This window comes from Salvia splendens, chromosome 20 (genome assembly GCF_004379255.2).
Source record: "Salvia splendens isolate huo1 chromosome 20, SspV2, whole genome shotgun sequence".
Classification (NCBI taxonomy): Eukaryota; Viridiplantae; Streptophyta; class Magnoliopsida; order Lamiales; family Lamiaceae; genus Salvia; species Salvia splendens.
In genome coordinates, this window is record NC_056051.1 from 538,892 (window position 1) to 609,839 (window position 70,948).

Genomic DNA, 70,948 nt, shown 5'->3' on the forward strand with positions numbered 1-70,948 from the left:
CTCATCTTCTATGTCTCGTCTCTTTTTATCTTCACCCTTCTCCCACGCAATGAACCATCTGCAGCTTGTTTGATAGGGTCGCTCTCTTGATTTTATTTAATTTTGTAGTATCTTTTATTTTAGTTAGTTTATCTTTATTTATTTTTCATATATTTTTATAAGCTTTTTATGTATTTATATTAGCATGATACAGTTTTAGGGTTTAAAATTCTATAAATAATATAATTCTATACTATTTTCATTCATTGACATATAAAGATAAACTTTGTTCTCATTCTTATTGGCATAAAAACACCTCTCACTACCTCAACTAGGGTTTTATCGTTTCCGTTCATCTTCTATCTTTCGAGTGCTCTTTGATTACTGGCGATAGACCATCGAAGGTCTATCAATTGGCGTTTTCATTGATTTGCTCTTCCTCCACCACAATCTCTCTCAATGAAAGCACCAATTGACAGACCTTCGATGGTCTATTACTGGAAATCAAAGAGCACTCGAAAGATAGAAGATGAACGGAAACGATAAAACCCTAGTTGAAGTACTAGGGGGCGTTTTTACGCCAATAAGAATGAGAATGAGAATGAGAATGAGAATCAGGTTTATCTTTATTTCTCAATGAATAAAAGTATTATAGAATTCTAAACCCTAAGATGTACTCCTATTTTGCTAATCAAGCAAAGATAAATACTACATAAAAAGCTTACAAAAAGATATGAAATAAATAAAGATAACTAACTAAAATAAGAGATACTAAATTAAATAAAATCGAGACATGTTATTGGAGATGAGCTTCGGCGAGATTTGCTAGATCAAGGACGTTATAGGTATTATGCGTATACCTTCTACTATAATTCTATTTTATCGTTATTCATAATTAACTCCAGCAACCCCTGCGGATGGACTTGGCCTATAAATAGGCATGCATCCATTGCATTCTACACACACAAACTCAAGCATTCTTGCATACACGCTCTCTCCCTCTCTGCATAATCTTCCCGTCGAAGCTCTGCCCCCGCCTTACTCCCGTTCGCCGGAGCTCTGCTGCTAGCGGTGCAGCTACTTCAGAGACGAAACCGTTTTATCTTTAAGGAAATGAGACTCCTCGACTCGGCTTACCGCTTTCCACATGTTTTTCCGTGTAATTTTTCAGTTATTTCCATGTAATTTTCGCCCGAGAAGTTCTTAACAGTTCAACGAAGACTGCATTTCTTAAGTAAAACTAGTATTCCTTCGTCTCTCTGTTTTTTTAGATGTCCTAATTAAATTATGTCATTTTTTTTAGCAAAAAAAAATTTAAAATATGTAATCAATTTTATTCTATTTTGTTTCTTACTTTACTCTATCTTATCTCACACATTTTATGTTAAAAAATATCTGATCGGAGGGAGTAATTAAAAAAATGAATAAAAATAATGACATTATGAACATCGAAATCATTTTTATGGGTGTAAATATTAGGATTATTAAAGCCGAATATGACATAATTATCAGAAAATTGTTTTTTTTATATAAACATTTAATTTAGTATATAATGTTATCTTGAATTTAGATTTTGGTGTTGATTTCTCACGGATGAAAGATCCAGCTTCAGAAAAATTGTGTGATAAATGAATTGAAAGGTGAGGTATCATTTTAAAATGAACTACATTTCAAATACCGTCTCCAACCCCATTTTCAAAACCACCATCAGTATAAAATCACAAGAAATCATACTACGTAGTTTTCTTAAAATACTAACTGCTATACAAACTTTCGTATAAAATACTCTACTCAATTGCACCATACAACAAAATAGATCACTTGCTGGAAGAAACTATTAGAAATCTAATGTAAATAATGTAAACTTGCAGAAAGAAAAACTATTGACTAAGACAAACAGATTACAAGTTTCACATTCCAACATTTCCATATGCTCAAAATTGCTGCTGGAAATTAAATACAAATAGAACCCAGAAACAAGTAGCAAAAAATGTATGAATTCATTACACTGCTTCGACGTCTAGACCTTTTCGCCACAAAGCAACGGTTTTCTTCTCGGAAAAAACGCCAACCGGCCACAATATAGTAAATTTACAACATTCAAATCTAGACCACAAAAAAGAGAGGAAATTCAAACATTCAGAACAGAATGTCTGGTAATCCTGAACACTTGCTTGTATAAAGTTACACACTATACTCTCAGCTTTGCCTAAAGCTGCAAAAAAATGCCTCAGCTAACAAAGAATATCACAAAGAGATATACATACCCACACACTATCACAGACAAAACAGTAAAAAAATCAAATTAATTTGTTCGACTTAGCCTCAGCTTCGAATCAAATTACTTTTTACCCCTAGGAGTAAACCCTTGGCTTCTGCTGTAATCTGTACCATCAATGTCCAGGGAGAAAAAACACTGATCAAGTGACGCGTTAAGGTATGAAACATCAACGTATCAGTATGACCCCATTTGCGGCATGCCAAATGGGGGCATTGGAGGCATGCCCATACCACCCATGGGTGGGGGAGGGGCAGCAAATCCCCCTCCCATTCCTGGACCTCCAATGCCCGGCATAGGAGGTGCCGGCAAAGCAAGAGGAAGTAGTTGTGCGTACATATTCTGCAGCAATTAGCCAGACAAATCAGTGACAGGGCTAGAACTTAGTAGGTTAACAAAGTAAGACCTTTCTTTTTCTTTTTTTGAAATGCAATTTCTTAACATTCATTAATGAATAATATGTACCTGTTGCAGGACAACATCTTTCTCTTCTTCCTTTTTAGCCTTCTCTACTTCCATAGCCTCAAGCTTGTGCTTAACTAATTCATCAACTTTGCCACTGTATTCCCGGATAAACTGCAGAAGAAGATGAAGAAAGTACATCCTTTAAAATCAAAGACACCACCAGTAAAAATAAACCTTAAGACTTTTATACAGGGGGTACTTCTCAATCAACATTCTATGACTTCCTAGAAAGATCATTGCTATTGTACAGGACAACCATATGGCCACACCTCTACAGGCATGCACAAAAATCAGGAGGATAAGGAGAGAGATTCACCTGTAAAAGATACGGGAATGCAAAATCAATCATGTTATTCTTCCAGGCGAGTTCCAGTGCAACATCTGGGCGGATTAAATCATAGCAAACAAAGAGGCACGATGCAAAGCACTCCTTCTTACCCTACAAAAACAACAACCAACATTAGACATTCAACTTTTGACCAATATACCTCTTGAAGAAAGTACAGAATCTTCTACAAGCAATAGAGCAACATGTCTGCTACAATATAATAGGACATGACATCATTAGAAGCAACGACAGAAGATTGGTAACCATGTGCACAAATGTTTGAGCTTTTATAAGAATACCATGACCACATAATAAACATAAACTGTGAGTTAAAAGGGTAACAGCATAAAAAATATGGATGAGATCCTTGAGACTAGTATTGTCCCTAATCGAAAAAGCCAACAACTACTAACAAATTTAGGCTCACCAATCATGTAAGAGGAGCAAAATCAATAAGAATAGAAGAAAACAAAAGGACATTATTGACACTATTTCTAGTCAAGAACATAAATCATGCAGATAGAATCATCAATTATACCTGTTCAATGAAATAAACAAGCAACTCCTCTGCAAGTTCACAATCGCCAGATTGTGAAGCTGTCTCCATTGCATCTTTGTAAAGGTTATCTTTCTTTGACAAAGCAATCGATTGCTTCCACCTCCCGGCCTTCTTGTAAATGTATGCAGCAACTCGTCTCATTTCAAAAAGCTCGTGTTTCTCGATCTGCTAGGTAAAGAAGAATGCATAAATATAAATATCTAAAGGCAGTCTAAAGGCCACTATGATGCGGAAACACAATCACCTTTTGAGCAAGGCCGATTTGATCAAAGTTATCATGCAAGTCAATCGACTCACGTAGCCTCTCATAATCCTCCTCTTCAACATAGATCCCGTTGAGAGCTTCATTGACCGCAGACACATTATTGCTTTGAACGGCTACCATGTACGGCTTAATAAGACGCAGGTGGCCCGCCTAAAGAAAATCAGAAAATGTAATAAGAAAGAGGTGACAACTTTGACTATGACCACAAAATTGTGTAGTGAGACAGAAGTCAGATAACAAAATTAAGTCTGACCTTTCTCATTATGTCCACAACACGAGTGTGATCGACGCGAAGAGCAAGCACATTGAGAACATCATTGATGAGATCAGGGTGCTCTTGCAAGTAAAAGTTCACAGCTTTGTAGTATAGCTCCACATTGGCAACTTTGACAATGATATCTTTGAATTGCATGTGATCCCAAGCTTCTGGGGAATGATTCATCACAGTGGTTGCAGCATTATCAAACTCATCATACTGAACATATAAGTAAGTTAGCTCTAGCCAGTGCTGCTGTTCATCACATGCTCGAATCAGTTTGGGAATATTGAGACGGGTAGAGAACAACTTGATGTGCTCCATAAGTTTCTCGTGGCGATATCTAGCATAAAGGACACCCAGCTCTGTAAAGATGCCCATATGTGCACGTTCCAATCCTAGACCACTCTCCATAAGTGATATGAGCTCATTAAAGCATCCTCTGTTCTGATAATACTCGCTAACCTCTTCAAGGTCATCAACCTGCAAAAACCAGAAAATGATGGGACTGAAAATGAATACTGTTGATTTATAGCTCACTTATCATGTAACTAGAGGAAGTTGAATATAACATAGTCCACTATATTCAGTTACTTGTACTATGATGTTGAGCCCACATATTTGAGCCAAGCGGAACTCCTCAGCATCAACACAGGAAAAACATATTTCTTTCCATGTCTTTGCACTATTAGCTTTCCGTGCAGCATCAACAGCACCTTGGAATTGCTTCAACTTCACTAAAGTACTTGCCAATTTTCCCCAATTGGAGATGAAAGCAAAAATAATTTTCGCAGCCTCATATAGAGCTTCATCGTACAAGCGATCACCAACATTTGGCAGATTTGCCACGTTAGGCATAAGAATAAATTCTTCAATTTCTCCCAGCCTATCAATTTTGGCGTATGCATAAATAAGCTCACTGTCTACTTTAGGCTCCTTTGATTTCTGCCTAACCATTAGAAGATACTTCACAAGGTCATGATAAACATCTGCATCCTGTGCAGCTCGGATGACTTCCAAAAATTGAGTTGCATCATCAGCACGAATAAATGATTCAATTGCATCGCTCACTAGCCCATCCCTGAGTTGAGCTTTAGCCACTTGACTCCAGACAGCATCTTCTTCAACACGGTAAGCAAATTCAACAGCGCGGTTGATGTCTCGAATATTATCCAACAACACATTAACAGCCTGGACGTTCAAATTAAACTTCTTGAAAATAGCATAAGCTTCTTCATACAATTGAGCATCCACAGCCACCTCTCCAACAGACGGGCCGTCAAAGTTATCGAGTCTATTAACATAGTCCATAACCCTAGATGGATCAGCCTTGATGGCAGTCAAGATAAGTAAGTTTTGCAAGTTGAAGTTCCCACTGAAAGCAGAGTTTTGAAGCACAATCTTTTCAAGCAATTCGATTAGCTCATGAGGAAGATCAGCAGTCATAAACGCTTTAACAGCTGCAGAAACTTGTTCAGGGCTTTTGCTTTCTGGCAAAGCTGTGGATACAACTTGGTCAATGAGAAGCCTTCTGAATTCATTTTCAGGATCAAGAACTTTGGCCCAGAGATCACCATCCATTCTCTCAACCACATACCTGCAATAATAAACTAAAGGATCACATTCTAGAGAATATGTGACCCTAAAAAACATGGCACCAAACCTACAAAAATCACAAACCTGGCCTGCAGCTTGAACAATGAATTCTTATTCGTCACATTAATAAGTTCATCATCACATTGTCCTCTCCGATATGCGACAACAGCAAGGGTAGGATCACGCTTCTCACAGTATTTACCCACAACACGTGAATCGTAGTACGGGTTTGTTGTGAGAAAGTGCTCCGGATTGTTGTTGCTATCAATAATGATTTTACCCAGAGCATTGTGGACATGCACATCTTGGCTTCCTTCACTCACAAGATGCTCCAAAAACTGAGTAAGCAGACGAAGTCGGTTCCTGCACCCCACACATGGCATTCATAACAAAACAAAAAACGCATCCTTTATTCTAACATACGAAAATATGCTAGGTACCTTTTTTCACACTCCTCCACCAGAGGCTCAACTGGGAGCAGCGAACGGACAGACAAAATCAGTCCTTTAATGAAATCTTCAGGGCACTCATCATCGAGGAGCTGCCCAACAACCAATGGAGCATTTCCTGGATTAACCTATCAAAGGAAAGAAATTAGTTCGCGAAAAATGGATTTTTTTTCTTAGCAGTTCAAAACATTGATAAAAAGAATACCTTCTGCACATATCCTTCAATGTAACGAAGCATGTTGTTGGTGTACAAGTAATGTGTGAGGTCAGGAACAAAACCAAAGCGGTCGCACACATTGATCAGTGGCCGAGCATCAGGGAGTTTAGCTTCCATTAAAAAGTTCTTGGTCTTTTCAGGATCATAGAAATTTGATTCTCTTGTAACACGCTCGACCTCTTTAATCTGTCCAGTCTTAGCAGCTGCTTCAATGTACTTGAAATGAATGTCAGGATCCTCACTGCCAGAGATGAATAATTAGCATGCTAACTAGCAATTCAGTACCATTGAAAGAACTTATCCTTTGTAATTTGCAGGAAATGGCTTCCAAAATGGATTACCTGGAGCTCAAGTACGACCCCAAAAAGAAGTATAATCCTTCATAGGACTTGAACTGCTCAAAAAGCCTTATGCATGCTTCAACTCCCAATTGTTCACAGTACTCTTTAGCAGTCTACATAAACAATGAACAATCAGAATCAGTAAAATCCAATAAACAAGGAGAATGTTATTCTTAATTCCACATTTTCCATGAATATGGTGCCCAAAAAGAATATTAAAAGAATACTTGAACGCCATACTCTTAAATTTCATAAATACTTCACTAGCTTACAATCATACCTGGACAATAATCTGAAGGTTGCCTCTCAAATTGACCAGTAGAAGATCTTTCATACACTCTAGTGCCCATTCTTTGGAAAGAGTACCGAAAAATTCCACAAGTGCCTGAAATGCATACATCATGAAGCATTGAATAACCATTTAAAAAAAAGACAGATAATAATATACGACCTCTGTCCTTGAAAAGTATGAACATTTGGTTCGGCACGGGTTATAATGTATAATTGGTAAGTAAGAGATAGAGAGAGAGAGAGAGAGAGAGAGATAAAGGGTAGTGTAAGTAGTGTTAGTGGAGAGTGGGCTCACATCATCAGTAGTATAGTGTAGTGTAATGGTATAAGTTGTAAATAAAATGATGTGTAGGGGTAATGTGTTGTTTACCTAAAAAGGAAATAGTTCATAATTTTCAGGGACGGAGGGAGTAATAGTTTTTTCAGACCTGTGGTTCAATCGCATGAGTATTAACAATGACACGCTTGATATCAGGCAGCTCCGAGTAATGCTGCAGACAGATAATAATGTTTAATTAAAATTTTGGGAACTGAATTTAAAATTATGAATAAGGCTTTTTAAGCAGAAAATGAATGAAGACGTTATACCTGAAGTGCGCGCACATAAAGACCTGCTTTCTCACAAAGTTGTGCAACCCGTGGTCTATCATAATGACTGAACATCCCATTTGCTAAAATAGCATCAGCCACATTGGGAAAAGTCACGAGATTGATTTCCAGGACCTGAAAATGAATAGAATATAGGAAATCATGAGTCCATGCAAAGTCAAGGCAATGATGAATGACAATAATTCAGTAGAGGATTAAGAAGATTAATGATAGACCTTAGTTTGCAGGTGTGCATGCTCTGGTAGATTAGGTTTCAGGACATCCAACAGAAACGCAGTTGCTTCACGGATCATATTCCTCTGGAGAAAAATAGTTTAATGAAGAAAGAAGCTCTAATCAGCTGTCTCAAACTTTGGATGTGTAATAAAGAATTTCAAATGTAAAACACCAAAAACACTAACAGAAGAGTCATGATAGTTGGAATACAAATTTTAAGAGACAGGATGAAGAAAGCACTCAAACCTGAAGAAATAAATCAGTAATGGTATTGTAATCAACAGGGCATCCTCCTTCCATTTGAGACATCATAAGGGCAAAATTAACAGCTCCCTTCACGCAGCAAAAGGAAATTATTACAATTTCACAATTACAAAGTATTGAGTTTGCTTTACAATTACAAAGTCCAAAAGTACCTGCGGATCAGACCGGAGAATTGTTTGCAGAAGGAACAGGTAATCAGGAGTATAGCCAACCTGTTCCATGAAGAATATAATCTCTCATTTAACAAACCCTTTATAAACTAACATCAGAAGGATAATGACATAAAAATAAACAGAAACACCTCAACAAACGTCACAATAATACAGGGTAAGATAAAAGAAAAAGAAAGGGTACGCTATTTCAATTCTGATCATCACTTTACCTGCTTTGAGTATATTAAGATTTTGTCAAACTCCCGACGCTCAGCAAATGCCGCAACAACTTTTGGTGTAACTCTAGCTTTGATAAATATCTTCAGGGCAAGGTCATTGTCAACCGTCTAGAAAACAGACAAGGAAGAAACAAGTTCATGCAACGCAAAAGAATGTGGAATCTCAGACAGAATGCTGTGAATTAATATAAGGAATTAAGGATGCTAACATTTCAAACTTAGGTTATATCTGACCTTTACAAGGTCTCCCAGTTCCTCGCTACACTCCAGTTTATCTTCAGCCAACCAGTTCTCTAACAGATTCTTTTTGTTTTGGTTGACAACAAGACGAGATAACTCGAGAGACTCAAATGCATTAAGCTTTCCTTTAGTCAAAAGAGTTCCAAAGTACTGCAGCAATGGTGGCGTCTGCCCAGCTTGAACGGGAACACTCTGAAAATATGAACAAATATTATGCTGATTAATTATCACCCCAAATTAAAAGCATGCAAGTTTTTAATTCAGAATGTAGATAACATAAATTACATGTGGAATGATGGTATGAGAAATTATACCCTCACTAGCTAGTAGCTACAATATGGCGTTAATAAAGATATCTACCTGAAATTTGGAAACAGTTTCTGGTGTCCGGAGGATGCCTTGGGGAGATTCGGCAGCTAGCTCTGCTGCCTCCTTATACTTGGTCTGAGCAAATAATTCTTGGAAACGCTGGACAACCTAATGTGTTTTTAAGATAAAAAACAGGTACAATATTGTTATCCAGTATCAGGTGTCCTTGAACTAAGACCAGACCATCTTAAGGGACCAAAAACTAAGCACCTTTCAAGTGCTAAGATGATGTAATTCCATATCATCCCCAAAATATTCCAGAAGTGACATGCATTTCATATAGGCAAGTCGAATCATTATGCATGTTTCACATGTGTTCTTTTATTAACAAAATGGGTAAAAGAGTAAGTGATTCACAAGTTTGCTAAAGTTTAATTAAAAATAAAAAGATTAAACTAAACATTTAACAACAAGTTCCTTCTACAATGTGTAAAGGGACAGCTGTAAACCCTCCTTACCATATCATGAAAATGAAGGATAAATTGGTGCATCTAAAGAGCTGATCGACTTACCAAATTCTCAGCACCAGGGAGGTTTCCTCTTTTAGCAAGATTGACAGCAAGCTCCAAATTGTTTAACTGCCACAATTTTGAAGATTAGATGGGTGCAATGAAAACATAAAGACTAAGTCATTGAACACAAAAGTTAATGAACATACTTGGCCACTGACAAAAGGCACAATAGTTGCTTCATTAACTGTAGCAAGTAACACCTGCCCTCTCCTATTAATTGCATAAAAACCTCCGATAGATGAAGCTTCTGATGTCAGAAAAATGGGATCCGGACTAATTCTATTTCTGTATACTGCTGTGGCAGTTTCTAGATCATATACAAAGAGTAACCCAAGCTTCGTAATCACATATATAAGGCCATACTTATGTGATATCTGTTGAAACAAAACAAAATAGGAGCAAGTATGAGATACGAAGAATAGATGCACAAGATAATCGAACAATTCCAAGAAGAGAATACCTGCATGGCAACTGGAAAATCATCAGCAAAGTCTGGAGGGAAGAACAGATCTGCTTGTTTTTTAGTGAAAGATGGTTTTCCTACACATTAACACATGCAAATTTTAATTAAGCAATAAGTGCAAGTAAAACCTGTAAAAGACTGCGAGGCCTATTGTATTCCAAAAAGTTTCAAATAAATATATAAGAAAGTAATTATCAAATATACATCCACCTGGCTGAGCACCAAGCTCAATAACATGCAACTTTGATGTCACCTGCCCCGCATTAGAGCTTTTTGAGGCAAAAGAAATAAGGATAGAGTCCTTATCATTCCCAGCTACCTGCTCAAGAACCAATGTAAGATTTTGACGACAGCAACAGCATAAGAGCATCACACCAAGAAAAAAACATGTACTTTGAAAGAAGCGAATGATGCAGCATGAGCTTCAAGGGCTTGGCTTCTTTGCTGATCTACGGAAAACAACTGCATATTTCCTTTGACCAATTGAGGCCGCTGGAGAAAGTATTTAATCTTAGTAAGATAATAAGATTATGTAAGGTAAACAGAAAGGGCCTGCTTATTTATATAACATTCCCATTTCAAATTCTAAAATTGGAGCATATTCATGGCACAAAATTAGAATGTCAATATAGTAAAATTTTGATTGTAAAGTATATGTAGTAAATGAAAGTGCTTCTGGTGATACAATACAATGTCATTTAATAGATATCTTGCACAAACATGAGATGAAAATATTGTACAAATTCACCGTTAGACTGATTTAAAATAATCAATCCAGCACTATACATCAGCAGACAAAAGTAACTCAAACACATTTGCATATAAGAAGTCATAATACTCATATGTGTGATCATTCACGGAATAATTTAATTGATTTTAAAACTCATTCTACATCAATCGGCAAAAGGTGTGCATATACAATACATTAATCCTTTCCAGATTATTATTCCAAAGACTTGTTGGGACAAGAGACAGAAAATGTAAAAATAAATGATATCAATCTAGATATAGGTATGCAATGAAGCAGTGACCTCACTGCTACTATTCAAAAGTTGTTTCCACAATTATTATCATGGTCACCTAATCCATGCAACCTACTTAATATTAATAACACTCATATAACAGAAGGCACCAGACTAAACTTTATTTTTCTGAATAGGATATATCAACAGAAAATGTGCTAGGTTAGGTACAAACTCTATTATGCTGTATAAATCCATATATATTCAAATATAGCATCAGAAGTGAGTTCATCTTAAAAACTGTAAACTGGCAACCAATTCTGCCGCTCATGAAAAATAGTACTCCCTCTGTCCCAAGATATTAGACTCGTATACCATTTTGGGGTGTCCCAACATACTTGAGCCATTTCTATTTATGGTAAAAATCTACTTCATTACTAACCCCACTTACACCACTAAACAACACCTCCTAAATTCTTGTGCCAAAAGAAATGAGTCTAATATCTTGGGACGGAAGGAGTTCCATGCTCACTTTGAAGAATTATTCATAAAAATAAAACTAGATCTAGAGATATTAAAACAAACAAGTTTTCACTAAACAGTTGAATTTGTTCTTAAGATTATAGCAAAAGGCAACAGAAAAATATACTTTGAGGAAACTATTATAGTACCAGTCAGAGGATAGCTTTTATAAATATAGTATTGTATTATAAATCTAACAATTGCAGTTGAGCCAAATAAACAGTTCATACTTACCTCGGGCGAACCAGGAGCAATACCAATTAAAACCAGCCACTTTTCAGAAGGATCACATTTATAATTGATTATCTGGTTGTTTGCTAAATTTGCAGTTCTGTCAAACATCTTTACAGGTTCTGAGTCACCTACCCATAGCAAGATGAAAGAAGTTGAAGAAGAAAGGTAGTGCCAAAAAAAAAGAAAAAGGGAAAAAAGTGATGGCATATCACCTTCAATTGACCAGTGATAAACTGAGGACTGCGTGACTAAACCCAACATCTTAGGAGTTATCCACTTCCAGAATACAACCTATCACGAAGCTTATTAAAATACTGAAGCATTTTATGAACAGTGCATCATATGCTCATATTTGTTGCATATATGTTTACCTGATCGGGCATCTGATGCGACTTCATCTTTGCTTTTGCCTCAATGTTAAATATTTGTAGGTGGTCTTGAGTGGTTCCGGGAAGTTGAGCTTCATCAAGGAAACTAGTCTTTTCAGTATGATCACAACAAAAGGAAGCAAAATTGATCATTATTTATTCAGTGAATTGTTTATGATTGGCAATAAAGTGTAACAATATATGACATGTGAATCCAGAAATTTCTGAGATGATGAAGTCTTATAGTATTTCTCAGATCAACTTAAATTCTTTGTTCATTAATCAAGCAGCCAAAATTTGTTATAGTTACAGTTAACTTCGCTTATACTGACTACTGAGCTTATACTGACTACTGAGCTCCTTATACATAAAAAGGATAGAGTTGCTGCAACTTAGAAATAACTAGGAAAGAGACATCTTCAAATCACTGCATTGTCACAACTAGGATCTACTTCCTCCATTAAATTCTCCACTTTGTGTCCTCAAGCACATCTACACTGTTTATTAGAGGCTCTAAGTTCGATATACTTCCTAGTTACTCAGTCTTTTTCATCTCACTTTCTAGAATATTCCGGGTCATTTTTCTCATTTGAATACATGTATAGTCAAAATAAGACTTTCTATGGTAGAATACTGTCTTCAAAGCCCAATTCTGGCCAAATATACTATCCAGATGGATTAAACGGCAATGTAACTTTATCTGAGCTTTCACCATAAGAGATTCTTCAAACACACACCAGAAATCAAATGCCAAGATTTAATCAATCAGGAGCGCTCAGTAGCATTTGTTCACCTTTCAATGCCAGAATTCTAGAATTTGGATTCATAAGCGCTGAATCAGCTGTAATGGGGCGCCGAAGCGGTTGTGATGGCATGCTCATATCGATAATCACCACACTGTTTTGTGGAGCAGTCTCACGAACACAGATGTACTTATCCGACTCCATCGTCACATTTGTAAAAGTAATGAACTGAGGATTGATCCCTAAGCTAGTCAACTGTAAACACCAAATAAAACACAGTCAAAGTTCACGCCAGCTAACAACAACACTGAGGCTATATCGTATCAGACATGAAACAAACCCAGCGGATCTGAAACTATAGTAAACAGGAGATAGTGTAACTACGAAACGGATAATCACCAACAGCTTGCAATTGCCAAAGCATCAAATTAAGCAAAATTCATTCATAATATTTCAAATTAACAGTCATAAAGCTAATATAGTCATAATATATCGTACCAACCTTAAAACAAACCCAGCGGATCTGAAACTATAGTAAACAGGAAATAGTCTAACTACGAAACGGATAACCACCAGCAGCTTGCAATTGCCAAAGCATCAAAATAAGCAAAATTCATTTATAATATTTCAAATTAACAGTGATAAAGCTAAAATGAGTATAATTGAGTAAGTGCGGAAATTAGGATTACCGTGAGGGCTTCTTTCATGGTGATCGGAGCATTGGCAGCCGCCATGGCTGGAGACGTGGCAAGGCTCCGAGATCGAAGCTGCGGATCTAAGCCAAGTGCGACGGCGTATCAGCACAAGTCTATGGAGATCTGGAGAGCAGCCGAATAGAAACAGGAGATCTAGAGAGAGAGAGAGAGAGGTGACAGAAACCTGAGTAAAGTAGAGAATGTATATTATACTCGCACACTCAAATGCGACAGCGAAGATGGAATTTTTGCTGAGTCGGAAATAGGAAGAGAGAGGGAGATCTAAATTATGCATTTCATGATTAAAATTAAATGCTGAGGAAGCAAATTTACGCTTGCACATTTTGGCAGAACCACAGTGCTTGTCATTCATTATATATTGCACAGATATATCAATCACAAACTTCATCGTTAAAATTGGGGAGGATGATCAGATGATTACGCCAAAATTTGCCAGCACTTTTGCTGATCTAGTGAACAAAACTAATTTTTGGTATATTTGGCAAGCACGTTAGATACTTTAGTGAGCATGTTTATGCTCGTAGCTGTCCCAACTGCATAAGAGCACTAGCAATGGTGGTCAATTCCCGGGGGCCGATCTTCCCCTATAAATAACAATCTCATTCATTTCACACATCCATCTCCTTCTCTATTCATATTTCTCTCTCATTAGAAATGGCTTTCAATTTCTCTTCGGATTCCGTTTCCGACGCCGGCGAGAACAGCCCAATCATTGACCGGATGTGGGAACGCTTAGCGGAGATTGGAGAACGACACCGGCGGGAACAGGTGACAGTCCCTAGGCCAGTCCGGCATCGTTGAGTGATTCACCATAACCACGCGGCGGCTCACAATCGGTTGTTCGCGGATTACTTTTGACGAGGAGCAATGCTATCCGCCGGCAGTTTTCCGTCGACGTTTCAGAATGCAGCGCCCACTTTTATTGCGCATTGTAAACACGTTGTCGGCGCGTTATGAGTACTTCCAGCTCCGTACTAACGCAGCCGGCAGGATCGGACTGTCGCCGCTATAGAAATGCAGGTTGTTGTGCAACAGTTGGCTTACGGAGGAACTGCCTATATGTTCGATGAATATCTTCACATCGGCGAGACGACTGGACTCGACTATGTGCAGAAGCCGACCGTAGCTAATTGCTTGTTCTTACTGGATTTGCATGGGAGGATGCACGACTTCCAGGGGATGCTAGGCAGCATAGAGCAGTGGAAGAACTGCCCAACAGCGTGGAGAGGCCAGTTTACGACCGGGTTTAAAGGCACGCACCCCACCACCATACTCAAAGCCATTGCCGACCAGCTGTTATGGATTTGACTTGCTTACTTCGGTGTTGTCGGGTCGATCAATGACCTCAACGTCATGTAGTCCTTGCCCCTCTTCAATCAACAATGGGGGTTTAGGCCTAGCCATCGACTTCACTACCAACGATAATCCGTATAAGTTGGGGTACTACTTAGCTGGTGGCATCTACTCGTCATGGCCCTTTTTTGAAGACGATCAAATTATCCACTAAGCCGAAGAAGACTTATTTTGTCCTACGGCAAGAGGCTACACGAAAGGATGTGGAGCGGGCTTTTGGTGTACTCCAAGCGTTGGGCATTGGTTAAAGGCTCCACGTGTTTATTCTACATTGGAGATATTGTTGATACCACATATGCATGCATCATCATGCATACATATGATAGTCGACTATGAAGGTGAAGGAATCACAGACATCGTCAATGAAAACACTGCTGGACCAAGCCACGGTGTTGCAAGTTAGTCCCATCGTTAGAGTCTACCGTACATCGATGATGAGCGTCTTCAGGCATTTGTTGACATGCGCCTGGCCAAAGCCCATCGTGTACTCCAACGTGATATGACTAAAGAAGTGTGGTCACGCAGGCACTGATGTTTTATTGTAAATTTATTGAAATTTGCTTCTCGTTGTATTCTTTTTTCCAATATTGTAATACAACGAAAAATTAATTTATTATGTATTTTAATTTAAATTATTTAGAGTTTGACATTAAAAATAAAAGAACGTAGTGTTGATGCAGAAATGAGATATTGAAGTGAGATGGGCTCCTATTGCAGGGAGATGGGCTGCTGACGTGGTAAAAGGAAATGAAAATAGGCTTTGAGATAGGCTCCGGATTTAAGGCCAAGTATAAATATGGGGAAAAAATTATTAATTACACCATGATAATGTGGACCTTACAATTGACTAACACTATCTGAGATCCCAACCACAACAGAGGTGCACAACAACAGAGGATGTTGTGCACCAATACGGCACCGTTTCACACCTCTTTTTTTCGTTAATTTCATTCTTTCTCCCTTAGCACTCGGTCATATATTTAACATCTGGTTCTCAAATATTCTTCTAAGTAAATTAATAAGGCTCTTACTAAAATTTCCTTGCAACTTCTATTATTTCTTTTTTTTTGTCACCCTTTCCCATTAGTTTCATTTTATTGCACAGGCATCAATAAGCTACTATTATAAATCAGTGCAAGTATTCTTCTAATAATTAAATTAATTGGTATCATATTTGTACAAGTAATTAACAATTAACAACAAATTGAAGAGTAGAATCTAGACACAGAAAATATTACAATCATCGTAATGTGTAAAATGCTTTAATGAATTTTATTGTGCTTTTAAATGAAATATTTTCTATTACAAAGATCAGTTTAAATGTTTAAGAACGAAAAATGAAATCTATCAACATTTTTAATAAAGAATTAAAGTGAATATAGGCAATTCTTAGTGTGGGAAATATTTTTTTAAAGTTATACCACTTGTTTTTTTTTGCTTTCTAATTTTGCAGCATAAAACATTCTTTTGAGTTATAATTTACTTAAAATAAGTAATTATTTAGAGTGATTATTTAGGATTACATATTTTATTCTGAATTATATTTTCCATAACTGATAGACGTCTAAAGGTGATTGTTTTAAAAGTTTGATTTTCGGTTTTCCCACATAATAATGCCCTGTGATATTTTATTTTGGAAGTAAATAAAGGTATAATAAAAGTTTTAATTTTAATTAATCTTTCTAAACATAGAATTTTTAAAAATTTATAGTAGTTGTAATTTTTGGGCGTGACAACTGATTTTATTCATAAATTACCATGACATAATAACTTTGTAGGAGGGAAAAAATATCAGTAAAGAAAACAAAATAAGAAAGCGCATATTGTTACTTACCTGAGGACTGAGCTTTATTAATTTATTCTAAGAACACTTGATCTAATTGTTAAATTTGTATATTTGGTTTAATTAAATGAAAATTAATATTTTCATTGAAGATATAATTGAGATGAATTGGGTAACTAATTTTTTGTATTTCTTATTTTTTCCGTAATTGCTCAGTGCTTAATTTCATTTTTAATTGTATTCACGGTTTGGACCACAAATGTGAAAAAACTACTGCATTTACAATGAAACATGAAAAAGAATGCATCTTGTTAAGTGTGTATTCACAAAAAAATACAAGAGATTAAATTAAATTTAATTAAAAAAATGGGAGAGTGACAAAGTAAGTATGCCATTGCTGCAATATATGGCTTGTAACGTAAATAATAATTTATGTTAGTTGTTGCTTATGTATTAAATTTTTATTTGGTCGCATATTAGAATGTAAAGTCCAAATTAAAGAAAAATGAAATATTGAAATGAACGGAACAGAGTATAAGATAGAATATAAATAGTTATAAATTAAATTCGAAGACAGGAATCTTAAAAAAAATTACTACCTCCGTCCCACATTAAGTGTCATATTTAGTGTGGGCATGGATTTTAAGAATTGTAAAGAAAAGTGTGTTGAATAAGTTAGTGGACTATGAGTCCCACTTATATATATTAGTTTTATAATAAAGTATTAGTAGAATTGGTTGGTGGAATGTGAGGTCTACTTACCATTTATGATAAAAGTGAAATATGACTCTTATTGTGGGACGAACTGAAATAGTAAAATGTGACACTTAATGTGGGACGGAGGTAGTAGTTCACTATTAGAATCGAAAACAAGAGTCGAGGAATGGCAAATTTGGAGTAAATAGCATATTTTCTGGCACGTACATGCTGGCCGGAACTTGCATTGTGCCATCGGAAAAGTAAGTTATGAAATCTGAGACACTCAAGTTGTGCGGTATCTCCATGGGATCCCAAACACTAGTGAAAGGTGAAGCAGACGAGACTGATTCAATCATCACATCATTCATCTCCATGGGCAATATTGTAACAACTTGTTGCATGTTTTCCGCTAGCTGTTGAGCTTCATAATCCGAGATGTTGTGCACTGCCCAAGTTTGAAAACATAATTCACTTTTATGAATCATGTAAAAAGTTAATTATGTTCGAAAACACACTTGAATTTGTCTGAGATGCATTCATTGATAACGACGAAGGGACTCCTCGCCCTGTCTGGCTCATTAGCTCAACCTGTCTCTCCAGCAACTCATTAAATCTTCTTACCTGGCTGGGCCTTCAGAGCCAACCTCAGATGATAGGCCTTGAAAATTTTGGGGTTTTCCTTTTCGAGTCTTTGCCACACTGGAAGAAAGCAAATTAAATTAGATAAATTCAAACATATGGAGGAGTATATATAGTAAGGTAATCTTAAAAAATATTAATATACTCTATTTTACATATAATGTCTTTTAAACAGTTGATATAGAAATTATTCTCTAGTGTTTAAATCATATCACGAACTCTAGGACACTTTTTGGTTTGAACAAATTTTTAACAGAGAATTGTAAATAGTATTATAATTTATCTTCCAATTTATTTTACCAAAATACATGAATTGGGATTTAGGAATTGATATAAATTCCCATGCAAATTAAGTAAACGTAATTACTACTCCACATGAGTTAGGGTTAGAAAAATAAAAGCTGACTACTTCATTTAATTTAGTACTATATCATGGGGAATAATACTGCACGATCAATTTTAAAGAATGATCAATCGTGAAAAAAAGCGCAAGCAAAGAACTAATATACTAATATAAACACAAACACAAACACAAACACAAATTAAATAGTAAATGGGTAAAACCTTTACTTTACAAAGACAGCTACAGCAAAGAGATATGAGGGATGCGAAAGTGATGATGGGAGCTGTGCGACTACTCCTTATAAAAGTATGATTTAGAATGTTTATATGGAAATATTTAACTTAAATATAGACGTGATTTGATACATTATGCAAAACTTAATTTCCTAAAGCTGTAAATACTTAATTTGGAAACGATAATTATTTCCTAAATTACTAGCTAGAGTTTTGATATTTTCTTATTTCCACGTCATTTGTAACTATATAATGTTTTATTTTTGTGTTTTATCTTCCTTTCTAATTGTCAATCTTTCCAAATGCAATTCTTTCCCTTTTTTTTCGTGGTGTTTTTTTTTGTCTCCATATCTATGCGTCAATCTTTCCTTTTAAAAAATAATATTCTATTGTTTGTCGTGTTGTGTTTATCTCTTCCATTCGATGTGTCCACCTATTGACGTGGATTGATTTTGTATACTATTTGCATACAATAATGATTCATGCCACTTTTTATATTTATACTGAAATTGACATAATTATGGATTTGTGGTTTTGGCGTATTATACTCGATCTGAATTGAGGAGATGCAAGTTTATGTGAGAAATCTAGAACTACTAGAAAGGATTCAAATATCTTGTGTTATGGTAGACAACATCAATATATTTCACATCAATATCATATTACAAAGGAGTTTCAATATTTCACTATAGAAACTTTTCTACTTAAAACTTAAAAGTACAAATCGATCCATAGAGAAGCGGCACTTCATTAATGTTCTGAATCTGGGGAAGAAGAGAGAGAAAAATTAGAATAAAAGAATATTTGCCGACATGGAAATAAAGAGTTATTCTAAATTCTCGTATATTAGTTTTACCGACTATTTATTTTCAAAATTTACCGACAATTTTTTTCATTATGGAATATACTATTTTTTATTTGAATACTCAAAAACACAATGATTATATTTACAAATTAGAATACTTACGCCATCATTTCGATACGAGTTTTAATACAAAATTAGTAAAATATGGGAGATGTAGAGAGAAAAAGTAATTAAAGTATTGTTAGTGTAGAATGAGTCTCATCTCATTAGAGGGAAAAGAATTTCCAAAATTAGAAAGTGCATATTCTTGTGGGACGGATGGAGTATAAATTATAACCATGATATTACATATATTGTATGTTTTTTTGTGTTTAATATTTATATTTTACATCTTTCTTGTTTAATTTAATTTTTTATAGCACTTTTTATTTCTAAATTTTTAAAGCTTATAATTTATTCTAAGAATAATGTCGAATATCATAAAGAATCTTCAAGTATGTTAAGTTATTAGTTTAATTGAGAACTATAATATACTCCCTCCATTCGCGAATAGGAGTCTCGTTTTTTTATTTTAGTCCGTCCGCGAATAGAAGTCTCGGTTCACTTTTATTATAAATAGAAATAGAATCCCACCTTTCACTAACTCTTTCGACTCACATTTTATTTAAAACTAATTTATACAAGTAGGACTCATATTCCACTAACTTTTTTTCACCCACTTTTCTTAATATTTCTTAAAATCCGTGCTGCCAACAAATGAGACTCCTAATGGCGGACGGAGAGAATATTTGAGAATTTTAACAAAAATAAAAATACCATAAATATAAAAGAAAATCGGTTGTGGTCTTTTCTTTTTCTTCACACCATTTTATTAAATGCATAGATTTAATCACTACGGCTGTATTTGAAACATAATATTTAAAAAAGAACTACTGTAATTTGTCTACAAATTTGTTACTAGTATATTCTTTTCTCTTATTTTTTACTATGATATTTTTCTTTTTGTTAAAAAACACTCAAATATATTATAGTTTTCAGATAGATCAATAAACTAAAATATGGAGAAAAAATTTCCTAGACATAGTGAGTTGGTATGTCATACAAATAATTATTTGACAAATGGAACTCTAAAAAAGTCATATTCCAACTATGCATAACCATACACGCAAACTAATCAATGTAAATCTAAATTTAATTATTACTTTAAATTGTGGAAATTTCTCCAAAATATTTAGAACATTCCTTACATACTCTCAAGTTTCAACTGCATATTGTATCTAATGGGAATATTATATACGTACATTTATAATTTTTACACGCTACAAAAAAAGTACAGAATAATTAATATTAGTATATTTTAAAATCTTAAATTAATAAAAAAACTTTATTAATTATGTGGAATATACGTATATGTATATAATTATATCACGTGTATATGTAAGAACTTCCTTCTATGCATTGTTTCATATTAATACACAAAATTCATCCTTGTGTTGTCACTAAATTGGAATTTTATGACATACCTTTATTCAATTTACTTAGTGATAGGCTAGTTTTCGTCACTCGGAAACGATCACTTTTTGCACTTATTAGTTGAATATTTGCATGAAAAAAGATGCTTTTTGGCAGGGTATGGATCATTAAGTTCGGAAGCTACTTAATGAAGGCGTGAAAAGGAAAACATGCAAGAAAGAGGGCAAAATGTGAAAGAATGGAAGAAAGTGAAGGAAGAAGGCAAAGAAGACTCAAACTGCCCAAGCTGTTGAACTGGCCAGTTTGAACCTGACGGGAAAATGACTAAAGCCACTTCCACACACTTATCAAGGATATGTCTCACTTGCTACACACGCCCATATCAGCCCTTGGGGAGTAAAAAAGAAGGGGAAATATCTTTTATTGGATATATGTATTAAAAGTACTTAACTTTCCAAGACCCACTAACAACTTTGTCACTTAGCTTTAGTTTATTCTCTCTCTAGAAAACTTTCCTCTCTTCCTTAAGAAGAGAGATTTCAACTTCAAGGCTGCCAAAATCTTTATTCATCATGGGTTGAAGTAGTAGTAATTTAGTTGTTGTGTTTATTTTTCTCTAGTTGCTTGTTCTTAACTTTGTAGTTCTTTTGCATCAATCTCACTCTTAGTTATTGTTGTTGTTCTTGTTTTAAAAGCTCATTTCAAGTAGTAATTTCTCTAAGTGTTTGTGTTTAATGTGCTTTAAGTTTAGCTTTTGTTTGAATTTCGGTTTTAGCTTGTTGTTTAGTTCTAGTGTTGGTTATGTTCTTGTTTAGTTAAAACTTCTTTCAAGCTTTGAAAATCAGTTTCTCAAGCATTTTCTTTTCACCATGTTTAAGTGTTCTTGAAGCTTCTTTCATCATGTTTAAGTGCTTTAATTTTCAGCTTTTCATTTGGTGTTTTCAATGCATGTTTAGGTAGTTTAATTGATGATTTGTTGTTTCTCTTGTTTGGTAGTTGTGTAGCAGCCAATTAGTCATTCCTCTCACTTAATTTTCGTGCCTTTAGTGTAGGATTAGTGGTTAAAATCAGCTTTTAGAAGTCAAGTGAAAGAACCATTAGTTGTAGGCTTTTATCCAATGGTTTTACACTTTTGGGTAATAGGAGTTAGGAGACAAGATGTACACCTTTTCCATCACTTAGCTTTTCACTTTAGAAAGCCTTTTAGCTTAGTTTATGTTGCTCCTTTTACTTAGTAAATTTCGTGACAAAAGCTGGTTTCTTTCCTCTTGTTCCTTTTATTTTCGAAAATGTTATTTTACAAAGTTCTCGCCACTGTTCTGATCTTGCTGCTAAACTGCCCAGTTTATCAACTTGCCCAGTCTGCGTTCCAGTTTAAATGCTTTCTTTTACTTGCATGTTATTTTCACTTTTAGTTCTCAATCTTAGCTTAGGTTTTATTTGCATTTCGTAGTTTAGTTCCCACCCCCAATTTAGAGCGTGGCGGCATCGCCAAAACCTTTCTAAGTGTGGAAATACATAACGGATGCTACCGTTCCTCGTGGGTTCGACACCCTAACTTACCATATGTTAATTAATAGTATTTTGGAAAGTGGGAACTTATAAATATTGTTGAATAGGAAGGGACACGTGCCTACGACACGCGTGCAAAATCCCGTCCTCTCACTTAGTTATTACATACGTATAAATATAAATTGTTAGGATCGTCGACTGCAACATTAGTTTGATATTGTCCGTTTTGGGTCAAGCCTGCACGGATTTGTTTTTGGGTCACTCCCAAAAGGCCTCAAACTAATTGGGGTTGGACATGAATTATATACACCTTCCAACTTCCTTCCCTCATCCGATGTGGGATGGGTTTGTAACCCAACAAACCTCCCCTCAAACCGAGACCACATCGGGAACGCAGTCGACACGAACATGGGTCGTTCCAGCCCTGGCCCCTGGGTCATCATGGGCCCGACTCTAACCCGAGTCTTTCATGGTCCGACCCTAACCGGGGCTCATCCAGGCACAACCCATAGCAACCTGGCTCTGATACCACTTGTTAGGATCGTCAACTGCAACATTAGTTTGATATTGTCCGTTTTGGGTCAAGCCCGCACGGATTTGTTTTTGGGTCACTCCCAAAAGGCCTCAAACTAATTGGGGTTGGACAGGAATTATATACACCTTCCAACTTCCTTCCCTCTTCCGATGTGGGATGAGTTTGTAACCCAACATAAATTATATACAAATAATGAAATGTGGCTATGAACTTAAATTTTGATAACGTATTTTAATTAATTTGAAATTTTCGTAGTAGTAATGTTTATAGCTTGTAAAAGTTGAAGAAATTTAAAAATAAAAAAGCAAAGGTATGTATAATTTTATGCATATATTACTCCCATTAGATACAATACGCACTTGAAATAGCCCATAGCTCCTCAGCTCGAATAACTGTAACATCTCCTATGAATAATGTCTTGGTGCCGTTACATGCTCTAAGACTCAAGAGCAAGGCCCCGATGACTTCCCTCTTTTTACTTTTAATTTTTTTTGTATTTTATCTATTCCTTCTATTTATTATTAGGAGTCTCAGTTTATCATTTTAATCCACATAACTTATTTTACTCACATTTTATTACTATAAAACCAATACTCCATCCGTCCCTTAGAAGTATGGAAATTTTCATTTTAGTCCGTCCATGAAAGCTACGAACATTCTAATTTCGGAAACTCTTTTCTATCTAATGATGTGAGACCCATTATCCACTAACAATACTTTAATTAGTTTTTTTTCTATCTCTTTCTTACTTTACTAATTATGCATTAAAATTAGTGACGAACCAAATGTTCATACTTTTCAGGGACGGAGGGAGTATATAAAAATGAGTCGCACGTTCCACTATTTTCTTCCATCCACTTTTCTTTATGCTTTTTTTAAATCGGTGAGAACCTCAAATGTGACTCCTAACCGGATAGAGAGTATATTTTTTTCTATGTTTATTTTTGTGAGTGTTGTTATATACTTCCACAATAAGCCACAACATTAGAGGGACAAGTAAGATCTTAGTGGGAAAAGGTTTGGAGCAGATGGCTACAACGTAGAAGAATTGGCTGAAATAATGCTTCATCATATGCTACTTGCAAGAAAATGAAACTTTCGCCTTAATTTGTCGAGACCTGGGAATGTTTGGGAATTGTTCATGTACTGCCATATGTTTATGCTATAGAATTAAATTCCGTTATGGGTTATCTTGTTAATACTCTGTTACGGACTCAATTCCCACATCGGTTGTGAGAACAACTGATGTGGGGTATATAGGCTAAATGAGATCTCTCTCCTAACCGGCTAGTCTTTTGGGATGAGTTCTCCTGTTTGGTCTGTATCATACTCCCTGACCAATCATGGCTATGCGGGCTGCAATAATTTTGGTAATAATAGGATGACACAACTTCCATGGGAAAATGGAGAAATTTTAACTCCCCATATGTATCGAACAGACAAAAAAGAGAAATTTTAGACTATTTCTGTGGAACAGAGGGAGTATATACTTATACAATAGATTCGTGAAAATAAATGCATTAATTTAAGTTGATATTGTTGTTTGAAACAATATGGATAAGAAAAGTATAGTAAACATAAGGGGTTAAGGAAACCATAATAAGAAAAATATAAAGTACACGAAGGGAAGGAGTTATGAAAATAAAATTTACAGTTGTTTTGACATAATAATAATAATAATAATAATAATAATAATAATAATAATAATAATAATAAAATACTTATATCAGTAGTAATCACAAGAGAAAATATTCACTAATCTAGACATACCAAAAGTAGCAATATGATATGATATGCCCCACCAATATTTTTTTAACCAACTGAATTATAAAAGAAATTTATATTAGACTATGCTAAACCTAGGGACTTATTAGTTATTACAATATAAATTGCAGCCATTGGATCTAGATTGTGATGGTTGGGATATGACAATTCGAGCTACATTATTAAACAGGAAAATGTACATTAAAAGGGTAATATAGTCATCATAGAAAATTTCAACCAGATTTTATGATGATACACATAATATATATGCACATAAAATATATAAGATCTTTGATTCGGGGTCGATATGTTTTTAAAAAGAGTATGAGAATTTCCTTTTTTTTATTTCTTGTTTTGAAGATCTTTTGATTTTTGACGTGCAGGATTTTTAAAACTTAAATTAATTAATTCCACTTCGTTTCTTTTTGTCCAAGTCACTTCCTTTTTTGTCCAAGTTACTTTTCAAATTAAATTAAAATTCTTATAAATTTTAAGTTATGTTCATGCTTTTAATTTGTGTATTTTTTTCGTTATATATAGTATATATATGATGAAGTGATGGTTATTATGCTTTATTCATTTAAAAATTAATAGAATTACAATAAATTATGGATATGTTATATATGGAAGGGCTGGCTCACATTCTTGTGGTAATAAAATATACTAATATTATGTCTTTTTCCATAAAAAATGTATGCACTCGTTAATTTAGCATTTTGTATATATGGTTGGTTGATGGTTCCATATAAATTCAATTTGTCAAATAATAGTTGGTTGGGCATACACATTATATGCCACTTTGGTATAGAAATATTTTCTCCAATAGATATGTATTCCGACTGAATCCATATTTCCATCAAACACACCGCAATGAACAACGATATATTGATTGATATTCTCTTACATCTTCCTCTCATATCTCTCCTAAGATTCAGAGTTGTATGCAAATTTTGGGCTGATGTCATCGATTCTTCGTATTTTCGAAAACTACACACTCATAAAAACAGATCAGATGACACAGTATATCTAGAAGTAATTTTGTCCAATGGTGGAATTCGAGTCCAACACAACGCGAAGTCTTTAATCTCGTATAATTATGAGGACATAGGGTTAGGGTTTACCACGTTGGAAAGCGATGTTCGAGTTTCGCTATATGGGCTAGCTAATGGTGTAATCTGCATCGACCATACACAAAGGAGCATGTTTTCCAAGAACCTAAAGGTGCCCATAGTCATATGCAACCCTTTTCTAGGCCAGTTCAAGCTTCTCCCTTTAGTTACAACCTCTTCATGTATAATATTCCCGAAATCAGTTGCAGCAATTGGTTTCGACGAAGAATATAAAGTAGTTCAGACGTCGTTCTGCACTATGCACCACCGTTTCCACGCCCATGTGTTCTCAAGAAACACAGATTCATGGAGGGAGTTGGCCATAGATAATAATCTAAGACTGCATAGTCTTATAAAATCGTTGTGTGGGAAAGGCCACTTTGCCCACTGGAAAGTGGAGCGTGTGGGTGTGGTGGGACGACAACATGCTTTTGGGATACTAAGCTTGGATATGAAGAATGAAGTGTTTAAGACTATCATGTTGCCCGCGGATGGAGAAAAATATATTTTTAGTACGATATACGCAAAAGACGAGCACTTGTTCTGGCGCTTTGATTTCGATAGTCTATGGCCAGATAATGTTGTGCATATTCATGAGTTGAGAGGTGAAGGAAGCCAAATGAGTTGGAATCATATGGTGAGTGTGGAAGTGCCATGTAGTGGGATTCAGATACTACCTCGATGGAGGAATGGTTTTCCTGTTATTGAGTTTATTAATAACACATATGTGTATGATTATCATGTTGAGAAAACCGGGTAATTTTCTCTCAAATAGTGAAATGAACCGATTCAGTAATTTCAGAGTTAACCCAATGGGGTCTACTCGATAAAATTACTTCTCCAAATAAATTCTTTGGAAGGACTGGCGAGGACATTGTCCCTCTTAAATACCAGATTCCTAACAGAATTTATCAGTCGGTGTATTTATCACAATATAAAACATCCAAAAGAACCGTACAAAACACTACTACCAAACCCGCAAATAATATTGAATACAATATCCCAACAGAGAATAAAGCCAGAAATAAATGCGGAATAAAATAAATAATAAATAAAGAACACACCCGAAACTTTGATAACGGAGTTCGGCCAAATTGCCTACGTCTCCGAGCACCCTCTGCAGAGCCCGCTTATATATAGACGGAGAAGAGAATACAAATTTGAGATGGATTACAAAATGGGGGTGAGCTCCTTTTATAGGAAGCCACACCCCCAAACTATCTACTCCCCCACTGATGTGGGATGGCAAATATTTTGCCAAAATTTCAACATATCATGCATGTAAATTTGTCTTTAAGTTAACTAATAGGTCCCTGATTGAGTGTAGAGGTAGCTTCGTTTCACTTGCAAAAGAGAATTGAGAATTAGTCTTGTAATACATTATTCAGCTTTAGATTTTGATTCAAGCATTTTTTGAAGTTTTCAATAATAATTTTCTTTTATGATCATATGAATTGGTGTGGTATTGTATATTTCTTTTGTTCCGTTAAAAATGAAACGTTTTCCTTTTTGGATTATCCTATAAAAAATGAAACGTTTCCTAAAATGAAAACAATATCCTCTACTTTTTCATCTCTCTTACTTTATTCTCTGTGTGTTGTTACCAATCCTCTTCCTCCTGCACCCAAGAAAAACGCTGCAACCCTACCCCCTCGGAGACCTCCTCTCACTCGACACCTCTAAGCCCAATAACTCTCCTTCTCCCACGGCCGCCTCATATCACTCAAGCTCCGCCGCGAACACGTTTGTGCCCTTTGATTTAAATGTCTTTATGTGTTGAAATAAAACTAAAGATACATAATAATGTTAATATGGCCAAAAACGTGAATGGTGCTCGAACAGCATATCAAGTTCATATAATACATGTATAAAATAGTACTAATTGATAAAAGCGAAATGACGTCTACCTATCATTTATAGTAAAAGCGAACCGAAATTCCTAATAACGGACGGACTAAAATGTTAAACTGAGACTCCTATACAGTGGTGTATCCAGGATTTTGGATTCAGCGGAACGACAAATAGTTATATGAGTTTGAAAATCCGAACAATCATTTTCATTGTCTTACATACAAATGTCTTGCATAGACACGAATATAACGACAAAACAATAACTTATATAGTTTAGAAACAAATCTTTTGGACATAATATATTTGAGTCATGTTTTAATTATTTTTTATAAGATAAGTACTTGTTTTTAGAAGTAAACTTTGTGAACAGAAATAATTTAAGCAAAATGTCAATTATTTTAAAAAAATAAAAAAATTAAGATATTTTATTATTTATAAATATTTCATATAGATATGAATATAATTGCTACACAATTGATAAATAGTTTATAAGTAATTTTTTTGATTATTTGAGAATTTGATAGAGAAGTACTATATAAATTTATTATTTCAATTGTTTTAGCAAACCCAAAAATTAATACATCTATTCTTTCAATTGTTTGAATAAAACTAAACAAAAAATTAAATCCATTATTTTAAAGAAGTAAAGTCAATAGTACTTTTAATTGTTTGAATAAAATAAAACATGAAATAAAAGTAAACATATTGTATTAACAAAACAAAACAGAAAAAAGATTTGAAATAAGTAAAACTATAGAGAAACTTTAATTGTTAGAATAAAATAAAACTGGAAAAAAAGGTATAGAAATTAAAAAAGAGAGAGTAAAATAAGAGATAGAGAAAAGTAAAGATAACGTTATTTCTATTTTAGAAAACGTTTCATGTTTAATGAGACAACTTAAAAAGGAAAAGTTTCATTTTTAATGGACAAATGAAGCATTTCTTAAGATTTAAATTTATTTATCCAAATCTCCATAATAGCATTTATGTTATTTTCAAAAACTCCAATTTTCATGTATGCAACGATTTATAGATACAACATAAATATTAGCAAACATATTAATATTGACAACGTAAAAGTATTTTGGACCACAAAGCCAACGCAGATATAAATGTTCTTAAAAGAAGATTCCATTGCCTATAAATGCATAAAGTTTACATGAATTTTATTTTTTTCTTAACTTATTTCTTTGGGAAGCTAAAATACAAAGTTTGATATTCTTCAAAAATTTAATTTTGGCCTCCCTCAATCTTAAATAGACGCCAGAATTAAAATATGTTGATTTTCATTTTTTTTCGAAAACGCTAACTCATATACGCAAGAATATAAGATCGTTTTCATCTTTACGAGTAATTGGATATTGTAAACTTAAGGACTTACAGTTGCGGCAAACCAGAATAGAGACCGACCTTCAATGATTTTGTAGGTTTAGAGGTAAAGGATTTTAAGAGGATAAAAAAAAAGAAAAAGAAAAAGAAAAAGAAAAAGGAAAAGGAAAAAAAAGAAAAAGAAAAAGAAAAAGAAAAAGAAAAGAAAGAAGATGTATACCTTTCACAGATTCACAAAGAAAGAAAATGCTGATGGACGCAATTTGAGGCTGATTCAATTTTTTTATTTTTAATTATATTTATTTAATTTTAATATTCTCTTCTATATATTTTGAGTGGAGCATCTCTAATTTGACATGAGATTTTATGTGGTGTTATTTTGTTGAGTAAAGTGGAGAAAATAAAGTAAGAGAAAAAAAAGTAGGAAGAATAATATTTTTATATTTAGAAATGTGTCGTTTGGAGCGAAACATCCAAAAAAATGTGTCGGTTAGTACGAATTCGTACAACAAAACTCGTTATTTTTCTTCTTATTTTACCATCTCAATTTCATTTTGATGTACGAATTGTAATAAATTAATATTACTTTCATTGTATATTTTTTCTAAAACTGTTTTGGTATTTTGTAATCTTATACTCCTATTATTTGTTTTACAATATGAAAATAAAAACGAAATAACATGCAAAATGATAGTGATATAAGTTATGACTAGGAAAACGACGGGTCTAGGAGGTGTCGGAGGGGGTCAGCTGACCCCTCCGTCAGCCAAGCAAGGCTGGAAAATTCCATTATTTTTTGTCTATGAAGCCTATTTCGACCCCCCGACCGGCCGGAGCAAAGAAGATAGCAGTACCGGGGCATATCGCCTATTTTAGAAACAATTAGTTGTAGAAGAGTTACAAACGGGAATGTAGGAGAAGGAAGAAAATAATACTCCCTCGATTTTTTTCCTCGATTTATAATCTTGACATATGTTAAAAAATTAAAACTAATTGCAATTTTATTAGTTTTTCATATATATAGCGTAAATGGACCTAATGAATTGATAAATCTAATAGGAGTAGTTGAAATGGTTTAATAATTTCATGGAGTACAAAATTATTATTTGTAAGAAATATAACAAAATTGTTATGTTATTTTCATAAAATGTAGTACTCCATATATAATTATATATAGGACAGATAAATTAATTTTATAATTAAATTATCTATTTATAGAGTCTATGGATGATCTCCCGGATTCCTTTTCCGGATCTTGTCACTAACTGAAAATGGAGCTAACCTTATTTCAGATATTGTGGTTTAAATAAAAAAATGCTAACATTATAAAGAAAAAAAATGACTGCTATTAAAATGGGGTTAATATCAATATCTCCCATAATTAAGTTATAGCATTTCATGTACAATTGTGACCGAAATTTAAAATCAGGACAAACAAAATATTAAAAAGTTGTAAATTCTTTTAAACCACTCTTTTTAACTTTAAACATGTGGAATTAGTTTCTAGAATATTGCGTGACTTGTATCTAACTCACTAGATCCTAATTCCTACCCATCTAGTCTTTTAAATGCACTTAATTATTAATAATTGTTCGACTAAAACTTCTTTCTGTATAACAACACATGACATGTGACTTCTTTCTAGAAACCCTATAAATTCTACAAAACATTAAATATTGCATTTAGAACTTCAAACTAATCATCATCTATGGCCACTAGATGTGGACCTTACTTTGGAGTTTTGGAATAGTAATAGATAATTTTAAACAAATATTATAATGTAGCATAGTAGATTAATAAAAAGGTGGTCCCACCAATAAACAATCTTATCCTATAGCAACATAAATTCATTAAATATGCATCACTTAGTTTAAAAAGTCTATAGCTCCATTGAATTGGCTTTCAATTAATATGAAAGTATTATTGCCAATTTTGTGATGGTATCAAAATTATTTTTCCTGTAATTATGCAAACCTACAGAAACACAGACCATTATTATCATAATATCAATCTAGAGTAATTGATTAAATCTAGTATCATTAAATCAAATAAACTAATTTAGACATAGTTTTGTGTCGTGCATACTCTTCTTGTATTTGGGTCCATCATATAAGTTCCAAAACTATTTATTTACAATAAACATCAAGATATTCTATATATTAAATTTTTTTTATTTTATCACTATAGAATTTCGAATAGTAGTTAAAATTTAATTTCCTGATTAATGTATAGTTATGTGAAGAAATCAAACACACCCGTAATCTGCTCCGATAAAACCAGTAATCCGTTATTTCAGGTACAATCCGAGGGCATTTGCGTAAATTCGTTTCCTTCTGCCTAAAAACGCTGTTCATGAAAACAGAAGAATCGGAGAAGAGAGAGGAAGAAATATAGAACAAGTTCCCGTCACTTTCTCTCTGTTAAAATTTCTTCAATTTCTTTTCGTGCTTTGTTTTTCCTATTAATTTCTCCGATCAGCACATATTTCTGTACAAAACTCACACTCAATCTCTTCAAATAAACATCTCTAGCTCGATTTGGTTTCCTATTCCGTTTAATCGATTTAGGTTTGTTTTTATCAATCAATCACGATTTTTTGGGCGCCAAATTTGGTACGACCATGACGGTGCCGACGATCGCTCTCTTCGCGACCTGTTCCGTGCCGCACCAGATCATTTCTCACGCTTCACACGAATTCGACGTGTACGGCCGATCAACGTCGTCGGCTTCTGCGTCGCCGTCTCAGAGATCGGTATCCTGCCTGTTTTCGACGCCTCCGGTCAAGTCGGCCAGTTATTCGACCGGGGGCGAGGAATTGGGGTCGCTGTGGCATGACAGAAGCGTGCCTATGAGAATGAGTGTGGAATTCAATTCAATTAGGTCAGGAAGTGGTTATATGTTAAATGGATTCGTCACGCATGCGTTGGGTGCGTGTGTGGTTTACGATTCGACTATGTTGCCTACAGATGATCTCACTTTCAGTAGTTTTGTGGAATTGGGTTACGCAAAGGACTTACTCTGTGAAGCGCAGTCGAGGCATTCAATTTTCAGCGATGATTTCGTGATCAAGGCTTTCAACGAAGCGGAGAAGGCTCACAGAGGCCAGGTACCTTAGAAATTCTATTTGAATTGGGGTTAATGGTGAGTTGAAACTTGAAATTGAGCAATTTGATGTTTTTGATATGTGTAGAAGCGAGCTAGTGGGCATCCTTATTTGCAGCATTGTGTGGAGACGGCGATGCTCCTGGCAAACATTGGCGCTAATTCTACAATTGTTGCTGCAGGGCTTTTGCACGATTCCGTTGACGATTCTTTTTTTACCTTTGACCATATTTCAGCGTCACTTGGAAGTGGAGTCGCTGATTTAGTTGAAGGGGTGAGAAATGTTAAGGTTTTGGTGTGTGATATGTTTGATTTCGGTTGAAATATGTGATGATATATACAGATTCATTCAACCTTCGTTGTGTGTTATGTTTTGTGACTTCATCCATTTTCTTGGCTATCAGATTAGAAAAATTGCAACCGGTTTCACTGAATACAATACTTTTGTTAAACTTGGGTGATTCTGCCAGGTGTCAAAGCTGAGCCAAATTAGCAAGCTTGCGAGGGACAATAACACTGCCGACAAGACTGTTGAGGCGGATCGACTGCATACCATGTTCCTTGCAATGGCGGATGCTAGGGCTGTTCTGATAAAGCTAGCTGATAGGTTGCATAATATGACGACTCTGGAGGCGTTGCCGCTGATCAAACAACAAAGATTTGCTAAGGAAACTTCTGAAATATTCGTGCCTCTAGCCAATAGATTAGGGGCCTCCTCTTGGAAAGAGCAGCTTGAAAATCTATGTTTCAAACATCTAAACCATGATCAATATCAGGAGTTGTCATCGAAGCTTGTGAAGTTCTTTGACGAGGCTGTGATTACTTCTTCTGTGGATAAGCTGGAGCAAGCTCTCAAAAATGGAGCAGTTTCTTACTATTCTCTGTCAGGCAGGCATAAAAGCCTGTTCGGCATCTATTCCAAAATGTCAAAGTATGATCTTTTTCTCGTTGCTCTCTCAAATATTATACACCATTGGATTTACCTAGATGCATGTATAGAAGTTGAGGTGTGTTCAATTATTTTCTTTCATGTAACATCCACGAACTGCTATGATGTAACCTCTTGCAGGAAGAAGATAAATATGGAGGAAGTTCATGATATCCATGGTTTAAGATTGATAGTTGAAACAAGAGAAGAATGTTATAAAGCTCTAAAAATTGTCCATCATCTGTGGCGCGAAGTCCTAGGGCGATTCAAGGACTACATTCTTTATCCCAAGTGCAATGGGTATGCTTGTTTCAATGCGAAGGTCCTTTATTTCTATTGGTTTCCCATATTATTTATCCGATGTGGTGCTATTCCTATTCGCAGATACCAATCGCTACATACAATAGTAATATGTGACAGTATGGTTCCTCTCGAAGTTCAGATCCGAACAAAAAGAATGCATCTTCAAGCCGAGTACGGGTTTGCTGCCCACTGGAGATACAAAGAAGGAGAGTGCAAACACTCTTCCTTTGTTCTTCAGATGGTGGAATGGGCGCGTTGGGTTATTTCGTGGCAGTGTGAGGCAATGAGCAAAGATAGGTCGTTAGTTGGATTCTTTGATTCCACGAAACCACCTTGTACGTTCCCTACCCATTCCCAAGATTGCGAGTTTTCTTGCAAACCTCAATGTGGCCACAGTGGACCTGTTTATGTTATCATGATTACAAATGATAAGGTTTGTTCGTGGCACTCGTGTCTTACATGTCTATTTCGAAAATACGTTGCCTTACTGTATATCTTGGCTTGTAGATGTCTGTACAGGAGTTACCTGCAAACTCATCAGTGATGGATCTGTTGGCGAAAGTCGGGCGAGGCAGTTGTAGATGGTCCTCGTACAAGTTCTGTGTGAAAGAGGAGTTGAGGGCGAGGGTAAACCATGAAGCTGTGAGTGATCCAAGCTGCAAGTTGAAGATGGGGGATGTGGTTGAGCTCACTCCAGCCATACCAGATAAATCGCTGCCCGTCTACCGGGAAGAAATCCAGCGAATGTACGATACAACCTCTTACCATATCAAGTGCAATGCGTAGCCAAGCTGATCTCGATCGAATTCATTTATTTGTTCTATACCATTATATCACAGAAATATGATGTTCTTGTAAATACAACTTATATTTAACCAAAAAATGTGAAAAAAGTAGTAGTTATTGTAATGTGATGTCCGTGCTTCACTCTAGTTTATTCCGCAGTTTGAGATTAGAGTGATTGGCAAAATTGGGTGTGATGAGAATATGAATGTATGGTATCATAAAAGGGATTTTCGAACGAGCTAGGTCAGACTAATCTTGTGAGTCGCAAGCCACAAGAAGCGTTGAACAATCTTATCTCCTATTCAAAATTTGAAAAGGAAGAGTTAAGAACCGAGGAAGATGATGCTCGAAGCTAAGGAAGGACGTCCGAGGGTACATGGGGCTTCGGGCTCGACCACTTGACCTGGTGAAGCTCACCGGGAGACCAGAAGGTCATATCGGGTGGGTTGTGTGGAGTTGGAAATTTTAGTGGCGCGAGCAATTTTTGGCACCGAGCTAGATCCCACGAGCCAAATTCAGACTTCTTTTAGTTTAATTCATATACCATATTTAAGATATTCATGTCCGTTAATTAATCAAACTTGCTTCTAGTTTAAATTACTCCCTCCCCTCCCTAGACGTCACCACGGTTCGGAACCGGCGGTTCCGGTTCAAGATTTGTTGGAACCGGAACCGGCCCGTCGAAGACCGCACGGTTCCGGTTTATGAACCGTGAACCGCCGGTTCACTTGAACCGGCCTAACCGTCGGTTGTTACCCGGTTCCGGGCCGGTTCGGCGGTTCGGCGGTTTATCCGATTTTTTTTTTTTTTTTTTTTTGCATTTTGTAAATTGTAATTCAAGTTTAAAATGTAAAAAAACTTGCGTAAATAACATTAGAATGAAGCGATGTACAAATGTAATTTTATTGATACAAATTACAACTTCAAAATTACAAATTACAACTTTAAAATTACAAATTACAAGTTAAAATTTACAAATTACAACATAAAAATTAGAAATTACAACTTCAAAATTATAAATTACAAAAGACTTAAAGTCTTCATTACAATTTACAAAATTACATATTCGAAATAAAGGGGAGAAAAAAGAAATAAAGGAAAAGGACTTGAGCTCAACTTAAATTTAAACTTAAATTTAAAATTTAAGTTGAAATATAAGTTGAGATGCCTACGTATCCTCAATGCTCAATTGCATTTTGGAATCAAAGTCCACGTAGTTCTCTTACCTTGCTTACCTATTTGGCTTGATCGGAAGTATTGGCGCCTACTCTTCTTCGTCGGGGAAGTAGTCTTGGTCGGGTTGTACTACTAGTTTGTCCCAATCCGGTTCTTGGTCTCTAATTTCGGCGGAGCACCAATCATCAAGTAACATGGTGGCTTCCATGTTTTGTCCGGTGAGCCTACTTCTTCGGTCGTCCAAGACGTTGCCTCCAACACTAAAGGTGGACTCGACGGCGACAGTGGAAGCCGGAACCGAAAAGATCTCCTTGGCCATTGATGCAAGGATGGGAAAATCTTTCTCGTGTGAAGACCACCAATCTAGGACGTCGATTTGTTGGGGAACGGGACCTCCTTCTTCCTCATTGAATGAAAAGTGTGAGTCTAAATATAAATCTAACTCACTTACCGAATGTGCCGTCCTTCCTCCGCTGCTGAAGGCGTATAGGTCCGCCAATTGGGATTGGGTGTCGGGGTCATCAACTTGGAAGAAGCCAAAGTTCTGTGTTTGACGGGGGGGTCTAGGTCGAACTTGGTGGGTAGTGTTGTACTTGACTTCGTAATCGTGAAAGAGAGCCCGCAAGTCGAACTCAAAATTTCTTTGGAGGCTTGGGAGGTGGGGGAGGTTTATTTGGAATGTTTGGGCAAGGTTTATGTAGTTGTCGTCGTCGTCAGTTTGCAAAGCTCGGAGTGGTTCAAGATCAATAGAAGCTAAACTGTTGTAATAAAATTCTAAAATTTTGAAAGTACCAACTAGTTTCCACTTTGGATCCAAAACTTTGGCAAGCAAAAAAACTGTTGGGATCTCATTGAAATACTTGAGCCATTTTTCAACCATGTAATATAAAACACACATAAGCTCAAGATTGTTTGCGGAATTTTTCATTGCAGTTTTAAAACCAAGTGATATGATCATGCAATGTTCTAAAACACGAACGGATGTGCAATAATACACACCCGATAACTCCATAGTGGCACTTCGAAAATTTTTGAATAATTTAAATAAACTCAGGCTTTGTTCCCAACAAGAAGATGTTAGATATAAATCATCAACAGGGTAAGTTCTATAAAAATCAACTAAATAGTCTATATGCTCCATTGTAGATTGCAACATGTCATATGTAGAGTTCCATCTAGTAGAAACGTCTAAAGTAAACTTTGTGTACCTTATTTTCTTCGAGTGGCAATACTTCTTCCACGCCTTGCCAATTTGAGGCTTCCAGTGGATCAAGGATACAGCTGTAGTAATAGGTTGAATATGTCTTTGCCATAAAGACAAAACATCTTGTACACATAAGTTTAAAATATGACAAATACATCGTTGATGAAAATACTTACCACTTATCACCGGGGAGCAAGCCGCAATTAAATCGGATATACTTGCGGTGTTGGCGGTTGCGTTATCAAAACCAACCGAAAATATCTTGTTGCATAACTCATACTCATTCAAAACTTGAATAATTAAAGAAGCAATTGCTTGTGCGGTGTGTGGGGAAGGAAATTGTCTAAAACCAATCAAACGTTTATTTAAAGACCAACTATTGTTTATAAAATGACAAGACCCATGTAAGAATTTCGTTGGAAAGAATCCGTCCACACATCGGAGCAAATATTAACTTTGTGCCCCAAGGTGGATAGACTCTTTGCAATTTCTATTTTTTTTTAAAATACTGCCGGTTGTTAGATCTTTGAGCAGTAGAGGGGGGGGAATTCTTTTTGCAGCAACATTAAAAGCTTGTTGCATAGTCATTTCATATTTTCTGTCATTAAAAAAATTGAACGGCAAATGTTTCATTGCCGCCCATCTTACCATGGTATCGGTAGTATTTTTGGGATCGTATTTAAATAGTGGCGTACCTGTTTGAGACGATGAGCCGGCGGGGAAGTTGATTTGGGTTTGGGATCTAGAATGCCCAAATTCCACGGGGTGTTTTGCCTTCAAATGGCGTGTGAGAGTACCATATCCCCCACCGATTACAAATGGATAGACTTTATCGCAATAGTTGCAATAAGCTTTGAACTCGCCTGTCTCCACGGTAGTGGTCGAATCATCAGGATTAGAAATTACAACCGGGACCTTCTTGTAATGTTTGGTGAAGATGTCGGATTTCAACTTTGGAGGCATCTTCTTCTTTTGTCTCCCGGAAGGAGGAGGAGCTTCGGCCTCCTCGTCATTTTCGCCAACTTGGCCGGCGCTAGAAGGTGAGAATTGATGCGATCCATCGTCGCCTTCGTCCGATGATAGATTCACATCGTATTCGAAACGCGAAGCCGAATGTGGCTCTTCGTCGCCGAGGGTGGCAAGTAACAAGGCCGCATTTCGATCTTCTTCCTCCTACGAGAATTATACACATTAAAACATATAATACTAACATATTAAAACATACTAACATATTAAAACATATTAAAACATACTAACATATTAAAACATACTAAAACATACAAACATATTAAAACTTACTAAAACATATTAAAACATATAAAACTTACTAAAACATATTAAAACATATTAAAACATATTAACATATTAAAACATACTAACATATTAAAACTTACTAAAACATATTAAAACATATAAAACTTACTAAAACTTACTAAAACATATTAAAACATACTAACATATTAAAACATATTAAAACATACTAACATATTAAAACATACTAACATATTATAACATATTAAAACATATTAAAACTTACTAAAACATATTAAAACATATAAAACTTACTAAAACATATTAAAACATATTAAAACGTACTAAAACATATTAAAACATACTAACATATAAATCAAAGGAAGGACCACGCTGAGACATTCCACAATAGGCCATCTTGCACAAGCATATAAGAAAAGGCGGTAGTCCGCACATAATCTTTTTCCGAGCAAGTATACCAAATGGTGCTCTCAAATTAAAGACTTATCATATAACATATTAAAACATACTAACATATAAATCAAAGGAAGGACCACGCTGAGGCATTCCACAATAGGCCATCTTGCACAAGGATATAAGAAAAGGCGGTAGTCCGCACATAATCTTTTTCCGAGCAAGTATACCAAATGGTGCTCTCAAATTAAAGACTTATCATATAACATATTAAAACATATTAAAACTTACTAACATATTAAAACTTATATCATATAACATAATAAAACATATTAAAAAACTACTAACATATTAAAACTTATTATAACATATTAACATAGTAAAACATTTAATTTAGAAGTTTAGAACTTACTTGTAATCGAAGAGCGGCTCGCCTTCCCACCTCCTCCGCAACTTGTGCTCTAGAAGGGGCACGACGACGCCGAGAGTCACTTTGATCTTGAGCAATGCCCTTGCCCCGATCACCACCACGACGAGATGAAGACATGATATTATGGAAATTGGAAGTAGAGAATAGATAGTAGTGTTTATGTGAATATGACTATATGATAACGTGAACAAGAACAACGTGAGTAAATTATGAGCGCAAACAACGTACACAACTTGAGAGAATGAGGATGGAGAATAGAGAAATTGAGATTGAGAGAGAAATTCTTATTAACACAAGAATGGGGTGAGTAGAAATGGAAGAGGAGGGGGTATTTATAGGGGGTATTTGCATAAAATGAGGAACCGGAACCGGCCCGGCGGTTCCGGCGGTTCCGGTGCCGGTTCGAACCGCCGGTGACGGTTCCGGTTCCGGTTCGGAACCGCCGGCGACGGTTCCGGGCCGGTTCATCCGGGCCGGTTCGGTTTGGAGACGTCTACCCCTCCCTGAAATTTTGTCACATTTTTCTATTTTCATCGTCCCTTAAAATTTGTCACATTTCACGTTTTACCATTTTTTGTTATGGATCCCACATTCCACTAACTTATTCTCAGTCACATTTTATTATAAAACTAATACTTTAAAAGTATGACCCACATCCTACCAACTTTTTCAATACACTTTCCATTACATTTCTTAAAACTCGTATCGGTTCAAACAATGACAAAATTTGGGGGACCGAGGGAGTAGATAATTTCTGAACAATGAACCTTCAATATCATCTTTACCTTTTCATATTATTTTCCTATTGATTATTCTTGATTCCTTTTTTCCTTGTGATCAGCCACAAGAACAAGTCTTAGAGAAAGTTCTTTTGAGAAGTTCAAGAGCAAAGATTAAGTAAATCTAGTCTATGTCCTGAGGGAAGATCTAATCTATAAGTTCCCACGCGTTTGACAGCAACTCTTGCTCCATTTCCAATACGCAAATCAACTTCCCCAGGTCTCACTTTCTTGCAGTCACTTAGCCCCTGCACATTATTACAAATGTGTGAGCCACAAGCTGTATCTAATACCCAAGATTGTGAATTATTCATAGACATATTTATCTCAATGACAAACATACCTGAGCTCCCACTTTCTGCACCTTGTGCCTTGAATTTTGGGCAGTCTCTCTTCCAGTGTCCCTTCTCATGACAGAAAAGACACTCATCCTTTGATAATTTCGACTTCTTATTGGCCCCTCCACTCTTAGGCTTTAGAACAGCATCCTTAGATGCTTTCTTCTTCTGTTGCTGCTTATTCTTCCATTTCGAAGACTTCGCAGAAGAGCTCACCATGAGCACAGATTTTACCTTAGCAGTGGAAGACTCATAAGTCTTAAGCTTATTGTGCAGTTCTGGCAGCCCAACCTTCGTGTTGTTCATGTTGAAATTCACAATGAAATTCTCAAAACTACTAGGAAGAGACTGCAAAATTAGATTTGTTGAGACATTTGCGGGGAGCACCGTTCCAATCGATGCTAACCTCTCAATCAAACCAATCATTTTCAGCACATGCTCAGAAACCTTGCTTCCATCATGAAGCTTGCAGTTGAAGAGATCGCGAAGTATCTCATACTCCATAGTTTGAGCTTGTAAAGCATACAAACTCTTCAAGTGCTTTAGCATTTCATATGGAAGCATGTGTTCATGTTGTCTTTGCAGTTCCAAACTCATAGATGACAACATGACACACTGAGCATCAGAAGCATTATCAATGTGTTTCTGATGAGCTTCAACGTCAAACGTAGCAAACTCAAGAGATTCCTTATCGGGGATGACACCGATTGGTTTGTCCAGGACATACTCAACCTTGTCATGCCTTAGCACCAAGCGCAAACAACGGAGCCAATCCGTGAAATTTGACCCAGTCAACTTGTTTGTTTCCATCAAACATTTGTAAGCCAAGTTTGACATTTTATCTGAACAGAAATTAAAATGAAAGCAAATCAGAAAAGCATACAAAGATCACATTCGCATCACTAATCAAACAAGGGTTTATTGTATTGATTAGCTCCCACTAATTTTAACATATATTATGTCCCCCAAACATAAAATACGAATTTATATCAAATATAAATTTTAGTGGTCCAAGATCCAAGTCTATATTATTGCAGCCCCTGCTTTGGCTGATCACTACAATAATATCACAAGGTAGGCCTCCAAGCCAATTGCAACAACTATTTTGCAATTCTTGGTTTATTAATTCAATTAATATGCATCCATAAACTATTTAGGTCGCTTTGGCGTCACTAAACAATTTAACCAAGTCAACCCCATCACACGATGCCAACCATGCATCTATGAATGAGCCTAGGCCTTGTAGATTTAGAGTAAACACTTTGGCGTAAAACTCGTGGTCGAAAAGGCTAGGAACATCAAACAATTATGATGGACGATGCGTTTGTTTCAAAACAAGACTTTTATTTTATGGGGAAAAGTGTGATACTAGTTTTGTGAATATAATATCCAATATTAAATTTCAAACAATTACTGGGCGCCGCCTACCCAGACATAGTATAACACGGACTACAAAAACTGGGCGCCGCCTACCCAGACATAGTATAACACGGACTACACATACTGGGCGCCGCCTACCCAGACATAATATAACACGGTCTCTTACTACTATAGTTGAATAAATAAGCATAAATCAAATAGCATACTTATCACATAGGATATCAAATAATGCCCAATGAATAAAATCAAAATTTTATTCTATAATTAAATGTGGACTTAACGATTATATCAATTCTGAATCAATATAATTGTAAATTTAATATTAATTCCAAATTAATATTGTGATGTGGAGTATATGTTATCATTTCCAGATGATAACTATGTCCCAATTTGTTAATCCAATTAACGAAATTTAATCCAATCTATATTAATTCTAAATTAATGAATTTGTAAATCAAGAAATAACTCCAAATCATCATTAAGCACATATTATTTATTTATTATTCCAAAAATAATAATATTAACAAATTCTTGCTCATTAATCCAATTAATAAATTTATCATCTAATCTATATCAATTCCCAACTAATATAAATAGATATTTAATATTAATTCTAAAATAATATTAATAATATATTTGATATTAATCACAATGATTAACCTTTAAGATTGAATTAATCAAACAATAAATTAATCCTAAAAAAAACAAATCCAATCGTCGATGCGCAGAGGAAACCCATTTTTGGTTCAAAACCACCTTTTGATTTCAAAATCAAATTAAAACCTTTTACTTATCCGTGGCATATGTATTTCGTGTTTCTTCATCATAATTATGGTGAAAATAATCTATTTAGGCATATTTAATATTAAAAGATCAGCTCGCACCGCCCGTTCACAAGATTATACAAATAATACCCAGTTTTTGGTGCCAACAAACACAGAATCACCAATCCAACGCACAGTCGTAATAATTCCATCAAAAACCCTTAAATCTCCTTCAATAAAATTTATCGCAGTTCGGTTTTCTTTAATTTCCCAAATTGTGGAAATCTGATTCCCATGTTTCAAACAATTCTCGAAACGTTGAAGTTTGAAATCTAATTTCTAATATTTGAAATCTAATTTCAGTTTCGGTCGAAACTGTTAAAGCAAGTATAAAAGTTTGATTTCCAAAATCGCCACATATAATCAAATTACAAAACAGATTATGAATCGAGCCCCGGGCTCAGATACCACTGTTAGTAATTCATGTATTCATCTAATGAGCGCAGCGGAAATTGCAGACAAGAATAACAGATCTAGATTCATAATCATATTGCAAGTTGAGCATGTAACACACAACGAACTAAATCTTACTTGTTGTGTTGTTCTTCTTCTACGATTGTATCCTGCAAGTTGAATCCACTACTATCGAGGTCCACGTGCAATCCAATCCGATGCAGGAACTATCCCGGTACAATTGCTCCGTAGAAGAAAGCTAGGAATTCTCTCTACAGAGCTTTACGTATTTTCTCTCTAATGTTACGCTATTTCTCATCTCCCACAATGAGAATAAATAACCATTATATAGATGGTGAGTCACTAGGGTTCCATGATTGTTGGGCTTATGGACTATTATAATTGTAGCCCAACTATAATTATTTAATCCATAGTAATCTAATCTAGCCCATATCCTTTCAGTTGAATCCATTGAGAAACAAGTTGCTGACTTGGGAAATCAAGTAGAATCAGAGGGATTCATTATGAGCTTGACGGATGGAGGAAAAGCTGCAGAACTAAACGAGCAAGTTGGTAAGCTTGTTGATCGATCTCAGAATTTCGGTGAACTTCTTCTTGATGTTTGTGGAGCTAGGGGAGAAGCATTTTTAGCAAATGGGTTGGTTGGTGAAGCTTTTAATGAAAATTTGGAAACGATTTTGAAACTTTTGGAGAGTGGCCAAGTGTCGAGCGTTGGTGTTTATGGTATGGGTGGTGTGGGCAAAACGACGCTGGCAAAGCACATCCACAATAAACTCCTGCAACAGTCTCAAGGACGTGTGTTTTGGGTTACGGTCTCGCAAGAATTTACTATTACCAATTTGCAAGAGAAGATGGCTCGTTTTTTAGGTGTGGACCTTTCGGATGAGGATAATGAAGACATAAGAGCAGCAAGACTGCATAGAGCTTTGTCTCGGATGAAGATTTCAGTACTCATATTAGATGATGTGTGGGAAAATATTGATCCGTTAAAGGTGGGATGTCCCTTCCCAATTGAGCAGTGTAGGTTGATAGTAACAACCCGCTCCTTAGAAGTGTGTCATCGAATTCGTTGCCAAAAAATAATCGAGTGGAAAAACTGTGTCAGGATGAGGCATGGAAGTTATTCACTGAAATTCTTGGAAACGAGACGGAGGTAGCTCCTCAAGTACAAAACATTGCAAAATCTGTGTCAAAGCTGTGTGATGGTTTGCCCCTCGGAATTATTACCATTGCTGCAAGCATGAGGGGTGAGACAATGATTCATACATGGACAAATGTGTTAGCAGAACTAAACGAATGTGTTATGGGGCAAGACAACATGGGAGAAGTTGCTGAGGTGATTAATGTATTGAAATATAGTTTTGATCGGTTGAATGTGAATAATTATAGTCAGGGAAATGGCTTGAACACACTTCAACGTTGTTTGCTGTATTGCACGTTATACCCTGAAGACTGTGAAATATGTAGAGAACATTTGGTTAGAAAATTCATTTCGGAGGGGCTGCTCCATCGAAGAAAGAGTAGGAGAGCACAACTTCACTAAGGCCATTCCATATTGGATAAATTAGTGAATGTGTGTTTATTGGAAAGCTGTGCTGCATATTGTGGTAGTGATTTGTGAAGATGCATGATCTTGTGAGAGGTTTGGCATTGAAGATTGGTGAGGGGAAATATATGGTAAGAGCGGGGTATGATTCATTGACGGAAATCCCTGAAGAACAAGAGTGGACAGAGGGTTTGGAGAAGGTGTCCTTAATGAAAAGTGGCATAAGGAGAATCGGAGATGGATTTTCTCCTAGTTGTCCTAAGCTCTCAACATTGCTTTTATGTGAGAACCCTTTGGAGCTTATTCCAGAGTCATTCTTTTCTAGAATGCGGGGATTACGCACTCTTGATTTGCGCGGAACTGAATTAACTAAGCTGCCAAACTCTGTATCAGAATTGAAGAGCCTCAAGGCCCTGCATCTTGAGTATTGTCACAGGCTTGAAAATGTTCCCTACTTGGGGAAGCTTAAGGAACTGGGGGAGTTGAACCTCTCACGTACGGCCATCAAGAAAGTGCCTCATGGACTTGACGAATTACTCAATCTCGAATTTCTCTCAATGGATGCACCTCTATTGAAGATGCTTCCAAGAGGATTGTTACTCAAACTTGTTCACCTCCAGTACATAAATCTTCCATTTGGTATACAAGTACCCGTAGAAGAAGTTGGGAATCTGAAACAGCTAGAACAGTTTAGTGGAAGAGTGAAAAATGTGAATGAGTTTAATTGGTTTATCAGATGCCGGAAGGATAATACTTGCTACAGAATCCGAGTAGGGCCGGACAATACTACTCGCTACAATGGCTACATAATGGGAGATTTTGGATCTCACGGTAACGAGTTGATTTTGTGTGAATGCAACCTTAAAGCTGAGAAAGTATTAGGTCATGGAATCGTGTACCTGACAGCTAGCAAATGTGAAGGTTTGAGCATGTGCTTTGTGGATGATTTTCCACAGCTAAATAATCCCAAATCCCTCAAGAGATTGAGAATTGAAAGCTGTGGAGGAACATAGTGCATTTTGAGGAGTGATCACTTGTCCACTCTTGAAGATATTTCGCTAGAGGATTTGGATGATTTGAAAGGGTTGATCCAGAAGGGAGAAAGCGGAATAGGAGCATCAGCTGCGCCGATACAAGCTGTATTTTCGTCTCTTAAATTGCTAAGAATTGAAAAATGTAACAAGATGAGAACACTAGGGTTGAGTTCCCAACCTTGAATGTATGGCAATATGGGAGTGTGAAGAAATGGAAGAGATATTCGAAGGCGAAGGAAGAGGTTAAGTCACCCTCCCGAAATTGAAATGGTTGAGTTTAGATGAGCTTCCAAGACTGAAGAGCGTATCCACATCAACAGTGATTTGCAACTCCATCAGTAAGATCTACATCAAGAAGTGCCCAAGATTGATGAAGAAACTACCTCTGCATCTAGATGTTCCTCTACCACCCACCCTGGAAGCTATAACGGTCGAAAGAGAATGGTGGGAATCGTTGGAGTGGGACGATCTCGACCTCCCTCTACTCCTCCATTCCTTCGTCCATTTCTACTCTGGATGAATGGATAAGAATGCACATTGACTACAGTATGATTCCTCTCAAAGTTGAAGAGATGCATCTTGAAGCCGAATAGTGGTTAGCTGCTTGGTCGTGAAGGAGGTCGAAAATGGGCACGTTGGATAATTTGTGGCTGTGTGACAGCACTGAGACGTTGTTTTTGCTTTGCTTGCTGATGCGTGTGTATGTTTAAATGAGGTTACATGGCCTCAGCTATAGCCTTGCTTGCAGATGTATGTCTACATTGTATATCTCTCTGCGGCCATACCGGATAAGTTGTTGCTCGTCTGCCGGGAAGAGATCCAGTGGATCTTACCATATCAAGTGCAATACGGTATTGATAATTAATGGGTCTCACATTCCACTACCTTACCATGTATTGATAATCAACGTGTCTCACATTGCACTACCTTTTCTCGCCCATTTCTCTTGACATTCTTAAAACTCGCGTCGAACTAAAATGAGACTCGTAATGGCGGACGGGTTATATTGCTAACTCACCATTAAATTGTTAACTACAATTAAATGATAGACATTGGATCTCAAGACATAAGATCATTCAGCCACGAATATCAATACAGTGTAAAAAAATCAATGAGGGTTATTAATGACAATTAATAAAAAGTTAGTAATAATTAACTTTTAAAAAAATATCTCAAAACTTTAAATGATTATAATTATCTCAATTTTAAATTATATTTTTACACATTATATATCAAATTCAAGATAATTTTATAAGAGTTCTAATAAGATCTCACTTGCATATGTTCCGATGTCAAAATTTTAAAAAAAATCTTGAATTTTTTTGAATTTTCCAAGAAACGGCTTAATGTCAATATAATCTATACTAATCTAAAGTGCAAGTTTGATGAAAAGTCCTTAATACCCTTTTTGGAGGGAAAAAGGAAAGATGAGGTGTCTTCTATTCAAAAATAAATTTTTTTAGGCAAAAACAATTGGACAAATAATAGCCCAATAAAATGCTAACTTCTTGAAGAAGTGTTAAAACACATTTAAATAGTGCACTACCATTAAATTTTTTATAATTAAGTTATTAAATTTATATATTAATTAGCCTTATATTTGAGTTAAATTGGAATTGTGCTAGAGAGTTTAGTTTACCTTCCATTTATTTAGGTTAAAATTGAGATTTAATCATTTATTGCAATACTTTTTAATATAAAGAGTAGTGTAAATTCTCACATTATTCAAAACAAACAAGATGATAAAATATTATCGTTATTTTAAGTGATAGTAGTAATTTACTTTTTATACGTATATGTGGCGGGAAGTAAGAAATTTATTCTTTCCAATATAAAAAATTCATTTAGTCTTTGGAAATGTATATAAAGTTATGCTATGGTCTGAAATTAAAAGAAAGAAATAAATAGTCAACTAAAATGTGATTATTGGATAATACAAATTTTCTAACTTGACTTCTCAAAGAAGTTTTAAATTTATATGATTTAAATTATTCATATATTTAATGTGAATATGTTTAATATTCCATATATTTTTTTCAAATTAATTTTTTATAAATTAAGCTATTAAATTTATATATTAATTTACCTTTTATTTGGATTAATGACTTGCATAGCACTTTCAATAAACATCTTTACTCACACATATTTTCTTTATTTGTATATCTTATTCTAATTAATTCATACTCTTTGATCATTAGTCACCCATCTTATTTTTGTCATTAATTTTATTGTTTTTACTTCACTTAGATTATAAATTAAAATTGCATAAATATTTCATTCACTGGGGAGTAGTAAATTCTTCATTTTGATGGAGACAAGATAAGTACATTTCTGTTTTTTTAAATCTCCATCGATTCTTATTTTCTATATATTTATTATATTTTATATTCATTATTTGAAACTCTTATGTCCCGTGCATAACTCGGGTGTTAATACTAGTACATATACAATGTCAATGTTAAATTGTGTTGACATATTCAATGAATCGTGTTGATATATTTGATACATTATATTAACATTTTGATCCAAAACCCTAATTACGGTAGTTTTCTTATCTTTTTAAATTTAAATAATAATAAAATGAAATTACACATGATAATTTCTAGACCACTAGATCTCTACAAATCTTATGATTTTAAATTAGTTATAGTTAACAATTAAAAGTTGAGCAATTGATCACACACCCATATACTAATCTTATTTATTTAATTATTTTTTCTAATTTATTATTCCTTCTTTCTCATACTTTATTATCTACTCCCTCTCTTCCATTGTAATGAATGCGGTTTTTTTCGGCACGGAGATTAAGAAAAATTGTGTTAGGTGAGTTAAGTAAAGGGAGAATAAAATGAAAAATGAAAAAGGTAGGGAGATGAAGAGAGAAAAAAGTAAGAGAGAGTAAAATATGTGTGGAAAAATGTGTTAACTTTTATTAAAAAGGGAAATGACTCTATTACTATGGAACGTACCAAAATGGCAAAATGACTCTAATACTATGGAATGAAGGGAGTAGTATTTTATAGTACCCCTAAATATAACTTTTTAAAATGTCATTTCAACGAGAAACACCTCAAGTATTATGAGTTTTAATGTTTCATCAGTAATATAGATAATCTTTTACCGATTCCTTCAATAAGATCATATGATGGAGGAATATTATTTTATTTTATCAATCAATTCAGTATTAAAAATATATGTTATATTCTCTATTTTTCCTTAAATTCAGTATTAAAAATATATGTTATATTCTCTATTTTTCCTTAAATTCATTATTTTACTTATCTTATTCTTAATGAGACTATATTTAAAATTGTTACTCCCTCCGTCTCCTATTAGGAGTCTCATTTATTGACGACACGTGTTTTAAGAAATGTTAAGAAAAGTGTGTGGAAAAAAGTTAGTGTAATAGGGGTCACACTTGTATACATATTAGTTTTAAATGAAATGTGAGTGGAATGAGTTCGTGGAAGGTGGACCCTATTACCATATACTCTTCGTCCATAAAAATATGTGCACTTTCCATTTTCGTCCGTCCCACAAAAATATGTGCATTCCATTTTTTAAAAAAGTTATATCAATTTAATAATGTAGGTCTCACTATCCAGTACCACTACTTTAACCATCATTCATCTCTTCTCTCTTACTATACCATACCATTCTCCCACTCTCTCTTACTTTACCAATTTTGTTTTAATTCCCGCGCCATATCCATTGCACTTTTTTGCAGCAAAAGGCGATTCCGTCGCCTTGGCGGCCCCCACACTCCGGCCCGACATCATGTGAGGGGGTTCAATCAGGGTAGGCAGTAGCCCGTTAAGGGGGAGGCCCTAACCCACTGGCTGCCAGAAGCCCATCTCCCAAGGCCTCACACTTGTGCCTGAGAGATGGAAGCAACTATACGACAGCAGTGGGATTCGAACCCAGGCTCATTGCAGCAAGATCTGCCCCTCCGTTGCCAACTGCGCTACGCCCCTGCGGGCCATATCCATTGCACTTATTTTTATGGGACGGAGGGAATATAATAAAAGTGAACCGAGACTCCTATTCGCGGACGAACTAAATGGAAAAACTGAACTCCTATTCGCAGACGGGAGTACAACTACAAACTATAAATGGTCGGATATATCACAAGACTTTTAATAGTTTTAATCAAATCTATCCAAATTATTGTGAATAATGTTTAATAAAATATTTAAAATTTTTGGAAAGGTCAATTTTTTTTTTCTAAATATATGACCAAAATATTCACTTTTTGAAAACAGGTCCATAAAAAATGAAAATGTCATCGAATTAGTCTTTTTTCGACGGTTCCGTAAAAAAACTAACGGTCAACGCTAACTGCTTAGTGACATGACCGTTAGTTTTTTGACGAAACCATAAAAATAGGACCACTCCGACAAAGATTTCATTTGTTATGGACCTGTTTTCCAAAAAGTGAATGTTTTGAACCAAAATTGACCCTTACTCTTACAAATAATATGAATAGTTTCATTAAAATAAAAGGTAAGAGTGATAAAGAAAGAATAAACTAAGAAAGAGGAAATAAAGGAATAGAAATAAATGTATTGTTTTTTTTCAAAAAAAATTAAAAATTAATCAGTTATGGTGAGACAACCTAAAATGGAAAGTTATCACTAATATTGAGATTCAACGAGTGTTATTTTGTTGTTTTGTCCGAACTGACTCCACGATTATTAATTTCTCGATTTGCCTCCATTGTAGGTAGTCATGGTTAGAGGTACGTGATTTTTATCTTAACTAAGACCGACATCAGACAGTTTAATACCGGTCAGGTACGGTTCGGAAGAATATGGAACCGAAAGCCACGGTTAATCGCTGGTTCGCAAGGATTATCGGGTTAACACCGTTCTACCTTTGATGAGTCAATGGCTTTAACCACAGTTAGAAATGCTTGACTATTATATAATAAAATAGTTCACTATATAAAAAGAAATAAGGATAACTCATTTTTCAATTAATCATTTCATTTTAAAAATGATAATATTAAAAAATAATACTAGTATATTAATAATTACTGTGTAGATTTTACAATATGTTTTTAGCATTCAAAATTATACTAATAGTACGTACTTAGTAGAGGAGTACTGGTAGCTTTGTGATCAATTGAGATTTTTTAGCCTAATTGAGAATTGAGATGCATTATCAACCACTCATTTTTATTAAATGAGTGGTCTAGAATTTGCTACATGGAAAATATTTTTAGATTAATTAATTATGAAAGGGCAGAATGGTAATTTCATGGTACATTTTATTCAATAAATACTTTTTTCTAATTTTAATTTTTTTAATTTTTTTTATTTTTTAAATTTTTTTTTAATAATCTATATATAAAATTCATGTCAACTACACATATAATGTCAGCTATATATACAATTCATGTCAACTACGCATATAATATCAACTACATATACAATTCATGTCAACTATACACATATAATGTCAACTATAAGTTGTTTACATTTGATGTGTAGGCTATTAACATTTGATATGCAGGCTATTGACGATAATACCATTGAGTTGACATAATCTACTTGCAGTTGATATTTTGAAAATATTGTGGATGAGTGACTGAAAATTATCTCGATTCAGCTAAAAAAATCTCAACCTAACAGGACCAGTATTAAATAAAAATGAAAAAATTGAAGAAAAGGAGAAGGCTGCGTTTCATGCCTAAAATTGTGCGTTTTGTGCAAAGCGCAATACGCTGTGTTTTTGGAACAGCAGGGGATCCATCCCCCTATTCTCACTCTCCCTCCATATTCAGCGCCAGATCCCTCTTAGCAGATCCACACGCCCGAGCTTAACTTGGTTTCGCAATGCGCCGCATGATCCCCATTCTGTCCCTCGCGGCGGCGATGCTGCTCTGCGCTCTTCGCATTGAGGCGTCGGTCCACCAGTACACCGGGCAGAGATTCGCCGCCAAAGGAAATGCGTTCGTTATTCACGGCGGCAGCGAAGGACTTCACTCATCCACCCCTGGACTCAACGATTCCTCCCCCGACCACTCTTTTATTCGGTGAATTTGCAATTTTACTTCCTCTTTTTTCTCGAATTTCGTTGCGCATTGTTGTTGCATGATTGATGTATTGTCGCTTGGAGGCGTTGATTTAGTGATTTCTCGAGATCGGCTCGAAATTCGTCTATGAATTGGTGGCTGTAGAGTGTTCGATTAAATGTTTTCCTGCCAGCGATGATGAGTGTCGTTGCTGTTTCAGTTTTGTTACAGTTTTGAGTTTGAATTTATAGGGTTCAACGGGATAGCGGTAGTCATTGTACATTAATAAATGCTTCTGCCTATATGTTTATAAGATATGAGATTTGAGCATTGAGGCGAGGCGAAAGCTAATGCAAAGATCGGTGTTGATTTGTACTTGAGCTCATTTTTTAATTTCACATGCTGAAAATGAATGCCTATAATCCACTAGAATAAGCATTTCTCTAGAGATCCACAGCAGCATATTATTGTTTAGTTTTGCAATGATTGGAAGTAGGTTGGAAAAGTTAATCAGAATTTCTCTGAGCATCTCAACTCATTATAGATACTAAGAGATAGCTGATCCTTTTCTTCTAATTGTAAAAACCAGATTTGAAAATATAGTATTCCAGAGGCCTCTGGACCTCTCCAATTTCAGCTCACAATCTATTCATGCCGTTGTATTTGAGGTCAACGACAGGGACTCAATTGGAGGTTCAGCATATGGAGGCCAGAGAGCGGTCTGCTGCTCAGCCGACCTAGCAAAACTTGGAGTATGCAAGCAAGGTCAAATCATTTACCGCCCTGCTACCAATAATCCAGGTTGGCCACAAGTATTCGGTGTGTCATTTGATGTGGATGCGACAGATGCTACTCTGGAGCCAAGTTCCCTGCAAATTACAAAAACTGGGATGTATAACCTGTATTTCATTCATTGTGATCCACGGCTTAAAGAGGTTTATGTCGAGGGGAATTCGGTCTGGAAAAATCCTACTGGTTACCTACCTGGTAGAATGGCTCCACTCATGAGATTCTATGGGTTCATGTCTCTTGCATTTGTCCTGCTTGGGGTATTCTGGTTTTCACAGTATGCAAGATTTTGGAGAGAAGTCCTTCCATTGCAAAACTGTATTACACTCGTGATAACACTGGGCATGTTTGAGATGGCCTTGTGGTACTTTGATTATGCTGAGTTTAATGAAACTGGTACCAGACCTACAGGTATCACTATCTGGGCAGTCACTTTTGGGACGGTGAAACGAACCGTGGCAAGACTTGTCCTCCTCATTGTCTCCATGGGTTATGGTGTTGTTAGACCTACCTTAGGAGGTCTTACATCAAAGGTTATGTTACTTGGAGGGACTTTCTTTCTGGCCACTGAAGTTCTTGAAATTATTGAAAATGTTGGTACTGTGAGTGACCGCTCAGGGAAGGCTAGGCTGTTTTTCGTTCTGCCGGTGGCAATTTTGGATGCTTTCTTCATTCTTTGGATATTTACCTCCCTCTCTTCCACCTTGAATAAGCTTCAGGTACAAGATTCTCATTCTTAACCTAACATTCCATTTAAAATATGGTAAAATAGAAGGGTGAAAGGATACTTTTATTAATGAAAAGACGTCACATAGGTTTCTCCATCAGGCACCTCATCTTCAATTTCACCAAAATTTAGGACGAGTTAGAAAATTCTAAAATATTGAAACTTCTTGTTTGTCGTTCAAATTTTGAAATGTATGGAACAAACCAAAATTGGGCTAAAATTTGCGGTTTTACTGTGTGTGTGCGCATGTAATATTTGTCTTTCATATTTTTGGTATACAGCTGATATTACTTTCATGGTCCATCATGGACTTGGAACAGATTGGTGCCTGGTTGTTCTAACAATTTTACCTGGACTCCTTTCTTTGTTTACTGACATGTCCGTTTGCTAAAATTCTTTGTTTACTCGACTTAACAGGCTAGGAGATTGACTGCCAAGTTAGATATTTACAGGAAGTTCACGAATGCATTAGCGATTGCAGTTATTGTGTCTGTTGGCTGGATTTGCTACGAGGTAAAGCCTGGCAGCTTATTTTAACGAACCAAAATATCTTGTCCCACGATAGTGTTCAGGGACAAGAATAGAGTCGCGAATAGTAATCGTCTCTTTAATGAAACAACCCAATGCCTTCCTTGTCTTTTGCAGCTTTATTTCAAGTCAAATGACGTCTACAATGAGCAATGGCAGAATGCTTGGATCATCCCAGCCTTCTGGCAAGTATTGTCGTTCTCCCTCTTGTGCGTCATATGTGCTCTTTGGGCACCATCGAAGAACTCAATGCGGTAACCTTTTTGTTCAAAACTCTTAATTATGTTTTTTTTGGTTTTTGGTGGTTCAATTGCTTAAAGTATAGGTTTTGTTTAAACATTCCTTTACCCTGCCACTTTCTGAATTTTAGCTATTTTCCTCTTATACATAAATCAAATTACACAAAGAGTGCACGTGGTACCATGTAATTGGAGTTTTGAATTTGAATTGAAGCCTTCAATTTCAAATCCATTGTTTGGTATCACAAAAGTATCTCAATTCGGAATTAAATTTTAATTCCAAACTCTCTCAATCTACAATTTGAATTATATAGTTATAGTTAATATACATATACTGATCTATGCTAAGATCTATGAAATGTTGTGCACAAAAATTCTGCCTTGTATGTGAATTGGTGATTTTATGCCTCAACCAGATATGCTTATTCGTCTGTGGATGCTGAGGAAGAGTTATACAAAGACGACACTCTGAAACTCATAAAACCATCAACACTGATCCCGAAGGATGTACGGAGTTCAGAGTCCGACTCTCCCACAAGCGGCAATGCTTCACCCCAGAGTGATCTCGAAGAAGAAAAAAACGACTAAGATGGTATACATTTACTCTGTAACTTCAGTTCACCAGTATACATATGGTGTAGCTAATCAGATCAAGTAAAATACTTGAAAAGTTGTTTCCAGTGAGTGTCTTGTAGAAACTGCGAGGGTGGAGTACGAGAAAATAAGCTTGGAAATAGCATTTTTGTGATCTTGCTAGAAGTAACCAGGTTTAGGATTTAATGTAACCCTTTTGATCATTGGTTTAGGTTTAATTTTGTTTAATGTCTTTCCACCATTATCTTTTCTTCCAAATCTTGCAATGTTCACTTCTGCGCTGTGATCGTTTTTGCTGACTTGAACATATGTCGTAAGCTGCTCTGCTTGAGTTTCGACCATCGGCATAGTCACGAAACCTACTCAATTTTTTTTTAATTCAAATTTTTTCCTATAAATACCATACTATTCCACAAGATTTTCATCTCTATTCTACATTTCTATCCCTCTCAAACCAAATCGCTCAAACCAAATCGCCCAATGCATCCCATCAAAATGCCCCCTCGACCTGATGAGAGAGCCATCCACGACAACATTGCTAGAATGTTGATCGAGGCGATGCATGCACTCCAAAAGGAAATAAAAAACAAGGGTGCTCGCTACCAAGCTGCAATTCAAGCTTGGTGCGAACAAAACGTACCATAGACTCAGATGTATATTCACTGAGACCGTGAAGACGCTAGTTTGGGCTGTTCACCGATTATTTCTCCAGAGATGCTCAATGGAGTGATCAGATGTTTTGTTGGCGGTTCCGGATGAGGAAGCCGTTATTCCTGCGTGTCGTCAATGGAGTTGTAGCTCGTTACTCGTATTTTAAACAAACCACCGATATTGTTGGCCGGCAACGATTCAACGATGTCAAGTCCTCAGGTGTGGTACGTAAATAATCTAGCCGACATCATTTATGCGTGTATTATCATGCACAACATGATAGTTGAAGATGAAGGATCAGCTACGACAAATTGGTTCAATGATGATGCACGCGAAAGCTCAACTGCAAGCAGCCCTCCACGTCGGGTTGCGCTGCCATCATTGCGGGAGAAGATACAAATTCAAGAACTGACGCGCGATGGCAACGGATAGCTGATTCAACGAAAAATTATTGTAGCTTTCAATAAACTGGAATTTTAGCATTTAAATTATGTAATTTCGATTGTTGTTTTAATTTTGTTTAATATAATGACATTTTCAATATAATGAACTTTTTATAATTTTATTATAATATTTAATTAAAATTAAATTTGTTAAAATAAATAACATATAAAAGAGTGGGGCTAGCTGGCTAGGGATGAACTTAGTCAAGGAATGAAATACTAAAATATAGTACTACTAGTACTTGATAAAATGGTAGGAGGCCATGCTCTAAACTTATTCTTGGCGTGGGCCCGACAATTTGGCGTTGTGCTAATCCGAGTTACTCCTACTGTTCCACAATAAGAGTCATATTTCGTCATTTTAGTCCGTCCCATAATAAGAATCATATTTTATTTTTACCATAAATGAATGTAGATGTCTAGCGTCTTTGTCCTAACAGCAAGAGGCTTAGACATTATTATATAAAGGGTCTAGTTTGAGCTCACTTGAATTCCAATGGGATATGAATTTCAGATGGTGGAGTTGATATGTCCACTTTCCTACCCCCCTCTCTCTTTCTATATCAGTTAAAATATCTCTTTCTGTATCAGTTAAAATAACCTTTGGCAATTTACACGTGCTTATTATATTATTATAATCATTAAAATAACAGTCATTTTCGACACAGCCATTTGATAAGATTTGATCAATTGTTCTCCTCTCCTAACCCTTTTCTTTCTTTATGATAAAATATTTGTAGAGATTGCTTCGATTATTCTCTCATCTTTCTTTCACAGAAAGGGTGATCAAAAAATTGAACTTCTCTCTCTCTCTAGAAATGTCCAGTTCAAGAATGGTCCATGACGGCAGTAGGCAACCTGGGAGATCCAATTTTATGCAGACGTGTAATCTCTTAACTCGTTTTATTAAGGAAAAAGGGAGTCTCAGAGATTTTAATATAGAAATTTCTGGAAAAGTGGAGAGCCTTCAACCCATAGGTTTATTAATTGCTTGGCTTTACATGGATAGATCTGTATGATTATTGTGGGTCTAAATGGCTAACAATTTCATATTTTTTCTTTTTTTATCATAGGTGTGCCGAACACGTCTTTGGCGCCTCTAGTGGCTCCGATTTCGTCCATTCATGCAACTATTAGGTTTTTTTTTCCTACACTTCACTCGATTTGGATCTTCTATTTTTCTCATATTTTATTAGGTTGATATATTTCAGATCTGCTATTTCGTATGATCATATTTTAATCACTTCGATATATGTTATGAATCGATTTTTATTTGATTGAGTTTTACTGTGAGGGTGGATAATTAAGGCCAATTATGTTACATGTGTATTTGCTTCTTTTGGATCTTTACTAAAACAAAGTCATCACTATTTAATATACATACAGTAGGAAACATAGTAGTACCACTTTTTATTTGATCTTTAAGAACTTTTGCTTTCAAAAAAGTTTTTATTGCCTTCATGTCCTTAAATTGATTTACACAAAATAATTTTGAATATAACGAAGTACTACTCCTTCCGTCCCATTTATGAAAACATGCTTTCCTTTTTAGTTTGTCCCAACGCATTTCTATTTTTATAACTTTCTCTCCTCAATTAATACATCAAACTGTTTTTTTCTATTTCCAGTTAAAAATACAACTCTCTTTCTCTCTATTTAATTACTTTCTCTCTCCATTTAATATATTCATACACTCTTTCTCTCTCCAATGATGCTAAATAATCAACAACTACTAAAATCTCGTACCGACTAAGAAATGTGTCATCTTAGCCGGGACGGAGTGAGTACTTTTTTCGATCCTTTTTTGTAGTTTTCAGAGTCAAATTTAGAATAAAATTGAAAACAAATGAATTGATTTAGTTTGGGTTGTGATGAATTTACCACAGCTGCTGCAAAGAGCCATCCCAGTTGACTATATTCTACTCAGGTAGAGTGTTGGTGTTTGATGATTATCCATCCAACAAAGTTGAAGAGCTCGTGGCCTTTGCCGAGAAAGAGAGCCCCCAGGTATCCTGTGGCACTCTGTCGAGCATCAACGCTAGTGCGCCCGTCTCTAGTTCACGAGACGGGCTGCCTCCACGGCCACATCAGGCCGGTACTAGCTACCGCCACAAGGCCGATGGCATTTCCTCGAACTCCTCTAAGGAGAAAATGAGCTGCCCTGATGAGACTAGTGCTTCTGGTAATTAATTGGAAATCATTGAACTTGTTTGTAAATTTTTTTCCTATAAGATTGTACATGCTGATTCTGGTGTGTTACAGATCTCCCAATTGCAAGAAGATCGTCACTTCATCGGTTTCTTGAGAAGAGGAAAGATAGGTATCGTGTATTTATATTTTGTCGTGTCGTACCACGCTAAGTGACATTATTTACATTTTTAGACCATCTCCACTGGTACTCTAAAATTCAAAATAGAGTAATAGTACCTCAAAACCCATCCCAATTTGGGATTTTGACAAAAAAAAATCTATTTTGGTTTACACTACTATAGCATATAAAAATGAGTGGATAGATAGGTAATATTTTAAATTAGAATTTAGTGTAAATAGTTGGAGTATATTTACTCTTTAATGTAACATTTACGCTAAAATGAATTTGAGTTCGATGTAAATAGTTAGAGATGCTCTTATATACGAGAATTTGCTTCTTGAAGGTCTGCGGTTAGGGGGCCTTATCATCAAGTTGAAGAAGAGCCAAAGGGGGATGGACAACTTGACCTCAAATTGTAATATAATGATACCTTAGATATTAGGGGTTGTTGTGACATGTTGTATAATCTATCTCGCATTGATTGGCAGATTTTATAATTTCATCATTAAATGGTACTCTACTAGAGTTGTATGAAGTGTACTAGAGTTGAGTACAAGTTGATACCCCAAGCAATATAGGCTTGAAGGGAATTATTCAACTGTAATGCATTCAAATGAAATTTAGTATTCAAGGGAACTATTCAACTGTAATGCATTATAGTGAAATTTAGTATTCCCTTCGTCCTAAGATAGTTGAGACATTTGTTTTCGACACCAGATTTAAAAAATTGATGTTTTAAAGGTTAAAAGGGACAAAGTAAATTAAGAGGGGAAATAAAGTAAGAGAGAGGAATACAGAGTGAAGTTTGAGAGAAGATAAAGTTTTTATCAAAAAATGAAATGACTCAACTACCTTAGATGATAATCCAAAAAAGAATGCGACTGAACTATCTTGGGATGAAGGTAGTACTAGAGTCTATATTGGGATGAAGGTAGTACTAGAGTTAAGTTCAAGTTGATACCCCCAAGCAATATAGGCTTGAAGGGAATTATTCAATTGTAATGAATTTATATGAAATTTAATCATACTCCTGTTGTGTTTTTAAAACTAAACATAAATGTGTTTTTAATGAAATTGCTGGATTAAGTGGATAAGCTTTGTAAACATCAACGACAAGGTTAAGTAATTTTTAAAAAATTTTGTGAATGGATAGAAAATGTTATTCCAAGAGCATCATCAATGGCATTCCTTAAAGGAATACCACTTTTAATAATTTGTTCATATCTTAACTATTCATGATCATCACTCCCACTATTCTATTTTTCTATTAAAATAAAACTAACAAAAATATTTCATTAACATTTAAACTTCATTAAAAAAAACTAAAAATAACATTACAAATTTGTAAAACTAAAACTTATATAATTTAAATCCTAAAAATTAAAAATTGCATAATTTAAAAATCCTAAAAATTTGAAGTTGCATATTAAAAATAAAAAATGACATAATTCGGGTCCTAAAAATTGAAAACTATTGTGGCGGCTGCAGCGGTTACGGCAATATGACTAGTATACTTGGAGGGTTTCAATCACTGACGGATTCAATTAAGAACAAGGAGTACCACTGTACCCCAAAATATGAAAGTAGCTTAGTGATAAATACATCACCCCTTCCACATAATCGACCTGGGATTGATTTCTCCAGAGCGCGTTTTTGGCCATTTCTCTCTGGCACATTTATGCCTATTTAGACTTATAGTTTCTAATAATGTTTGTTTAAATATAATCATTTATTAATTGTTTGCTCTTTTACTTTATTTAGTTTCTAAAAATATTTGATTAAATATATATTACTATTTATTTTCTCCTTTACTTCATTACATAATAAAGCTATATGGTTGAATATAATCTTTATTATAGTATTTATGATCACTATTATGCTCATGATATAGATTATATATAAAATATGATGCATTTTATTTTTAGTTTAAATATTTTGAACTTTTTAAATGAATATAAATTCTTCATTATATAAATATCTAAGAATCTATAATTTAATAGTGAAAAATTTTCAAGTAATAACATTAAAAGTAATTTTTTTATTTAATGAAATGACTTAATAGAAAAATTGACATAACAGAGGAAAAAAGATCGAGTGAATTTTATATTTTGAAGTCAATATAATTATTTATCGCACCCCAATATGAAATTTCTGGATCTGCCACTGGTTTCAATCATCTGGTCATGCACAGCTTGTTGTTGAGGGTTCATTCAGGTCGTATCGGTGGTGAATGCAATATGCAAATATACGAATAAAATCATGGGATTAGGCTGCATAGGAGAGGGTGGAGCTATGGGGGCTGCTTGGGCTTGGCTCAACGGCGAGAACTGGCTCCGGACCCATTCGCACCGGCGTCGGAACTATCTAAATGAGCTCCAACGAGCTTGCTTGTGATCTTGTCCTCGTCGTGGTAGGCTTGCGACCATGCCCACGCAGGGACGGATCCAGGAATATAAATAAACGGGGGCAAAATTATATGTATTGGAAATTTGAGAATTTGAGAAGGGGCAAATATAAAGAAATTTCAAAAAAAAATTACAAAATTGACAAAATAGCATATAGTAAAAATATTTGAGGAGGGGCATTTGCCCCACCTTATATTAAGGTGGATCCGTCCCTGTGCCCACGTATCCAGATGGCGAACCTTCTTCCAAGTACTGACATGCTTGAAGGGTCTGTGTATGGTCTCTTGGAAGAACAATATGGCCGCAGTCATAACGCTGCCTTCACTCGTTCTTATTTCGTTGATGTACCACCCGTTGAATTTTTGGATTTCATCGCTTGCTCTAGGCGCAACATAATTATATTGTGATGCATAGTTCCAACCGATCGCTTTGCATTGTAGCTTTCGGTGACCCGCTCCCTAAACCTCTTCCCGGTTTGGTTAGTTCCAACAACCGAATCTCCGACGTTGAAATCCGGCACAACGTCCCATGCCCCGAGGGTGTTGTTGCCCTCTTGAAATTGGGACAACGGCTGTGTCGGGGCATAGTCGGGCATTAAATGTCCACCGTGTAAGGTCGATACACAGTTGGAGTTGCCGAGCCTAGGTATCCGGCGTCGGCTTGGTCCAATGGCTTGCCGGAGTTGTTGGTCTGACATATTTGCAGAATTATAGGTAGAAAAATATGAGAGGGAGAATGAGAATGAGAATGAAAAGTGTTTGGTGTCAATTTCTTTTTGCTGAGATTTGAGATATTTATAAATGATGAATTTTGGAGTAAAAAATGAAAAAAATATTAAAAAGTGGGAAAAAGGTAATATTTGGGAAAATGAGAACTTTTTTTAAATTATTTCTAATTTTTTAAATTTAAAAAATTAATAATATTTAAACGGGTAAAATTGACGCCCACTCGTAGGCGCCATGGTGGGCATCACCACCCACTCTCATTGCGCCACGTCGCCCTCAGCACATGTTGTCGTTCCAGCAAGGGAAGCTCGCGCAGGCAGAACGACTGTTCCAGATAAAAAATATTGGATTCGCCACTGATTCAACAGACATCCTACTAGACTTTTATGGTTAACGAATTCGGGTCTAACTAGGGTTTGAGCCCCTACTTAAGCGAGTGCACTGATGGGGATCGTGAGCCGTCTTTTGGGTTGGTTGGTCCAATGATTGAGTTTGTGGCCACATTCTCATTTCACATGATGGTTCAAATATAGTATACTATGATGGATGATGATGATGATAGATGGTTGTGCAACCAAGTTTTACGACGGAAATGATTTTAGTGTTCTCGACATTATTTTAAAGTAAAACCTGAGATTCACTCAACGATGACTTGACATAACTTTATTGATGAAAATATGTTTGGCATGAGTTCACTAAGTACATCAAGTACTTAGCCCTGCATGTGTTTTTCTTATGTGCAGGTTGAACTGTGGCGAGTGCGGTGAATGTTGAGCATAAAAGTGAAAAAAATAGCAAATAAAATGTTTCGAATATATTTTTGGCTTCATACATAATGTTATTATTCTCTCAAATGCTTCCGTCGAACGTTGTTTTGTTTATAATTTTATTTTGTGGAATATTATTTCTTTTAATCATCAGACTATTGAGATTGTATACTCTGATTTGAATGATTGAATTCCCACATTCGATTCTCGTTTTGAGCATATTGATTGTTTCCCTTTTTTCCCCCCGCTTCTTTGTTCCCTTACTAGTCATAATTCAACAGAATTTTCTATCCTTAGAAAGGGCGGTTGTGACACTTGATCTATTTGGGATATAAGAAACAAGGTCGTGTTTCATATTTCAAGCCTAATTGGGAATTCGAGAAGAGAGACTCTTATGGCGGCTTGGTCTGTGGATACGCGGATGGTATTGGGACTTTCCATTCTCTCCAGAACAAGTGATGGATAACCTACACAACTTTAGAGCATGGTCGAAACCAAAGAGTGCATGGAAAAGGAATCTCATTTTCTCAAAGAAAGTGGCACATAGTGGAATGCGAACAAAGAGCTAGACTATGATGTCCACATGGGGTTAGCTTTCTTCCTTTTCCATATTTACAGGAGGTACGCAGCTGACGTGGGTATGTTGGCTTTTGTAGCTTCTTGTTGTTGTGATGTTTGTGCTAGCGTAAGATTAGGTTAATACCTGTTTCTTTGTTGCTTCTAAACCATTATTTTAAAAATTGAATAAGAAAGGATGGTTTGAACGTGAATTGGTGTTTAGTCCGCTTTGTTTCATGCATTAAAACTGATGAACTAATGCAAACTGATCGATTTATTAGTAGGTGTTGAACTATTTTTTTTTCAACATTTCAAAAAATTTATATGTAACCTGACCTATGAGAAAAGTATGAAATGCCTATTACAAAAATTTGATTGCATATTAAGAACTTTAAAAATTCTTATATGGTGTATTAAATAAGAATATTGGTTATTAAAATTATGAACTTTGACAAAATTTTGATATTTCCTATATATAAATTTTAAAATTGATCTTAAATATTGAAAATTTTATATTTTGTTTGTTATTTCTCAACTCAACCCAAATAAGATATTTCAGCAAAAATTTGTTTTACGTGGGCAACCGTGAAATATTTTAGACCACTTTTTATGTTTGTGGAAAATAGGATAAAAAGTCATGTAGCAAATAATATTGATTTAAGAGTGCTAAGTATGATAAAATATGAAATTGGCATGCCTTAAAAATTAACAAACAAAGTGTAGCGTTTGTGATATTTAAGATCAAGTTAAAGTTCGTGGAAAATATCAAAAATTTAATTTTAAGTACCAATATCCCTATAAAATATCGAAATATTTTGTTAAACTGGTCAGAGATAAACCATAAACTAGTAGGTTTTCCTATCAATTTAGCGCTTCAAATTTTAAAACATTAGTCTAAAAATTATGGGTGAAAATTTTAACGGTATTATTTGTTTCCTAATATTCAACTGGTTTAGCTTTACTCGAAGTGGAATGCTTATTTATGATGCGTTTAATTTGGGACTATGAGTCTATTTAGAAATAGTAAAATTTTAATAATTAGTATTGTTATGATTATTATTACTCCTTATTAAGTACTTTAAGATTCTTTTTTTCCATATATAATTAAATGTCATATTTATTTTAATATATTTAATAATAGAGTTTATATTCTACTAACTCATCTCATTCATATTTTATTTTAAAATTAATAGTATATATGGGCAGTTAAATCTCATTAATCAACGGTCCAGATGATCTGCATTATTACACTATAATGGTGCATTATTAGTCGGTGTGCATTATTCAACTGAAAATCTGCATTATTAAATGACACGTGACACCAATCTAACCGTCGGATGACAAAATCGTGGGGCTGAGACTAAAAAAAACAAAAAACAAAAGATAAAAAAGGAAATAAATACATATATATAAGTATGACTAAATTTTATTAATGTTTTCTATTATTAATTTTCTTATTTTAAAATTAATATATATAAGTATGACTTATATTTTATTAATGTTTTCTATTACTAATTTTCTTATTTTAAAATTAATATATATAAGTATGAATTATTAATTTTTAAAATATGTGCTAAGTCAATTTTGAAGATATTTAATTTAATTGTTTAAACTGAAGTCGTTCTAGTTGTATAATCATGTAGTGCGTACAAGTAAACCATGGGTATTTTGCAACGCGTCAAGTGGGACCCAGTCGAAACACTTGGGGTATAAATTTGTTGAGAAGCAAATTATTTCTCCTCTTTGAGCAAGGCATTTTCTTTTTGTCTTTTTTTTCTGATTTTTGTTTTTCTTCTTTTTTTTCCACTTCTTTTCCCTTTCCTCATTTCCCTCGCTCGACGAGCCCTAATCCGATAATATTTCCGTTTCGATCATTCGATTGATCGATTTTTAGCTGAAAAATCAAGCAAAAAAAAATGCTGAATCAGAGATTTAAGCAACAACAGCATCAGGCGTTGATGCAGCAAGCGCTTCTTCAGCAGCAGTCGCTCTACCATCCAGGCCTCTTAGCTGCTCCGCAGGTTTTTATTTTTTTTGGCTGCTTAGCATCTTCTTTTTTCTGTAGTTAATTGATATTTTTCTAGGTTTTTTGTGCATTTCGGAATGCCTCGGGTGTTGATCTAGGTGATTTTGTTTGCTTGTTCGTTCACTGAGATTTTACGTATTGGTTGCTTTTATTGGCTAGTTTTCTTCATGCTTTTGTTGTGTTGCAGACTTAAGTTTTTGTTTGCTTGGTCATTGATGTGGTTTTGGTTTTCGGAAATTTGAATTTGAATGGCTGGTTTTTTAGTTCCATTTTGTAGTTGTTTGTTTGTTGAGTTGCTGACTGTATATGAGTGCGATTAGATTGTGGTGGAGGAAACTGTAGATCATCGAATGACCTAATTTTCCTTTCCATAAACTAATTCGGAGCCATTGGAAACTGCACTACAAAATCATTTTACTTTAGAATATACCTCCTAGTAAGTTCTCAATAAATAGGAAAATCTATTCTGCAAAGAGTTGTGACTCTAAGGAGAAACGAGAAAGAAGGAAATTCTCACTCGAGAATATGCTTTTCTACTAGATGTCTAGTTAGTAGTTAATCTGAAAGACCAGTCCATCACCAGAAGAAGTTACCTGTTTCATGACGAATATCTTTTTGTTTAGGTAAATATAATATTACCACATGCAAAGAGAAAGAAAGGTGAAGCAGATTGTGTTGCTGGGTAAGCATTGTTTGCAACACTGCAATCAGTTGGCTTCCCTCTCAAAGGATAAATATGTAGTTAGTTTAAGTTCATCAATCTTTACATGATTTTATTTTATGGCAAAAGTGTTGAGAGCAAATTTTTGGCTGGAAGATAAAAGATGGACTATTGGTGCCTGGTATTTTTGTGCCTCTCACTATTTCAGAAAGTAAGCGGTACTATTTGATATGTGAAGCAAATGTGGTGGAGTTACAGTAGTTTCCTTGCATTTTAAATGTGTAAAGCTGATGGATATTGAATGTATTTGCTTCTCATTCCCGCTTGTATCTTTTTCTTTCCAAATCCTTCACTTGTGTAGTTATCTTTTCCTTTTTTGTCCCTTGGGTGATTTGAATTCTGGCCAATGGTTTGGAAATTACTTGTCCTTTTCAGTTTAATTCATTTCCTCCTCTCGGTTTGCAGATTGAGCCAATTCCTAGTGGAAATCTGCCTCCTGGATTTGATCCAACCACATGCCGCAGTGTGTAAGTGTTTATTTTTGGATTTCTTATTTGGTTTTGTTTAACCTTTTGAGTAACATTTAATGATATAACTGAGTTATCGCTCCACAATTAAATTCACATGCCTTACTCTCTCTCTCTATATATTTCTAATAATAGAATCTATTTGATGCTGATAGTCATATATGACCTCCTTTTGTAGATCATCTACTTCTTTTGAGGAATACTCTTGTATCTGCACACATATATATTATCTTGCTCATAAATGTGATATCATTTTGTCATTCTTGGGAAGATTCTTATAAATTCCTTTATTTTTCTTTGTTTTCTTTTCTTTTTTTACATTTCCAGGTTTTTTATTTTTTGAGAAAATGCAGGTATGTTGGGAACATTCATATACAGGTGACAGAACCGCTTCTTCAAGAAGTTTTTGCAAGTACTGGTCCAGTTGAGAGCTGCAAGCTTGTTAGAAAAGAAAAGGTGTGAATGCTCTCTAATAAAACCTTTGGGTTATTCACTTACATCTAAATTTAGGATTATATTGACATTGTTTGCATTGATTTTATGGTGCAGTCATCCTATGGGTTCATTCATTACTTTGATCGTAGATGTGCTTCACTTGCAATAATGACTCTTAATGGAAGGCACTTGTGAGTAGTAATTACTGAAGAGTGAAGATTTAATCTCTAAGTGCTGTGCTGTTCACAGTAATATTACCTTTTGTGAATTTCAGGTTTGGGCAGCCTATCAAAGTTAACTGGGCATATGCTAGTGGTCAGAGGGAAGACACATCAAGTGCGCATCTTCTTTGATGCTTTTATACATATGGCATCGGCTAAATTAGCTTACAGTTTGTATGTTCGTTTAGTGTCTCATGAAAGTTTAAATCTGATTGCAGGTCACTACAACATTTTTGTTGGTGATCTCAGCTCTGAGGTTACTGATGCTATGTTGTATGCATGCTTTTCTGTTTATTCTAGTTGTTCGTAAGCATCTCTCGCCCTCTCCATTGAATTTCTTTTAGCTCTTGTTTGTCATAGTAATACTTTGATTATTTTCATCTGATCGTTAGTTCTAAGAGGTGTTAACTATCTCTTTTTATACTAGTGATGCAAGGGTTATGTGGGACCAAAAGACTGGCCGTTCTAGGGGGTTTGGATTCGTCTCCTTCCGCAACCAGCAGGTAAATCTATGTGATATCTGATCTTTTGTTCATGCTAGTGTTTACATTATACAGAAATTTTGAGTATGCCTTTTTTTTCCCAGGAAGCTCAAAGCGCAATAAATGATTTAACTGGTAGGAATGGTTTGGGTTAATTCCTCAATAAACACTGTATTTTATTTAACAGAGATCTTAAGGTTGCTTTATATGAAAATTTGCAGGAAAATGGCTTGGTAGCAGGCAGATACGTTGTAACTGGGCCACAAAGGGTGCTGGTACCACTGATGAAAAGCAGAATTCGGATGCTAAAAGTGTTGTGGAACTAACAAACGGCTCTTCTGGTGAGTATGTTAGGGAACTATAAGTTTTAGTCGTTGCAAGTGACTAGAAGATTTTACTGACTCTGAACTCCGAAGTTAGTAATCACAGGCTGTTGAACGAATAAATGTTGATTTATATCTAGGCGCTTTTTTAGTCGTCGCATGAGGGTGCCGTTTGTTGTTTTTCCATTAGAAACAACTAGACACCAGTTTCTATATCGCCTTCCTTTCATGTCTACTTGCTGTAGTAACTAGGTGATGACTACATATTGGTGTGACCATAACTGATGCATACTTCTGCTTTTACAGAGGAGGTTAAGGAGGCTGCGAGCACTGATGCTCCCGAGAATAACCCTCAATGCACCACTGTGTATGTCGGTAATCTTACTCCAGAAGTAAGTCCTCTTTTTGCTTGCTTCTCCACTCCCCTTATTTAGATTGTCTCCTCTGATATGATATCAGAATATGACTTTATGTCGGAATGTTGGGATATGGAACTCTTTAATGGTCTAAACAAATTATATATAGAAGAGTATGCAACAAGTCATGGCATGGATAAGCTTGCGATTCTTCATGGGTTTCCGCAATGATAACTTGATTTGGATAGTTGATTGGTTGAATAATCAATTTTAAACACATCTCACGTGTTGACTACTTGACCAGAACTGGTGTCACAAAATTTATTTTCCTTGGTTTTATTCTTCCAGGTAAGCCAGGTTGACCTCCACCGCCACTTCCATGCACTTGGTGTGGGATCAATTGAAGAAGTTAGAGTGCAACGTGATAAAGGATTTGGCTTTGTGAGGTACAGCACCCATGCAGAGGCTTCTGTCGCCATTCAATTGGGAAATGCTCAGTCATATCTTTGTGGCAAACAAATAAAGGTTTGTTTTGTTCCTACTTGTTTTTATGGAGAATGATACAGAGTAATAGGCTGGTGTACCATAATCATTCACTAATATCTCAGCATACAAACCATATTGCACAGTTCACATGATAACAATGAAGAAGCTGATGGAAAATAAGAAAGAGTTAAAGATAGAAGAAAACAGAGATACTCCCTCCGTCCCAAGTTACTTGAGTCGTATTCCTTTTTGGGTTGTCCCAAGTTACTTGAGCCATTTCTCTTTTTGACTAAAAACAAAACATCTAATCACACTTACTTTATTCTTTCTTTTACTTTACCCTCTCCCATCTCTCTTACTCTATTCTCTCTTCTACTTTATTTAATTCACTAAATACAACTTTCTTAAATCCCGTGCCGAAAAGAAACGCTTCAAGTAACGTGGGACGGAGGGAGTAGGAAATAAACAAAGATAAATAAAATAAAAGATTAATTTTCCTCCCATGACCAAGATGCCCAAGGGTGTGGGATACACACGGGCCCAACTCGAATTGCCCCAAGGTGGCTGGTTATCGATGTTCAAGGGGCACAGGTGGGGCAGTTGGTAGGGAGCTGGTGCAGATAAAAAACACACCCCTACTTGTAGTTGCCACCTTCCATACTTCGACCCTTCCTTTCTTCCTCCTTCACCTCTGCTTTGCCTTGGATTTTTGTTATTCCTCTTCTTAACTGGAAGGACTACGGTGACTCTGTTTATCCTGCATAATCACCAGTTTACTTTTAAATATGATGTGGATCGTGATTATGGATAATGGTCATTCTCCCTCATGTTATACTTATGTCCGAAATGTCATGTCGGAAGCAATATATATTTAATATTTTTATATATTGTCACTATTTGTTCAAGCTATTTTCCATTTTTCAGTGTTCGTGGGGTAACAAACCTACTCCTCCTGGAACTAGCTCAAACCCACTCCTTCCACCTGTACCTGCACCGCTGCACGGCTTATCTGCTGCAGACCTTTTAGCATATGAGCGGCAATTCGCAATGAGCAAGATGGGTGGTGTCCCTGCCCTCATGCCTCATCAGGGTCAACACGGTCTGAAGCCAGCAACGATGGGAATGGGCGCAGGCGCAAGTCAGGCCATCTATGATGGTGGTTATCAGAATATAGCTGCCGCCCAGCAGCTTATGTACTACCAGTGATCTGTTGAGATTTGATATACGTGATGTAGAAGGTTCCGGGCTCTATGGGGCCGGCCCTGTGTTGAGTTGTCAACATTTTCTAGGATGTGTAAAATCTTTGTTTGCAGTTTGTGCTGGCCTTGTGTATTGTGTTGAGTTCTCAGCTGCTTATGTACTACCAGTAATAACTATGTATGTTTGGATTCTTGTAGGAATGAACAGTATGATGGTATATTTGCGAAATTTGTGAGCTAGAAACACCAAGATTTTCTATTCATTCACTTATAGATGATGATTTTCTCAGTCTGAATTTCGTTGTTGGTCAACGCAAATGAGTTGGTTATTGTCACTTGGATCGGTAGGCTTTCTGACATAGCTATTGGTTCAATGTTCCATTGGTGAAACTTGAATGCCAAAAAAAATAAGAATATCTTCCTTTTTAATCTGGCTTATAAAAATATTTCATTTTTATTTATGGAAATTTCTTCCATACTAATTACTCATATTTATCAATTTATTTACAACTTACAAGGATCAATATTAAACATGAATAATTACTCATATTTATCAATTTATTTACAACTTACAAGGATCAATATTAAACATGAATAATAATGTGAGTTTCATTATTTAACCAACTTTCTGTTTTTAACTACCATTTTCCTACTTTCTCATGTTTTACCAATTACTCCATCCGTCCTACTTTAGGAGTTGCATTTCTAAAGTAGGAGGGAATATGTATTAATTCTCGTGCCGTCCCAAATGCTTTTATTTTTTGGGGTTGGAGGGAGTGTAAAACAATAATAAAATTCTACTCCCTTCGTTCCACCGTAATTGAGGCGTATTCTTTTTAGAGTCGTTCCACTATAAGTGAGACATTTCCTTTTATGCAAAAAAACAATACTCTATCTCCTTACTTCATCTTTTCTCCTACTCTTTTCTCTACCTTTTTTTCGTACTCATATTTTACTTTTTATTAATTTAATCACTAAACATAACTACCTAAAAACCCGTGGCCAAAAGAAATGTGTTATATATGATGGGACGACGGGAGTACGTTTTTTTCACTATAATCTTATGAAAAGAAATTCATCATAATAAGCACTTTTACATGTGTATTATTATTGAAGGGAAGAAGGCTACAAAGTCTTCAACTAAGGTGGTACTAAGGTGGTGTTAGGTTTCCTAGATAAAATAGTAGAAAGATATAATATAGAATTAAGTTGTGAGATTATTTAGTAGAAGCGGGTTGACAATGACTATTTATTACATGAATATCCATCTAGGATTAAGTCATGAGATTCAATTTCATGTACCAAAATTAATTATAAATTTAATCATAAGATAAATCTTGTAAATCGAATATCTGTAAGTGAAAAAAATTAGCACCATGTCCTCCAAGTATAGATATTTCAAAACAAAAATTATTACCCTTCAGGCCATCATGCATAAAACCAAACCAGAAACCTGGAGAAATTGGTGAAGATCTTTGACTACGAATTAATTATTGATAAAAGGAATTAAAATATGAAAAAAGGATAAAGAGGAGATGATTCAGTTAAATGAAAAAAATAATACAGGTTTGAGTTCTGAAAAAAATAATATAAGTTTGAGTTTAGTGTAAATGATTGGAGATACCAAAATTTTTTTAGATCTCGATTCCAAATATATAAAATACAGTGGAATTCCAAATATATAAAAACAGTGGAATTCCAAATATATAAATACAATGAAATGAAATATTAATACGTAAAAAGTAAGTCTCTTATTTTACAGAACTACGGGCAACATAACGGACAAATTATACCAAAAGTACATATTTTGGGCTTTGGGTTTGTACTTTGTAGATGTTGCAGGTTATAAAATTCCAAAAAATAAGACAGTAAAATTGTAAATTTGTACCAAAATGCATTTTTTTTTTGTTGAAGATGAGAATTTGATCAAAACCGAATGAAAAGAGTCATGTATGTTTGCGAAGTATTTCAAAATCTCAGATAAACTAAGATCGCAAAGATAGGCGCTCTATGACAATAATATAAACCTAGGAACAAGAAAATAAATTTATAGTATATGTATATTTGGTCTTTTTTTCATGTAATTGCGCTACAATATGTCGGTTAAGGTTTCAGCCTAAGCATGGAGCATTATAAATTCGTTATCATGGAAATCATGTGGCGAATTGGATACATTTGTGAAATTTTTGTAGTTGAACTTTCGTATCATGGAAATTAGCAAACTCCCTCCGTAAAAAAATGGTTTTATTTGTGAATTGTACGAGTTTTAATGTAAAATTGGTAAAGTAAGAAAGAATGAGAAAAAAATAGGTGAAGTAAAAAATGGTTTTATTTGTGAATTTGTAAAATTTGTCAAAACATATGCAACACTTATTAGTACTCCTTCCGTCTCACAATAAGTGTCACATTTTATCATTTCTGTTCGTCTTACAATAAGAGTCACATTTCATTTTTATAATAAATAGTAAGTAGGTCTCACATTACACTAACACACTTCACTCACATTTTA

At 35.3% G+C, this 70,948-nt stretch overlaps 6 protein-coding genes across 9 annotated transcripts; 5 read left to right on the forward strand and 1 right to left on the reverse strand.

The window, feature by feature from the left end:
• Positions 1–1,844: 1,844 nt before the first annotated feature.
• LOC121781859 (clathrin heavy chain 1-like) lies at positions 1,845–13,972 on the reverse strand. 2 transcript variants are annotated; one of them, XM_042179560.1, is made up of 31 exons: positions 13,797–13,972; positions 13,607–13,692; positions 12,968–13,172; positions 12,178–12,266; positions 12,019–12,097; positions 11,807–11,934; positions 10,482–10,580; positions 10,299–10,407; positions 10,086–10,165; positions 9,772–9,999; positions 9,626–9,691; positions 9,105–9,221; positions 8,739–8,936; positions 8,496–8,612; positions 8,266–8,325; positions 8,096–8,182; positions 7,849–7,932; positions 7,613–7,747; positions 7,453–7,515; positions 7,014–7,118; positions 6,734–6,846; positions 6,381–6,633; positions 6,167–6,303; positions 5,811–6,089; positions 4,725–5,727; positions 4,128–4,613; positions 3,854–4,024; positions 3,589–3,774; positions 3,039–3,161; positions 2,723–2,833; positions 1,845–2,599 (listed from the first exon to the last, which is right to left on the reverse strand). In XM_042179560.1, the coding sequence occupies exons 2-31, from the start codon at positions 13,649–13,651 to the stop codon at positions 2,435–2,437; spliced, it is 5,121 nt and encodes a 1,706-aa protein (XP_042035494.1). In that variant the 5' UTR covers positions 13,652–13,692; positions 13,797–13,972; the 3' UTR covers positions 1,845–2,434. The 2 variants fall into 2 exon arrangements, with proteins under 2 accessions (XP_042035494.1, XP_042035495.1); XM_042179561.1 differs by lacking the exons at positions 13,607–13,692; positions 13,797–13,972 and having other exon boundaries at positions 12,178–12,285; positions 12,968–13,101.
• Positions 13,973–31,419: 17,447 nt separating this feature from the next.
• Positions 31,420–34,303, forward strand: LOC121782435 (probable GTP diphosphokinase RSH2, chloroplastic). The gene is made up of 6 exons (XM_042180284.1): positions 31,420–32,167; positions 32,252–32,437; positions 32,634–33,094; positions 33,233–33,391; positions 33,476–33,827; positions 33,902–34,303. The coding sequence occupies exons 1-6, from the start codon at positions 31,682–31,684 to the stop codon at positions 34,178–34,180; spliced, it is 1,923 nt and encodes a 640-aa protein (XP_042036218.1). The 5' UTR covers positions 31,420–31,681; the 3' UTR covers positions 34,181–34,303.
• Positions 34,304–42,893: 8,590 nt separating this feature from the next.
• Positions 42,894–44,949, forward strand: LOC121782687 (probable disease resistance protein At4g27220). Its single transcript, XM_042180637.1, has 3 exons — positions 42,894–43,382; positions 43,496–43,918; positions 44,014–44,949. Exons 1-3 carry the CDS (start codon positions 42,894–42,896, stop codon positions 44,947–44,949), a joined length of 1,848 nt encoding a protein of 615 aa, XP_042036571.1.
• A 5,740-nt stretch (positions 44,950–50,689) lies between these two features.
• Positions 50,690–54,091, forward strand: LOC121780899 (transmembrane protein 87B-like). 2 transcript variants are annotated; one of them, XM_042178555.1, is made up of 5 exons: positions 50,690–51,007; positions 51,576–52,494; positions 52,920–53,015; positions 53,148–53,284; positions 53,686–54,091. In XM_042178555.1, the coding sequence occupies exons 1-5, from the start codon at positions 50,808–50,810 to the stop codon at positions 53,855–53,857; spliced, it is 1,524 nt and encodes a 507-aa protein (XP_042034489.1). In that variant the 5' UTR covers positions 50,690–50,807; the 3' UTR covers positions 53,858–54,091. The 2 variants fall into 2 exon arrangements, with proteins under 2 accessions (XP_042034489.1, XP_042034490.1); XM_042178556.1 differs by having other exon boundaries at positions 51,666–52,494.
• A 1,531-nt stretch (positions 54,092–55,622) lies between these two features.
• LOC121780817 (protein TIFY 10a-like) lies at positions 55,623–57,940 on the forward strand. Its single transcript, XM_042178452.1, has 5 exons — positions 55,623–55,935; positions 56,031–56,094; positions 56,844–57,139; positions 57,220–57,277; positions 57,612–57,940. The coding sequence occupies exons 1-5, from the start codon at positions 55,776–55,778 to the stop codon at positions 57,685–57,687; spliced, it is 654 nt and encodes a 217-aa protein (XP_042034386.1). The 5' UTR covers positions 55,623–55,775; the 3' UTR covers positions 57,688–57,940.
• A 5,539-nt stretch (positions 57,941–63,479) lies between these two features.
• Positions 63,480–68,668, forward strand: LOC121782997 (oligouridylate-binding protein 1B-like). 2 transcript variants are annotated; one of them, XM_042181026.1, is made up of 12 exons: positions 63,480–63,744; positions 64,876–64,937; positions 65,265–65,393; positions 65,487–65,563; positions 65,647–65,708; positions 65,812–65,899; positions 66,021–66,096; positions 66,180–66,210; positions 66,297–66,416; positions 66,705–66,790; positions 67,103–67,279; positions 68,165–68,668. In XM_042181026.1, exons 2-12 carry the CDS (start codon positions 64,926–64,928, stop codon positions 68,444–68,446), a joined length of 1,140 nt encoding a protein of 379 aa, XP_042036960.1. In that variant the 5' UTR covers positions 63,480–63,744; positions 64,876–64,925; the 3' UTR covers positions 68,447–68,668. The 2 variants fall into 2 exon arrangements, with proteins under 2 accessions (XP_042036960.1, XP_042036959.1); XM_042181025.1 differs by having other exon boundaries at positions 65,291–65,393.
• The last annotated feature ends 2,280 nt before the right edge of the window (positions 68,669–70,948 follow it).

Bases quoted from the DNA above. Each gene is read 5' to 3' on its own strand.
- LOC121782997 (XM_042181025.1), top strand. From the start codon at position 63,640: ATGCTGAATCAGAGATTTAAGCAACAACAGCATCAGGCGTTGATGCAG. The intron at 66,211-66,296 runs GTAGGAATGGTT...GAAAATTTGCAG, and splicing joins CGCAATAAATGATTTAACTG to GAAAATGGCTTGGTAGCAGG. The intron at 66,791-67,102 runs GTAAGTCCTCTT...TTATTCTTCCAG, and splicing joins TCGGTAATCTTACTCCAGAA to GTAAGCCAGGTTGACCTCCA.
- LOC121781859 (XM_042179560.1), bottom strand. From the start codon at position 13,651: ATGGCGGCTGCCAATGCTCCGATCACCATGAAAGAAGCCCTCACG. The intron at 8,937-9,104 runs GTAGATATCTTT...TCATATTTTCAG, and splicing joins AAACTGTTTCCAAATTTCAG to AGTGTTCCCGTTCAAGCTGG. The intron at 5,728-5,810 runs GTTTGTGATTTT...TTATTATTGCAG, and splicing joins TTGTTCAAGCTGCAGGCCAG to GTATGTGGTTGAGAGAATGG.
- LOC121782435 (XM_042180284.1), top strand. From the start codon at position 31,682: ATGACGGTGCCGACGATCGCTCTCTTCGCGACCTGTTCCGTGCCGCAC. The intron at 32,168-32,251 runs GTACCTTAGAAA...TGATATGTGTAG, and splicing joins AGAAGGCTCACAGAGGCCAG to AAGCGAGCTAGTGGGCATCC. The intron at 33,392-33,475 runs GTATGCTTGTTT...TCCTATTCGCAG, and splicing joins CTTTATCCCAAGTGCAATGG to ATACCAATCGCTACATACAA.
- LOC121782687 (XM_042180637.1), top strand. From the start codon at position 42,894: ATGAGCTTGACGGATGGAGGAAAAGCTGCAGAACTAAACGAGCAAGTT. The intron at 43,383-43,495 runs GTGGGATGTCCC...AAACTGTGTCAG, and splicing joins AAAATATTGATCCGTTAAAG to GATGAGGCATGGAAGTTATT. The intron at 43,919-44,013 runs GCACAACTTCAC...TGATTTGTGAAG, and splicing joins ATCGAAGAAAGAGTAGGAGA to ATGCATGATCTTGTGAGAGG.
- LOC121780899 (XM_042178555.1), top strand. From the start codon at position 50,808: ATGCGCCGCATGATCCCCATTCTGTCCCTCGCGGCGGCGATGCTGCTC. The intron at 51,008-51,575 runs GTGAATTTGCAA...TGTAAAAACCAG, and splicing joins CCCGACCACTCTTTTATTCG to ATTTGAAAATATAGTATTCC. The intron at 53,285-53,685 runs GTAACCTTTTTG...TGCCTCAACCAG, and splicing joins CCATCGAAGAACTCAATGCG to ATATGCTTATTCGTCTGTGG.
- LOC121780817 (XM_042178452.1), top strand. From the start codon at position 55,776: ATGTCCAGTTCAAGAATGGTCCATGACGGCAGTAGGCAACCTGGGAGA. The intron at 56,095-56,843 runs GTTTTTTTTTCC...AATTTACCACAG, and splicing joins TCCATTCATGCAACTATTAG to CTGCTGCAAAGAGCCATCCC. The intron at 57,140-57,219 runs GTAATTAATTGG...GGTGTGTTACAG, and splicing joins TGATGAGACTAGTGCTTCTG to ATCTCCCAATTGCAAGAAGA.